Below are 72089 nucleotides of genomic sequence, written 5' to 3' on the forward strand. Positions count from 1 at the left end.
TTGCCCGACCACCTGCTCTCTGGATCCGATCCCCTCTACTCTTCTTCAAGCTATCGCACCAACACTAATACCAGCCATTATACAGATCATCAACACCTCTTTCACAACAGGCACCTTTCCCACCTCGTTCAAGCAGGCCCAGATTACTTCACTGTTGAAGAAGCCTTCTCTGGATCCATCCCTTGTGGAGAACTACAGACCGGTCTCTCTTCTTCCATTTCTGGCCAAGACTCTGGAACGTGCAGCCTTCAATTAACTCTCTGACTTTCTTTCCCGGAACAACCTCCTTGATGTCAATCAGTCTGGCTTCAAGAGTGGTCACTGCACAGGGACGCCACTTCTGACTGTTGTGGAATTCCTACGGGTGGCAAAAGCTGTAGGTAACTCTTCTATTTGAATTCTATTAGACCTAACTGCAGCCTTTGACACTGTGAACCATCAGATTCTCATGACTGCACTCTCAGACCTGGGCATCTCTGGATCTGCTCTAGCCTGGCTTCGGTCATACTTGTCCAAACAAACCTTTAAGGTATCCTGGCAGGGGCGTGTCTCTGACTCTCATAACCTCTCCACCGGTGTACCGCAGGGCTCAGTCCTTGGTCCGCTTCTTTTTTCCATCTATATTTCTTCTCTAGGCACTATCATCAATTCACATGGCTTTTCCTATCCGCTATGCGGATGACACACAGCGCTTCTTGTCCTTTACGCCGGATGACTCTATTGTCTCGTCACACATCTCTGCCTGTCTCTCTGACATCTCTAGATGCCTGGATGAGAGAAAGACACCTTCAACTTAATATTCCCAAGACTGAAGTCCTATTCCTCCCTGCCAGACCTACGACATAACACAACTTCAGCATTAACATTGGATCTGAGGTGATTGTCCCTACTAAGACGGCCAGAAACCTGGGGGTCATCATTGATGATCAGCTCACTTCACGGAACACATTGCCACAGTCTCTAGTTCGTGTAAATATGCCCTCCACAACATCAGAAAGATCAGATCCTACTTGACGGAGTACACGACTCAACTCATTGTACAGGAGCTGATCATATCTCGTCTTGACTACTGTAATGCACTACTGATGGGTTTACCAGCATCCATGACCAAACCCCTACAGATGATCCAAAATGCAGCAGCACGCCTCATTTTCAATCAACCAAAAAGGTCTCATGTCACACCGCTCTTCAGATCTTTGCATTGGCTTCCTGTGGCTGCAAGGATTAAGTTTAAATCTCTGTCTCTTGCCTACGGAGTGGTCAACTCTACAGCTCCAACTTATCTCAATTCAATCAATCAGGTCTACATCCCCTCCCGTCCACTGCGCTTGACCAGTGACAGATGGCTGGTGGTACCAGCACCACCACAGTAGACACCAAGGAAAACTCTGCGGCTCAGTGATCCCATGATGGTGGAATGAGCTGCCAAACTCTGCACGCTCAGCTATCTCACTTTCAATATTTAAAAAAAACGCTGAAAACAGAACTCTTCCGCATCTTCCTTTAGACTTAAAAAAGGAAAAAAAAAAAACACTTTTCTGCCCTTGGGTATTCAAATCTCTTGAAACAGAAACAGTTTTTTTATAGCACTTTGCTTTGATGTTGTTTCTCCTTATCTTAGATGTTGTTTGCTTGCCTTGTTCCTCACTTGTAAGTCGCTTTGGATAAAGGCGTCTGCCAAATGACTAAATATAAATGTAAATGTAGGATGTAGATAATGGCATCCTCCACACCGACTTTTTCCTGGTACGGGAGGGTACAGTAAGTACATGAGGGTGGTTGTCTCTCCCCACATCTTCTTTAATGGTTTCCCTCCACTTTGAGTTGCATCCAGTGATCATTTTCATCATATCCCACAACTTTTAGGCTGTTGTTCTGCAGCTTCTACTCCAGCTTCTTCTTGTACTGCTCCTTTGCTGCCCTGAGCTGGACTTTGAGTTCCCTCTGCACACGCTTCAGCTCCTGCTGATTACCGTCCTTAAAGGCCCTCTCCTTCTGGTTCAGAACACCCTTGATGTCATTCACCATGAACGTGTTGTTGTAGGTAGCCGCCTCAGTCTTGGTTTGGAGTGAGGCTTAAGCTGAATAAGGTTGTGGTCTGATTTACCCAGTGATGGTAGTGGGAAGGCACTGTATGCATCACTGACATTAGCATAAAGTAAATTAATAGTTCTGTTTGCCCTGGTGTAGCAGCCCACGTACTGGGTGAAGGCAGGTGATGTAGTGTCCAGGGTTACATGGTTAAAGTACCCACAGATTAACACCAGCGCCTTGGGGTGCTGTGTTTGTAGTTTAGCAACAGCGGAATGGATGACATCACACTACGTCCATGTTGGCGCATGGGGGGGATGTAAACAATAGCAACAATAGCGTGTCCAAACTCTCTAGGCAGGTAGTAGGCTTACAGCCAGAAGTTCAATGTCCCTGCAGCAGCTGGAGATTTTGATGCTCACATGCCCAGGATTACACCACCTTGTGTTCACGTACATAGCATATCCCCCTCTTTTCCATTTCCTGCAGGCTTTGGTGTCTCTGACTGTACTGAAGGTGGGTAGCTCTACGTTAGAATTTAGGATGCTAGCTGTGAGCCACGTTTCACAGAAGCACAACAAACTGCACTCTCAGTAGATCCTGACATTTTTTACTAGCGCAGCCAATTCGTCAATCTTGTTCTGTAGTGAGTTCACATTTCCCTGGATCACAGAAGGCACCGACGGTTTATATCGCCACTTCCTCGCCAGCCGCTTAGCCTTTAGCTTAGTGCTGGATCTACAACCGCGATTCGGTCTCCTCACCTCACCAGATAGACAGGAAGGCGCCTCACCGGCCGGGACCTTTGTTCTCAGGTCGAGCAGTTGATTCCTGGTATAAACTAGTCTTGGCGTTTTAAGATCAACATCCATAGGATAGAAAATCAGAAAAAGAAAATAAATACCCAAAGAAGTACACAGTACTAGCAATCAAAACATGGAGCCCAAAAAAGAGCCAGGTACAAAAAAAGCTGCTGGAAAGGCTGCCACTCGTGTCGGTGCCATAGTTTCCAATAGAAGGCCTGATCAGTGCCAGCAGACCACAACATAGAAGATGACACTGACCACCATAGATTTATAAAACATCTGCAACATACTGCTGCAGACGTTGAAGAACGCTGAAGCTGTGGAATATTAATATGTTGAAATGTGATTCATTTTGAGTCATGAAATTGTCACACCGTGTTTTCATTGGAAATTATATTGATCATGTTTTTATGGTTTCATTTAGAAACTCCTGCTGCAGTTTGTCAGCGTGAACTTAAATCTAGTCTGAAGAAGAAGTTCCAGTGTGTGTTTGAGGGGATTGCTAAAGCAGGAAACCCAACCCTTTTGAACCAGATCTACACAGAGCTCTTCATCACAGAGGGAGGGACTGGAGAGGTCAATGATGAACATGAGGTCAGACAGATTGAAACAGCATCCAGGAAACCAGCCAGACCAGAAACAACCATCAGACAAGAAGACATCTTTAAATACCCACCTGGAAGAAATGAACCAATCAGAACAGTGATGACAAAGGGAGTGGCTGGCATTGGGAAAACAGTTTTAACACAGAAGTTCACTCTGGACTGGGCTGAAGACAAAGCCAACCAGGACATACAGTTGACATTTCCATTGACTTTCAGAGAGCTGAATGTGCTGAAAGAGAAAAAGTTCAGCTTGGTGGAACTTGTTCATCACTTCTTTACTGAAACCAAAGAAGCAGGAATCTGCAGGTTTGAAGAGTTCCAGGTTGTGTTCATCTTTGATGGTCTGGATGAGTGTCGACTTCCTCTGGACTTCCACAACAATCAGATCCTGACTGATGTTACGGAGTCCACCTCAGTGGATGTGCTGATGACAAATCTGATCAGGGGGAACCTGCTTCCCTCTGCTCGCCTCTGGATAACCACAAGACCTGCAGCAGCCAATCAAATCCCTTCTAAGTGTGTTGACATGATGACAGAGGTCAGAGGGTTCACTGACCCACAGAAGGAGGAGTACTTCAGGAAGAGGTTCAGAGATGAGGAGCAGGCCAGAAGAATCATCTCCCACATCAAGACATCACGAAGCCTCCACATCATGTGTCACATCCCAGTCTTCTGCTGGCTCACTGCTACAGTTCTGGAGGATGTGTTGAAAACCAGAGAGGGAGGAGAGCTGCCCAAGACCCTGACTGAGATGTACATTCACTTCCTGGTGGTTCAGTCCAAAGTGAAGAACATCAAGTATGATGGAGGATCTGAGACAGATCCACACTGGAGTCCAGAGAGCAGGAAGATGATTGAGTCTCTGGGAAAACTGGCTTTTGAGCAGCTGCAGAAAGGAAACCTGATCTTCTATGAATCAGATCTGACAGAGTGTGGCATCGACATCAGAGCAGCCTCAGTGTACTCAGGAGTGTTCACACAGATCTTTAAAGAGGAGAGAGGACTGTACCAGGACAAGGTGTTCTGCTTCGTCCATCTGAGTGTTCAGGAGTTTCTGGCTGCTTTTCATGTCCATCTGACCTTCATCAACTCTGGAGTCAACCTGCTGTCTGAAGAACAGTCAACTTCTCTGAGGTCAAAACAGTTCAGACCTGAACTAAAACATCTCCACCAGAGTGCTGTGGACAAGGCCGTACAGAGTCCAAATGGACACCTGGACTTGTTTCTCCGCTTTCTTTTTGGTCTTTCCCTGCAAACCAATCAGACTCTTTTACAAGGATTGCAAATAAAGACAGGAAGTATATCACCGACCAATCAGGAAACAGTCCAGTACATCAAGAAGAAGATCAAAGAGACTCCCTCAGCAGAGAAAAACATCAACCTGTTCCACTGTCTGAATGAACTGAATGATAATTCTCTAGTGGAGGAGATCCAACAGTACTTGGACTCAGGAAGTTTCTCCACAGATAAACTCTCTCATGCCCAGTGGTCAGCTCTGGTCTTCATGTTGGTGTCATCAGGAAAAGATCTGGACATGTTTGATCCATTTAAACACTCTTCATACTTTTCAGAGGAGGATCTTTTGTTTGTGTTGGGAGTCGTCAGAGTCTCCAAGAAAGTTGTGTAAGTGTAAACATAGTGGAATTTATTCATCATTAAATCTACAGCTACTGTATTTCAACAACAGAACAGAACTTGTTACTTGTTTTCTTGTTTTACAACATTTTTTATTATATCTTAACACAAATGTTCTCATCTCATACATGCCTTTTTTTCAGACTGAGTGGCTGTAACCTCTCAGAGAGAAGCTGTGAAGCTCTGTCCTCAGTTCTCAGCTCCCAGTCCTCTAGTCTGAGAGAACTGGACCTGAATAACAATGACCTGCAGGATTCAGGAGTGAAGCTTCTGTCTGTTGGACTGGAGGATCCACAGTGTAAACTGGAAACTCTCAGGTCAGGTTAAGTTTCTATTTTCCATAACTGGAGATATTTCAAAAGTTCAAAACTGCTGATATGAGAGAGACCCAAGCAAATGAAACGTTCTAATGTCACAAGACAGTATTTCAAAAAACAGTACTTTCCTGAAAAAAGTCTAAAATGGCTGAAATGAGACACACCTAATGAGATTAAACATTCTTCAAAATGTAAAATAACTAGTTTCCTCTCTGTATTTATTTAATTGTGTTTTATGTATTTAATTCAGAGTCAACATTGAAGGTGATTACTGTTTAACACAAGTGTTATAATCTTATACATCACTATTTTCCAGATTGAGTAGCTGTAACCTGTCACAAAGAAGCTGTGAAGCTCTGTCCTCAGTTCTTAGCTCCCAGTCCTCTAGTCTGAGAGAAGTGGACCTCAATAACAATGACCTGGAGGATTCAGGAGTGAAGCTTCTGTCTGCTGGACTGGAGAATCCACACTGTAAACTAGAAACTCTCAGGTAATTTCAAATTTCTGTTTTAAATAACTGGAGATATTTCAAAAGTTCAAAACTGCTGATATGAAACAGACCCAAGAAGATGAAACGTTCTAATGTCACAAGACAGTAAATCAAAAAACAGTACTTTCCTGTTTTATTTTATTTATTCGCGTTGTATCTTTTTAATTTAGATCCAACATTAAGGGTGATTACAGGTTAACACAAATGTTGTCATGTTATACATCATTGTTCTTCAGACTGAGTGGCTGTAACCTCTCAAAGAGAAGCTGTGAAGCTCTGTCCTCAGTTCTCAGCTCCCAGTCCTCTAGTCTGAGAGAACTGGACCTGAGTAACAACAACCTGCTGGATTCAGGAGTGAAGCTTCTGTCTGCTGGACTGGAGAATCCACACTGTAAACTGGAAACTCTCAGGTCAGGTCAAGATTCGGTCTTAAATAACTGGAGATATTTAAAATGTCCATAACTGCTCCCAAGCAGATTAAACTTTGTAATGTCACAAGTTTTTGCTGAAAGAAGGTTCTTAGTATTTTTACAATTTCTGCAGCAGTTTGTTTTTAGACTCAGAGACGTTTCCATGAGATTTTTTCTTTTTCTAGATAATGTTGTTGACTGGCAAAGAAAAGTGTCATTTTTTATAATTTTTCGATTTTGTGCATCAATTAGTCATATGTGACCTGATCTTCAAAATCACTAAAATAAAATGCCACATTTGTATTTATAATATTTCTAACTAGATAAAAACATTTATGATCTTTCATGTATTCATGAAACAGACATGTAGCTCTAAACCACACCTCCATTCTTTATTTCATTGATTGGACTCCAGGTTTGCAAACACCTGACTATAGTTGACGTTGTGACATCAGACAGTGTTTCACTGACTTTTTCCACCATCACTCTGTATGTTTAATGGTTGTGTTCAATACGAAAGGTCAGGACTCTTCAGGTGTTTTATCAACTTAGAAATATTGTGTTTGTTTATATTTGTGACTTTGGTGAAGATCAGATTACATTTAATGATCAACTGATGCAAAACAGGAAATTGGAAATAGTTTTTCTTTCCGCTTTATGTGACAAAATTTTTCAAATACAAATATGAGTATGTTGGGCTGTACAAAAAAAAACAGCACCAAGTCTCCTGTGTGTTGTTCTCTGTGTCTACAGACTGTCAGGCTGTCTGATCACAGAGGAAGGCTGTGCTTCTCTGGCCTCAGCTCTGAGCTCCAACCCCTCCCATCTGAGAGAGCTGGACCTGAGCTACAATCATCCAGGAGACGCAGGTGTGAAGCTACTGTCTGCAGGACTGGAGGATCCACACTGGACACTGGACACTCTCAGGTATGGGGAGGCCTGCTGCAGCCACAGACAATGTCTGATGGAGGAGGAAGTAGAAATTTTAATGATTAATCGTTAATCAATATTAATAATTTAATCAATTAAAATCCATATTAACTTATGATTCAGAAGTTAAGGATGTGAGATGTAACTATCAGTAAATGTCCTGTATTCCTCTGTGGTAACTTGTTGCTCCGCTAGGTGGTGCCTCAATTTGTTTAGATGAGTAAAACAAACGCACCTCTTTGCCATGAAAGGAAGAAAAATGTGTCGGCATCAGTTTGTGTCTCACTGTGAAGTCATGTTGATGAACACTGCAGCAGAAAGTAGTTTTGTGCTGAAAACATTTCCTCTCAGCTCATGACAAATCTTCACTGAAGCACTTTACATTCAGCAAAGAAAAGAGGGGAGCTCCTGTAATTCTGACTTCAGTGTCTCATTCTGACTTTGTGAACAAATCTCCTCATGATGAAATCAGGTGTTACATTAGATTCTGTGAACTGAGCAGGAAATTCAGCTTTACTGCCACTACCAGTGTTGCCAGGTCTCAGGAGAGAAACCAGCAACCAGGTTTATGAGAACAAGCGCAAAAGAAGCGACTGGGCTCTAAAAGCCAAGAGAAAAAGTCCAACACTGGCAGCCTTATCCACCTTATAGGTAGAGTTTTTATCCACAGAATGACAATGAATGAATATCAGAGGATTGATTCAGGTCACAGTTGTGGAGTTGAGCCTCTTGGACTTTGCTCTCCAGTTTCCTGCTTCCTGTGGTGTCACATTAGTTTGTCTGGTGACAGAGTGAGACTGAAAGCAGGTGTCTGACACCAAAACTGCTGTGAACTAGAGAATTGAAATCTTTCCTCCATGTCACCTCCCTGCTCCGTAGAATTCCAAGATAAGGACTCCAATTCCTTAGTTGTTTGCTGAATGTCCATCCCTACATACAAGCCTCCATTAGAACAGAACCAGAACACACTGTGTGTATGAGAGCCATGTAATGTCCATGTGTGCATGCTGAAAGAGAATGTGCTGCTCTGACCCCCCTCCTCCTTTCAGGGTGGAGCCTGGTGGAGTCCGATGGTTGAGACCAGGTCTGAGGAAGTGTAAGTGTGTTTTTAATGAGACTGATGAAAACGAAACAGCAACATTCAACCATCTTCAAACTGTCACATCACTCATTCAAATCCCTGATGTCATGAGTCCTCATCAAACTGATGATAGATTAATAACTGCAGCTGGATTGTGTCTTGTTCTCTCCATCAGATTTCTGTCAACTCACCATCGACACAAACACAGTGAACAGAAAACTACGACTGTCTGACAACAACAGGAAGGTGACACGTGTGGAGGAGTATCAGTCGTATCCTGATCATCCAGACAGATTTGACCAGTGTCTTCAGCTGCTGTGTAGTAATGTTCTGACTGGTCGCTGTTACTGGGAGATCGAGTGGAGCAGAGTTGTTTATGTATCAGTGAGTTACAGAGGACTTGGAAGGAAAGGGGACAATAACGACTGTGTGTTTGGATGGAACGATCAGTCCTGGAGTCTGAGATGCTCTGATCGTGGTTATGATGTTCTTTACAAAAACAGAAGAACATCCATCACCCCCTCTTCTGTGTCTAACAGAGTATCAGTGTATGTGGACTGTCCTGCTGGGACTCTGTCCTTCTACAGAGTCTCCTCTGACAAACTGATCCACCTCCACACCTTCAACACCACATTCACTGAACCTCTTTATCCTGGGTTTGGGTTCTGGTTTCCTGGTTCCTCGTTGTCTCTGTCTTCAGTGTAGTACTGAGAGTGTCGTCCTGTCAGAGAAACGTCGTCTCTGTGTAACAGATAGTTCAGTCTCTACATGTCTGTCTCTTTCACTCACACACACGTTTTCAGATTCATGGATTCAATCAGTTTCTTCTTGAACCAGTTCTAAATGATTCTTTGTAAACTTGTTCCTCTTCCAGTTCTTTAAAGATGAAGCTCCGATTATTCCAGGATCCAGATGTTGAGGACTTGTTCTGAAGTCTTGTTCTGTCTTTTTTCTCTTTCTCTTTTCGATCCACTGACATTATTAGACATCAGTGCTGCTGTTCATAGTGACGTCAGCACAAATGACCCAACAAGACCAAAGATTCAAGTCAAACACATCCATGAATTTCATGAAGGAAAGTTTCCTGACTTTTGTTCTCCAATCATCTTTTGTTTGGAGTTAAATGAGTCCAACTAAAGTCAGATCTCCTGAAATGGTGACGATTTGAAGTGACTTGACATTTTAGTGATACTGACCAGGAGTGGACTCACTGTTGTTGTGGACTGTATCTGTAAGTGCTGCTGGTTCATCTACAGCATCCACACACATCTGGAAACACATCTGTGTGTCTGACTTGATCCAACAATGACTAGAAGCTGAAGTTGGACCTTTCAGAATAAAAGCATGTGTTTGTATCCTGCAGCAGGACGTCAGTGTGTTCCTTCAGGCTGCTGTATTGAACCAACACACTGAGCTCAAATTGAGCTTTATTCACTTCAACTTTGTTCTTGGTCTCTGTGATGGAAAAGTTTCAGTTGAACATTTGGAGCAAAATCCAAAGTGTCCAAGTGGAAGAAGAGTTTTTGTGTTGGTGTTAAAGAAGCTCTGAGAGTGAACCATCAGAAACATGAATGTGTGGTTGTTAGTAAGTAAAGTTCTAGATATCTACCTAACAGAACCTGTCCCATGGACTAACTGTAGTTTGATGATCTGACTTTAGTTTGGATTGTGCTCATCAAGTCAAGTCAAGAGTCAAGAAGCTTTATTGTCATTCCAACCACATATAGCTGAAGCAGTACATAGTGAAATGAGACAACGTTTCTCCAGAACCATGGTGCTACATAAAACGGCAACAAGACAAACATGGGGCTGAGGACTGCTAAGTTGTCCTAGCAAAACACATAAAGTGCATCCTGTGCAACCTAGTGCAAACAGTGCAAGAACACAAAGAAAAAGTGCAGACAGACGTCAGAAGACAGTGCAAAAACAGAACACAAAACAGCAGCGACCAGTAGCGGAAATGAATACAATTTACAACTGAAAGATGGAAACATGTCAAATCTAGCGAGTGTGTGTGCTCGGTTCAGTTTGTTGTGTGTGTGTTGAGGAGCCTGATGGCTTGGGGGAAGAAACTGTTCAAAAGTCTGGTTGTGAGGGCCCGAATGCTCCGGAACCTCTTCCCTGATGGCAGAAGTGTGAAGATTGGGTGTGAGGGGTGGGTGGGGTCGTCCACAATGCAGGTAGCCTTGCGGATGCAGCGTGTGGTGTAAATGTCCGTCATGGAGGGGAGAGAGACTCCAATGATCTTTTCAGCTGTCCTCACTATCCGTTGTAGGGCCTTGCGATCCGAAACGGTGCAGTTCCCAAACCAGGCAGTGATGCAGCCGCTCAGGATGCTCTCAATGGTTCCCCTGTAAAATGTAGTCAAAATGGGGGGCGGCAGATGGGCTTTCCTCAGCTTCCTCAGGAAGTAGAGACGCTGCTGGGCCTTTTTGCTGATGGAGCGGGTGTTGAGTGACCAGGTGAGGTTCTCCTCCAGATGGACACCAAGAAATTTGGTGCTCTTGACGATCTCCACTGACGCTCCATCGATGTTCAGTGGAGAGTGGTCACTCTTTGCTCTTCTAAAGTCAACAACCATCTCTTTAGTTTTCCCAACGTTCAGAGACAGGTTGTTGGCCTTGCACCAGGCTGAGAGCTGATGTACCTCCTCTCTGTACGCTGACTCGTCGTTCTTGCTGATGAGACCCACCACAGTCGTGTCATCAGCGAACTTGATGATCTGATTCGAGCTGTGCATCGCTACACAGTCGTGAGTCAGCAAAGTGAACAGCAGTGGACTGAGCACACAGCCCTGTGGGGCCCCAGTGCTCAGCATGGTGGTGCTGGAGATGCTGTTCCCGATCCGGACTGACTGGGGTCTCCCAGTCAGGAAGTCCAGGATCCAGTTGCAGAGGGAGGTGGTCAGACCCAGTCGGCTCAGCTTCCCAATCAGCTGCTGGGGAATGATGGTGTTGAATGCTGAGCTGAAGTCTATGAACAGCATTCGAACATATGAGTCTTTGTTGTCCAGATGGCTGAGAGCCAGGTGGAGAGTAGTGGTGATGGCATCGTCCGTGGAACGGTTTGGACGATACGCAAACTGCAGCGGGTCCAGTGAGGGTGGAAGCTGGGACTTGATGTGCCTCATGACCAGCCTCTCGAAGCACTTCATGATGATGGGTGTGAGTGCAACAGGGCGGTAGTCGTTGAGGCAGGAGACAGTAGACGTCTTCGGCACCGGCACGATGGTCGTTGACTTGAGGCATGTAGGAACAACGGCGCTGCTCAGGGAGATGTTGAAGATGTCAGTGAAGACATCCACGAGCTGATCTGCGCATTCCCTGAGGACCCTGCCAGGAACGTTGTCAGGACCAGCAGCCTTCCGTGGGTTGATTCTGCGTAGAGTCTTCCTCACGTCGGCTGTGGAGAGACAGAGTACCTGATCATTTGAGGGAAGGGTGGATTTCCTAGCTACCGTGTTATTCCTTACCTGTACCTCAAATCGGGCGTAGAAGTCGTTCAGCACATCTGGGAGGGAGGCATCGCTAACACAGACGGGTGGAGTTGTCTTGTAGTTAGTGATCGCCTGGATGCCCTGCCACATGCGCCGGCTGTCTCCGCTGTCCTCAAAGTGGCCGTGGATCCTCCTGGCGTGCGCGCGCTTCGCCTCTCTGATGGCTCGGGACAGTTCAGCCCTTGCTGTTCTTAAGGCCGTCATGTCTCCTGCTCTGAAGGCGAAGTCCCTCGACTTCAGCAGCGCACACACCCTAGCAGTCATCCACGGTTTCTGGTTGGAGCGTGTAGCGACGGTCTTGGAGATGGTCACATCATCAACACACTTGCTGATGTAGCTGGTCACTCATGTGTTTCTATATTTCTATGAGATGAGACAGTATCACTTCTGACTTTTGATCTATGACAGTTGTGATTTCCTCTACTAATTCCATTATTTCCAGTGATGTAGATCAGTTTGTTCTGAATCCATATTGACTGTCAGTGAGTAACTGGAGCTTTTCTAAGAATGTATCTGATCTATTGTTGAAAAGTTTTTCAGGTTTTTGGAAAATTGTGGAAGTGAAGAGACAGGTCTGTAGTTTGTGAAGTGGTGTTTGCTCCCAGTTTTGTACAAAGGTTTAACTTTAGTAATTTTCATTTAGTTTGGAAATAAACCTGTTTGGAATGATAAGTTGTATGTTAATGGTTTAAAATCCTGTCAATGACCGTTTTTACTAATGTCATATCAGTGTCATTGAAATCAGTAGATTTTTATCATATAAGGTTTTAAAATATTAAAGAATGTCTCATATGTCTTGTTAATGTCTTTTTCTTGATATACTGTGTCCCAGCTCTGAACCAGTCGGTCATTCTTTAGTGTGTTAATGTCCTCTGTCCTCACTCGTCTCTACTCGGTTTGCTTGTCTGCTTTAATTTTCCTGTAATTGTAATTATAGACTGTAAAAACTGGCAGATGGTCGCTAATGTCATTCATTAATAGTCCACTCACTGTGTTGTTTTCAGTATCATTTGTAAATATGTTATCAATTAAAGTGGCACCATAAGAGGAAATTCTGCTGAGTCGGTGATTCTTTTTCATGCTGTATATTGTAGTAATAAATTCATCAGTGATTTTATGTTTGTTAGTATTTATCAGATCAATATTAAAGTCTCCACATAAAAAAACTGATTTATTGGTCTTCTTGTAAACATACCCTCCATCCAGTCCTTGAAACTTTCACTTTTTGGTGCTGTCACCATTCCAGCCTCCTTGCTGCCTGTCTTCCCCTCGTGCCCTTATTTGGTCAGCTTCCTGTTTCCTCTACCCACTGATTGGCTGCACCTGGTTTCCTCTGGACTATAAGATCAGACATGCATCACACCCAGACTTCCACACTCACTCCACACCATCTCCTCCTGACGAGTTCCCTCAGTATTCCTTGACTTCCCCTTGCACTCTTTTTGTTTAAAGAAACATTTAAAACTAGTTCCTGTTTCTGTTCGTCTCTGGTTATGGAGTCCTTCCTCAGACTTGTGAGAGCTGCTCTATTTATGATCTGACAATATGTTTTTATTTTTGTGAATAACTTTGGAACCTTTACATTTCCTCCTTGTTTAACAGAGCAGTCTCATGTTTTCAGTTTACAAACCTCATAATAGCTGCTGGTTTGTCCTGGGCAGGAGGTGGCCTACCTCTATGCTGTTACAGTCCAGCTGAATCCCCTTGGACTCCAGGAAGGCGACCACCTGTTGCTCTGTGGAGTCAGCCTTCAGCTCAGCGTGTTCTCCTCCACTGTCCACGGCCTCCACTTTCGTGTATGACAGGGTTTCGATGTGGATCCTGGTTACAATCACGTCGTTCATCCTGGAAAACTGGTCCAGGTCCACCATTCTGTTCTCCAGGTAGGTTATTACCTGGATTAAGTAAAGTACTGAAGTAGTTTAGTTTAAGTTTCACCTTAAAAGCAGCTGGTTAGTGAAGTGGTAACATCACCGCTTCCCATGTGGGAGACTGGGGTTCAAATCCCAGTTGTGGCTTATCTCCAGTAGGGGTCCTTAGGCAAGACCTCCTCATGCTGCCCTGCCTACCCTTGTAATCACTTGTAAGTCGCTTTGGATAAAAGCGTCCTAAATGTAAAATGTTGAAAACTGCCAACATGATCATGTGTGGTGTCATTTTTCAGCAGAAACACTTCACCTCTGTGACTTTATGTTTTTATTTTGACCTACTGTATTAAAACCTTTATGACCTGAAAAATACACAAGAAACATCAAATCCCAGAAGGAAAACTCCATGATGAGGCCACCAACTGAACCACAACAGCCCACTGTTAAACTCTAGACTAGCACATGTCAAAATACAGGGTGGAGAAGGAAAATACAGATCTAGAACGTGTCCACTAACCTGATCTAAAGGACATGAAAGAAAGTGGCCCCCTAACCCTGAAACCAGAAAACGTTCTTTTTGAAATCTTCGTGATCAGCAGTGTTTCAGGTGGAACATTAGAACTGGGCTTTATGAGCAGGAGCAGTCAGGGAGGGGGTCATTAATGGCCAATCACATCAGCTCCTTGGATTTGCGACCTTGTTATTTCAGTCACAACCCAGAAGTCGTGAGCACAGGTGATGGTTGGAGTGTGAATGACCTTCCAGCTCGGCTCCACCTTTGGTTTATTACAGTGCTGCAGTAAACCTCACTCTCTCTCCCACTTTCTGCTTCGATGAGGAGCTGCAGATCAGCCCAGAAAGAAAAGCAGGAGCTCAGTTGACTCTGGAGTTGACTCGGTCTGACTGATGACATTTATTTAAACAGTAAAATATATTTGAAGTTATGACTGAAGAGGACAAAGAGTTGACAACTAGGTCTACTGGAGGTCCTGGGGGGACCGGACTAATAGGATTCAGACGACTGTGATGAGGCAGAAAAGCTGCATTATGTTTTCTACATGAAGGATCTGGGGCAGCTTCCTGGAGACAGACCTGCAGAGGAGCTCACCTGCATGTACCAGGAATCCGGGACTGGACCTATGAGTCCCTGAGAGACCGACATGGAGCCACCTCACAGTGGACTCCCAACCTGCAGGAGGGGCATCAGGTGCTGTGGCAGCAGGAAAGGTGAGGGGGTCTTTAACATTCATTTTAGAGCATTGAGAGAAACTTGTAGCCAACAATCGAAACAACCATCATTAGTTTGTTTGAAGTTTTTAAAGTTAATAAATGTTATTTTGATGGTTTTTAATTCTTTGACATTTTACTGTAGAGATCTGGTTTCACTCTGACATGAAAATTAAAATCTTGTAAATGAAATCTCCATGATTCAGAGAACGTCCAGGGCCGTGAAGACTCTTCATACTCACTGTACTTTGTTTTATTGGAGCCGCTCGTGTTTCTCTGCTCTGCAGCAAACAGGGTTTGGTTTTTGTTTTCCTGTTGCTCACTGTGAGAACTTGGATTGGGGGGTCACTGTGCTGAACATCAGTACAAAAACACATGTTACAGTAATTGTTTGTTTTTAATTTTAAAACTTTAATGGTTTTATTTACATTTACTGACAGAAATAGATCAAATCAAACAGACGTTTACTAGAAAGTTTTTTAAAAAGTTGTTTTTTAAAGCATCTACACTTATTTTGGTTTTTATTTCTAATTGTGGGAGGTCTCTGTGGATTATAATTATTCATCATACTCTACTCGTAAAGAATTTATTATAAATACTGTGTGTAAACACTGGAAAATACTATATATATTTACATATTGGGTTTGTTTTAAATACAAGATGCAACTGAACAGTCACTAAATACTCTTATATTTCTATGTGAGAAAGATTTTAAATTCAATTAACTTTATAATATTATTATGTTTTTTCAAAAACCACCAGCATGAACAAAAGAATAAAAAACCACAGCACAAATAAACAATAATAATTAATAAAATGGTCTTTGTTCCATCAGTTTATTATAATTAAATAATAATTAATTGGACTTTATAACATTTTGTTTCAGAGCAAAGTATATTATTTGTTCTGTCCTCACAACAGATGAACTTTGTGTATCTAGACAGCAGCTAACAACAAATACAAGACTCCATACAAGACTTGTTTTTCTTGTTTTTACTGGAGTTGTAGTGAACTGAGGAGAACATTGATCTCTATTATATTTCTATCTTTATCTTGTAACTGAAAGAAACAGAAAGAAACTAAATTAACAAATAATACACAACGTTACACATTTATTGTGTTACACTCAGTAGCTTGACTTGAATAAAGCTAATTCCTACAACATGCACACGTTATTTATCATGTTACAGGAAACAATTCTAACATTCTTCTAATGTCAATAAACATGTTCATACTTACAAAGACAAATATTTAACAAGGTACAAACGTATAGAGCACATTCAGCAGGTACATGAACTACTACTGTACCGACGGAGAACTACATCAAAGATGTACTATTGAACAAAGTGGAAAGAGCGCTCACTCTGTAACTAACTATCTTCACAAAGATCAACTGAAATACACAACTCTCACTCTGACAAGTTTTTAGAACAAGTACTTTTAGCTGCCTTTGTTATGGATTTACTCTTATTCATTTATCACTTAATAACTAAACATTCAACTTATTCATGTTTTGACATTTACAGTATATTTCTGTACTCTTAGCTGAAGTAGTGATGTTAATTTATGTTTATTATTAAGATTGTAGGATGGTGCTGGACTGAGGTTTTCCAGTGTGGTGTCATTTCTTATTCTCATTTCATTTCGACAACAACACCTAAGAAACCTGCAAAACACGGTGTAAATTTCCAGTTGTAATACGTCACAATTTAAAGCTGTAACAGCAAATTATTGTTTGTCTGCAGATGGAAAGTAGAAACAGACACGAGTCAGTTTTTACCAGTAAATAATTGCTGAGTCATCACTAACTGAAGTAGTAATCAGTACTTGTTTACTCTGTTTTACCTGAGCACAGTTTTTTTACTCCTCTCAGCTCAGTTTTCATGTAAAGATGCTCCAAGTAAAATGCTCCACGTCCCCTAAATCCTAAGATCTTTAGTAGATCTGCTCAATGATTCAGATTAAAAGTGTCACCACCTCGTGACATGGATGTTGTCGACTGACCGACCGACTGTTGTTTCCTGAGGAGCAAAGTTCCCAAATGTCTCCTGCATCCTGCAAACCGATTCTACCTTGTTGTGTTTCTTCACAGCTGAGCTCAGCCTCCTCCGAGCCATCATCAAGACCAGTGTAAAGAAAAGACACAAAGGTTTTTACTTACAGATCAGACGTTGAAGATGTGTTTCCTCCATTGTCAACGTCTCTGTGATTCTGTGAGTCACAGTGAGTAAAGCCCACCTTCTTCCTCTGTTAGGTTTGTGGTTTCCTCTTTTCTGTGACAAGAAGAACAGTGATAAAATATTTAAAGTAAATAATAAGGCAGAGTCAGGACCGACCAATAGAGAGCATCTTTTGAAAGAAGCTCTGGACCGCTGGACCATCCCAGACTTAAAATATGGAGAACTGTATCACATGTTTGTTGCAAACTGTCTGAATTTATATGGTTGTACGTGAAGTTACAGCTCTTTGGGAAAATGCTGTGGGTTTACAGCTATCAGACACTTTTCATCCTAATGTGAACAATGACTGGTTAAATCCACTTGTGCCATATGCAGGCCTTAGTGAAATGGTGGTTGTCGGTTTCAGTTGAACGTAATAGATAGATTTTTTAAAATGGCATATGTTAATAATAGAAAAATAGAAGGGTGCTGAAGTGACCAGAGAATTTACCTCGATACTGGAGGAAAGAGGAGTGACTGAAAACCTTCAAATGGACGAGGGAAAAGAAATGTTCAATTCCTCTTTTCATAGATTAATGGACAAACACAATATCACACATTTTGCCACATAAACGCTTGATGCCAGTCTAGTTCAAACATTTAACTTGGACATGAGTTTTATTCACTTCTTGAATCACTTAAGGATAAATTTCATCATCATATTTCAGACAACACCACTGTGGTGAGGACAGAAAAGAAATGTGACACATGATAGATGGTCCAACACTGTAAAAAACATTCAGTAGTTTTCAACTGGCAGCTGTGGTTGTGTTACACCCTGAAAGGGAGAAAATCAATAAAGATGCTTCACACGGACTTCACTATATGACATCTTTATGAAGAATCATTTCAAAAAATATAACGAACATAGAAGCAACCATGTTCAACAACATGTGTCTATTGACATTACGTTCTACTTCAGTCACAGTCCATCTGTCTCAGTTCCTACAATTCTGTACATGTTCCTTAGACACAAAACGTGCATATGATCAGTCCAGTGACTCTCATTATTCATTTTTACAGTAACAAACAAAAAGAAATACACAGAATATCACATTAGCTCATGTCTTCATTATTCTGTTAGTTTCCATCCTGACACATCTAACTGTTTCACTAGTTGCTTCAAACTAATTATAAACCACATTTTTTCTTGACCACTGTCAGAATACATACAGTAACAGTAACATTAACATGTTTTAATAAACACATGACATTTTGAATTTCACTATTCAAACCACGTGTAGAGCTAACCATGCATGTTGACACTGACTATAACCTGGGCGCTAACATCTCTGCACACTCTGATTTACATTTGTACTAACTTACAATAAATACAAATATGCCACAGACTCCATCTCTTATACTTTCTATATTTGCAGATGTTCTTTATGGGTTATCCAAAACGTTTTCCACTGACATTAATCAACACAGCTCGTTTTCACTTGTTGTTACACTGAACATACATGGGAAACAAACTTCATGTCATTTAAGAATGAGAGGAGAACGTGGAAAGACAAATGAAATGTGTGAATCTGATGATCCAACACATTTACTAGTAAATCTTTAGAGGCTGCTCAGTGGATTTATTCTTCTGGATGTTTCCCAAATGTAGAACTGCTTCTTTAAAGTCAAACTACATCACATGTTTGTTTGGATCAGAATGAGATAGAAGACAATTCAGCGTAAACTTATGAAGCTCCCATTAAATATTTCGGCCCCATTCCTAAAATACTGAGTATCTGCTGATACAGATTTGACTTCTGCTGCTGTTTTCATCATGTTAATGACAGCAGACACTTTTCAATGGGACTTTGGTTTGTGGGCTGCTGAGAGATGGTGCTGCCTCGTTTCTAAATCAAGTCCAACTCAAACTGAAACCAACACAAAGTTCCCCGTAGACGTCTAAATAAGTCCCTTTTCACTGTGTGTTTCTTTCATTCAGACAGTTTGTGCTGTAAAAATTGGCTCTGTGTTTGTCTGTGTCTGTCTCACAGCGCTGTCAGTCACAGACACATGTTTGTGGTGGAAAGCATCTTTTCTGTCTCCATACAGATAAAATCTGTGAACCACGCTTCCAACATCAGCCCAGGGCGGAGGAGTAATCAGATTACTCTTTAGCTGCACGTAGACTCAGATTTCCAGTGACCAGGTGACTTGAGTCCATGTAAACACACTGACTGACAGACTGTGAAGCTCTCTGAGTTACAGTCAGGTTCAGAACAGGTCGGACTTTAGTTTCAGACCTGCTGTTGGTCACTTGCTCCATCAGCAGCAGAACTGTTGTTTCTGTATCTTCTTCATGACGAACTTCATAAAGACGATAAGAACCAAAGCAGCAACCACCAAGTCCACTCTCAGCCCAACACGTCCTCGCCCATTTCCGTCCTCGTCTCCTCCGTTCACCATGTTTGTTGTTGTGTGACCTGCAGAGCAGAAAGCAGCTGTGAGGATCAGCTGTCACATCATCTACTGCACTTTGACCCCATCACTCATTCCAGCTTTTTTCTACAAAGTCTCATCAACACCAACATCTGATCTGTGATGTTTCATTCATCCTCATCATTGATTCATTCATCAATAAAAATCAGTCCAGGACACAGATTTAAAGGTACAATATGTCAAATCAGACAGCTTCTCATAATGTTTTGCTTCATCCAACTAAAAATCCAAAAACCTCCCAAATATCAAAGTTATTATTGTAAAAAAGCAGCAAATTTTCCCATTGAAGAACCTGAAATCATCAATATTTGGTCATTTTGTTCATTATCAGTGGACAATTATCAGTGGACACAAGTCAGGTATTTATTCAGGGTGACTGTGGGTTAGATAGAATCTGGAAATAGACGGTATGTTTTGTCCATTTGAAAGATAAATCTGTAAAGAGAAAGTTAATATTTGAAACTTGAAGTTGGAGAAAATAACAGAACCAAGCTGTAAATGAGTCGGTGAAAGTTATTTTTACTGTAATGTAACTTTAATCATATGTACTGAAATGTCTTTGAATACATAATGATTTCTATTCCACCCACACAGAGCTGTCTCTGTCTCACTTTGGTTCACTCAGTCAGCTTCTCATATGTGTAACGCCAACTTTAAAGTAAGTCTATACGCCCACTAGTGCCTGTTGTAAGTTCAACATCAGTACGTCACATTTCAGCTTCAGCTGTTAGCTTCACATTTACTATTCTGTCTTTCAAATGGAAACAACTCTGTTGTGAATATTGTTGAACATTGTCCTGTGTCATTCTGAGTGTACTACTCTGCATTGAACACTAGATGGAGACTGTCTCTACATGAAACACAGCAGAACCACTTTGTACAGTGACCTGATGGAAACACAGAGATTCTTTCTGGTTTTATGGAGGAAGACAGAGTCGACTGCGTGTGGTTTAAGTTTGTGTTTAGAAAGTGCTCCACCAGCTTCTCCTGCTACACAGAACTTCACAAACGTCCACTGTGCTTGTTTGAGCTGCAGCATTAACCAGAGGAACGTCCACACAGGCTTTCTGCTGTTATAGGACAGCCTCACGTTCACCAAGCAGCTTCACTGCTGTTCCAGAGACAAACACACTGAACTCCACAAACTCAGCGGAGTCTTCAACCTTCAGGTTCACAGTGTTGATGAGTTCAGGGTCACCTCTACTTGTCCCCCTCAAATTCCACATCCATATGTTCCAGCATGGTGAAAGTAGACACAGTGATCAGGCTTCAGGTCTGGTCTGCTCCACACCACCAGTGAGGGGATCCACACACCAAAGACTGGCATCGTCTCCAGGCGTCTCTGTTAGCTCTTGTGGTCGGACATAAAAGGCAAAAAGCAGAGTTACAGATTTTACAGAAATACTTTTTTCCCAGTTTATATCAATAAAACATGTTTCGATTCCATCTGAAGAACACGTGAAATCTCTGGTTGTTAGAAATTGTTAGTCCGCTTCATTTTCTGCATTCGTTTTGTCAAATGATTATTTTAGACAGTTTGAAAAGTTCATCTTTTTCTTTTGTATTATTTTTAATATTAATATTATTATTCTAACACATATCTGTTTGACTCTGCCTCATTCTGAACTTGGACTGTTTCCTTTGTCGCCCTCTTTTACAGGGATTTTACCTTCACTGTCTTTGGTTTAAATAAACCTTTTACTTTATCTCACTCCTTACTTGGGTCCTACTAACACAGGCTACAGCCACAACCACAGCAACACCGTCATCCCATCATGGTCACAGGGAGCCTAGAACCCCTCTCAGCTGGCCTGAGCAGCATCTTCTGACCAACAATAAGAGCTGGTTAATGATCTCTGTTTACTGATCCTGCTGTCTGAAGGTGAATACGTGCACTCGGTGGCCAGTGAGGGTCTATTGCAGAGGCAACAATACAGGTCAACCTTTCTACAGATCAGACGTTTTGCAGGTGGAGCTCAGAAACCAGAATTACCAAACTGTAGTTGTATGTTTCCACCAAGCAGCCAAATGATCTGTGTTGTTAACAGAACTCAGTGTAGAAAACATCTGAACAGCAGCTTCACTGCTGATCGTCGCTGTTGTTGGTTCAAATATCAAATAGTGGCTCAGACAAGACGTCACTAACTAATGTTAACTCCATGATTTAAACTGATGAGAGGCCAAAGTTCAAGTCCCACTCTGCAGGTTTGTGGTAAACTGCCTTTAATCCTCCACAGATGGCCGCCCACCCTGAGCCTGGTTCTGCTGAACGTTTCTTCAGTTAAAGGGAGTTGTTCCTCTCCACTGTCTCCTAGTGCTGCTCAGATGGGATTGTTGGGTTTTTCTATCATTCTCTATAGTTGATTGTTGTATTTTGTAAAGTGTCGTACACTGTAAAGTACCTTGAGATGAGTTCTCCTGTGATTTGCTGCTATATGCAGTTCAGTTTAACTGAATTGAATTCTGTCTTCTTGTTAAAACATCATGACGGCCCCTTCTGACCAACTGTGACATTTTATCCACAAACAGCTAGGGCTCATGGGAAATGGTGTTCTTAAAGGCAGCTCCAAACCTATGAACACACCAATATGAGGTAATTTCTCAGTAACCTGCTGTACTTATCTAGTATCTATCCAGGAATAAATTGTTGACTTGGTTCCAGACTTGGTGGTAAGACTTTGGTTTGTGGACCAGGGAGGAAACAGCCTTTTCTTCCCTCGTATGTTGAGCTCCTACCCTCTAGACAGGGGCGTCACACACTCAACATGTTTGATTTGTTGTTTCTTCATCTTCAGGACATATTCCCACAGAATAATGAGTCTGTTCCCCTCAGCCCTGACTGTGGATTTAGTTTAGTTTAAATACATGAAGCACAGAACAGAACAGAGCTTTCAGACCTGAATCAACAGTTTTCTGGAAATCACTTGTTCTCTGTACGTTTCTGGTTTTTAATCATCTGCAACTGTTCAAACATCATTTCACCTCAAACATGTCAAATGAAGAGTTTAAAGTCAGAGAAGAGGACGATGTTTTACTGAAAACGCATCTGTCCTCTTCTTATTTTAGGTGTTTTTTAAATGGAGTTCTGAACTGAGAACAAAGACACAGAAACATGAGGTTTTCTGACTTGTTTTTGTTCTTTTCTGACCTCAGAGCTGTGAAATGGACCAGACTTCATTCACAAAACTAACTAAACTGTGCTTTTAGCTGAATTAAAACATGTGTAAGAAGAAGTTTCTCTACAATCCCTCCAACACTTGAAAGATGCAGACGTGTCATATTGAACATTTGAATTTGCTGTAATAAAATTCAGCATCAGCTTCTTCCAGCTGTTTTTCTCTCCAAATGTGTGAAGCAGCTGTTTTCCGAGTCCCAACACAAATGTTCTCCCATCTGAACATCAATACTGATCAGTACATATTGATCCTGATGATCAGTGTGAATCTCAGTGTGATGAAGTGTTGTAATGAGTCAGTGTGACCACTGGAGGGCAGTAAATCCTCAGATTATTTCTCCATCAGTTAGTTCAGAAACAACAATCTGACTATTGATCAGTATTGACAGCAGGTTATTGATCATTTCCATCAGATCTTTCCTGATTGATCACTGAGGTTTTTGCAATTGACAACTATGGAAGTTTACATGAACAGTGTATGTGTATGTATCATAATAAACAGAGGCAAGGAAAAACTCCCTGAGAAGGCAACAGGAAGAAACCTTGAGAGGAAGCAGACTCAACAGGGAACCCATCCTCATATGGGTGATTACATGCTGTGTAGGCAGCAGTCCAGTATAACAGTTAATGTCTTAAAGTTAATATGGAGTCCAGTTAGGTAATTGCAGGCAGACTTTTTCTATTCCTTGACTATCAAGCATTGAGTCAAACTTTGGGACTTTCTAAGAAAAGGCTCTGCCCCCTTTGACACAGTGTAGATTTCATCTTTCTAATAAGCAGAGAGCGAAAATGAATGGAGATATAAACTGCTTCATGGTTCGTTAGTGGTGGACTTGAATCAGCATGTCAACTGACTCAAACTGTTTTCAATCCTTCACTTTCTAAATACAGGCTTGAAGCCTGTATCAAAGTGGCAATGAAACATTTCAGATCAGTAGATTCACTGCTGGAGGATGTGAATCTGTGGTGATCTCACTCCTGCAGCAGGTGGAAACCATCCAGGTGAGTGTGACTGAAACCAGCTTCAGTTGGTGTTAAACCTGGTTCCTACACCAAAAGAAAAACAATTTTGATTCCAGTGGTTTCTGGGATTATTCTTTCTATTCTTTCGGTTTTTGTTGCAGACAGGTTCAGATGCTGCCTCTCTGCTGCTGCAGGTTGAATGAGCTCAGCGCCTGCATCAAGCTCACCTGAATACACACCTAGACTTCCTTTTACAGATTTCAAAATAAAAGCCAAAAATGTCCAAGACATATGGTCGGAGGTCAGATGACACAACCACAAAGTCGATCATCGACCTCCGACCTAGGGTGTCCTGGTGCCACGTGCACTGATGGACACCCTTATGCTTGAACATGGTGTTCGTTATGGACAAACTGTGACTAGCACAGAAGTCCAATAACAAACACCACTCGGGTTCAAATCAGGGAGGCCGTTCCTCCCAATCACGCCCCTCCAGGTATCACTGTCATTGCCCACGTGGGTGTTGAAATCCCCCAGTAGGACGACAGAGTCCCCAGTCGGAGCACCTTCCAGTACCCCTTCCAGAGACCCTATGAAAGCTGGGTACTCTACACTGCTATTTGCCCCGTGGGCACAAACAACGGTGAGAGACCTATCCCCTACCCGAAGGCGCAGGGAAACAACTCTCTCGTCCACCGGGGAAAACTCCAACACATGGCAGCTGAGCTGGGGGGGCTATAAGCAAGCCCACCCCTGCCCGCCGCCTCTCACCATGGGCAACTCCAGAGTAGAAGAGAGTCCAACCTTTCTCAAGGAGTTGTGTTCCAGAGCCCAGACTATGTGTGGAAGTGAGCCCGACTATCTCTAGGCGGTACCGCTCCACCTCCAACACAACCTCCAATGTCTTGGACACTTGGGTGAGGAGAGGGGCTGAGCTGTCAACTGATCACCACCTGGTGGTGAGTTGGATCCGATGGCGGAGGAGGGAGCTGGATAGACCTAGCAGACCCAAACGTATTGTGAGGGTCTGTTGGGAACGTCTGGTGGAACCCTCTGTCAGAGAGGTCTTCAACTCCCACCTCCGGGAGAGCTATAATCAGGTTCCGAGGGAGCCTGGAGACATTGAGTCTGAGTGGACCATGTTTTCCACCTCCATTGTCAATGCGGCTGTTCGGAGCTGTGGCCGTAGGGTCTCTGGTGCCTGTCGTGGCGGCAATCCCCGAACCCGGTGGTGGACACCGGAAGTAAGGGAAGCCGTCAAAGCTGAAGAAGGGGTCTTATCAGGCCTGGTTGGCCTGTGGGACTCCTGACGCAGCTGATGTGTATCGGCAGGCCAAACGTGCCGCAGCCTGCGCGGTCGCAGAGGCAAAAACACGGACCTGGGAAAAGTTCGGCGAGGCCATGGAGGAGGACTATCGGTCTGCCTCAAGGAAATTCTGGCAAACCGTCCGGTGCCTCAGAAGGAGAAAGCAGTTTCCTGCCAACACTGTTTACAGTGGAGGTGGGGAGTTGCTGACTTCGACTGGGGACGTTGTAGGACAGTGGAAGGAATACTTTGAGGATCTCCTCAACCCCGTCGACACGCCTTCTGTTGAGGAAGCAGAGGCTGGGGACTCAGAGGTTGATTCGTCCATTTCCCTGGTCGAAGTCACAGAGGTAGTCAGTAAGCTCCTCAGTGGCAAGGCACCAGGGGTGGATTAAATTTTCCCTGAGTACCTTAAGTCTCTGGATGTTGTAGGGCTGTCTTGGTTGACACGCCTTTGCAGCATCGCGTGGAGATCAGGGACAGTACCTCTGGACAGGCAGACCGGGGTGGTGGTTCCTCTTTTTAAAAAGGGGGACCGGAGGGTGTGTTCCAACTGTAGGGGGATCACACTCCTCAGCCTCCCTGGGAAAGTCTATTCCAGAGTGCTGGAGAGGAGAGTTAGGCCGCTAGTCGAACCTCGGATCCAGGAGGAACAATGCGTTTTTCGTCCTGGCCGTGGAACACTGGACCAGCTCCATACTCTTGCTAGGGTGCTCGAGGGTTCATGGGAGTTCGCCCATCCAGTCTACATGTGTTTTGTGGACTTGGAGAAGGCGTTTGACCGTGTCCCTCCTGGCATCCTGTGGGGGGTACTTCGGGAATACGGGATTTGGGACCCTTTGTTAAGGGCCATTCGGTCCTTGTATGACCGGAGTAGGAGCTTGGTTCGCATTGCCGGTAGTAAGTCAGACTTGTTCCCGGTGCATGTTGGACTCCGACAGGGCTGCCCTTTGTCACCGATCCTGTTCATTACTTTTATGGACAGGATTTCTAGGCGCAGCCAGGGGTCGGAGGGAATCCGGTTTGGGAATCACAGGATTTCATCTCTGCTTTTTGCAGATGATGTTGTCCTGTTGGCCTCATCAGATTGGGACCTCCAGCAGGCACTGGGGCGGTTTGCAGCCGAGTGTGAAGGGGCTGGGATGAGAATCAGCACCTCCAAGTCCGAGGCCATGGTTCTCAACCGGAAAAAGGTGGCTTGCACCCTCCAGGTTGGGGGGGAGATCCTCCCTCAAGTGGAGGAGTTTAAGTATCTTGGGGTCTTGTTCACGAGTGAGGGAAAAAGGGAGCATGAGATTGACAGACGGATTGGTGCATCGGCAGCAGTAATGCGGTCGGTGTACCGGTCCGTCGTGGTGAAAAAGAAGCTGAGCCGAAAGGCAAAGCTCTCGATTTACCAGTCAGTCTACGTTCCTACCCTCACCTATGGTCATGAGCTTTGGGTCATGACCGAAAGGACAAGGTCGCGGATACAAGCGGCCGAAATGAGTTTCCTCTGTAGGGTGGCGGGGCGCACCCTTAGAGATAGGGTGAGGAGCTCAGTCACCCGGGAGGAGCTCGGAGTAGAGCCGCTGCTCCTCTGCATCGAGAGGGGCCAGTTGAGGTGGCTTGGGCATCTGTTTCGGATGCTCCCGGGACGCCTCGTAGGGGAGGTCCTGTCCCACCGGGAGGAGGCCCCGGGGAAGACCAATATACCTAGGAGCCCGGCAGAGTGGTCAAATGACAACCTGGCCCCCTGTGGACTTCTACGGCGTGTTACGGTGTCTGGTCCCGCTCCGTGTCTCACTGTGTGGATGTGTTCGTTAGTTCTATGTATTTGTTATGTGACCAACGGATAAAACACCAAAGACGACTTGTCATCCCGCTTTGGAAAAAAAACAACAACATGTGTGTGGATGTCTCCATAAGATGTCTTGGTGAGGCAGAGCTTCAGCCGGCCTCCCTTCCTCTTGTGGTAAGTCAGCGACAACCTCCCCCCCCTCTCCATCTGCCCCCACCCCGACGTGTGCCGGTAACGACCGTCTTTACAAAATAAAAGCAGCTGTCCACAGGGGGCCAGGTTGTCATTTGACCACATTGACGGGCTCCTAGGTATGACCAGAAAAGTCAGTAGTTCTAGTGTTATGGATCAAAACAAACTCAGGGAATTTAATAACTACACCTGATTGGTCACATGGTGCTATGATGTCACTGTGCTATGACGAATCACAGCATCAGATTTATAGTGTGTTGAGCTGCATTTCCTCTAACGTCCACCAGATGCTGCTGTGATCAAACTGACTGAGTGAATGGGAAACTTCTCTCTACAAAGTCAGAGCCGTTTTTAAACAAGTTCAACTTTCAGCAGATTCACTGAGCTTCTTCTCATGGAGCCAGAATTAAAGAGGAGAAGTTTGGAACAAGACACACACTCACTCACTGTGAGTGGAGTCACTTACAGTGAACAGTAGAGACTGTTAATGTCACAGCTGAGCTGCTATAAAACTCTGATTGGTCAGGAGATGATGAGGATTATGGGTAATATAGTGACTGTTAGTTTATAAATTTCTTCTCTAGAGAAGGTTGTAGATGACGTGGTGAAACAATCATCTATGGACCACAGGGTCAGTGGTTTGAGACTTGGTTCCTCTTGGCCACATGCCAAAGTGATCCTGAACTCTAAACCCTGGAACTGGACCGAGGAAATCTGGTTGATCCAGTAAGAGAAGTAGGTAAAACTGTCTGGATTCTTTTGATATCAAAAGGTGGAATTATTGTTTGATAGCAAGAGTTTCTAGAGATTCACCTGTTCTTTCGGCAGCTGCTGGACTGGACTGATCACCACGACACAGACACATCAGAAGGTGGATCCCTGTTCCCTTAATTCCATGTGGTATATGTGAGATGTGTTTATCACAGGGAGACTGATGGAACTGTGGTGAAGCAGCAACAAAAACACATCCTGCTGACAGGAAACACAGTTCACAACCAGGAGGAGGCTGATTTACTGTTTCTCTAACACCCATAACACACACACACACACACACACACACACACACACACACACACCAACAGGAGTCCATAGGAAAAATGTCTACTTTAAGAAACTGACTCTGGACCACAACAATGAACCAGAGGAGCTGTTTTAAAAACACAATCACCACATCTATAAAGACATAGTTAAACATTCAAAGAGGTTTTCACCTTTTCTTTCTACAGTGAATCGTGTCCTTTGTCCTTGACTCCATGTGTCCGACAACTTCAGTTAGTTTGCAGATACACATGATTAAAACAGAAGCTAATGAAATAATGAAGGTGGATGAGTTACTATGGATGAAGCAGCCGTCAGGATCAGCAAAATGACAGACGTTTACATGACGTCTACTCTTTCCATCCTTCAACATCACACAGCAGATGTTGGTGTGAACAATCAGTTCATGTGGAACAGGAAGGAGAGAGGAAACAAGGAGGGAAGGATGAAGTTTAAAAGAGTGAAGGACACATGAGGAGAAGCGCTGGCCCCTGCTGGACAACCGGATAACCAGCATCTATGATGAGCTCCAAATAAAGTAAACAACTTACCAATGATGTTTTGATCCAGCAGCTGTCAGTTAGAATCCAGTCCAGTAAAAATGTCGGCCTCCTTCATGCAGCTTTTACCTGGACATTTAATTCACTTCAGCTAGCGAGCTGACACACCTGCTGATAGTAAAGCCATTAGTTCTGTGTGCACGTCAACTCATGTTGTCTAACACCAACCAAGCATCTACAGCTGCAGAGTGAACATAAAACAACAACTGCATGTGACTGTATTTCTACCTGTTGTACAACGGACATCTGCATTTCAATGATTCACCTCAACACAAACATGAAATAGGCCCAACTTTACCCACTAGTTAAACCAGTTCCATGCTGTTCAGCAGCTCCATGTTTGGCTCTAAATGGATTCACACTCAGCACAGAGGGATTTGACTGACGTGGGCCTGTCCAGACAGAACAGACTACAGCTAATACTGAACCACAGGAGAAGTTTTCACACCGTCTGCGCTCAGCAGTTCCACAGTCTCTCTCTTTAATTCATGGTCTGACTGTTTTTCATGGTGTTGACCTTTTATCTCATTACTTTCTTAGTTTTAACTAGAGCAGCAGCTTCCAGCACTGTTTTCATTTAGTTTTATGAAACCGATGGAATAAAGTATGAAACACAACAACACACATCAGACAAACGTGTGTGTGTCTGATCAGATTGGATCATTCAGGCTTCTTCGTCACACTGACTCCTTTTATTTTCAGGCTGATTCAGTTCCAGTCTCTACACGTCTCAGTCAGGCGAGTCAGATCCTGTTCTCATCAGAACAAGTGAGTCTATTCAGAAACAACAGCATTTGGTTTGTCAGTGGTTCAGCAGCTCCCTGCAGAGATCTGACTGAGCTGGGACATCAGGACTGATCCAACCCCCAAGGTAAAGCACTGGGCAGCGAGGACATTCGGACATAGTGAGCACACTCATTAGGACTCTGTCACATGAGGCCAACAGTGTTCGTCCCAGACACAGTGAGTCCAGAAGAAACAGCTGGATGTATGTCCCACACACTCTGAATGGATCTTTGTATCCTCACTATCAGAGACATGAGGTCAACAAGTCTGGAAGAGTCCTACCAGGATGTGGTTTCTGTCCCATTCATGTGTGAGACCATATTATTCTCTAACAACAACCTCCAGCTCCTGCAGCTGACGCCACAACAACCAAATATATCAGCAAAGCAGCAGGTTAAAGCTCTGTTGTTCTCACAATGGTTAGAAAGTGGAACTGCGACCTTTGACCTGATCCTAGTCCTACTTTTTCTGTTTCTCTTCTTCAGGCCTTCTCCTCTTCATCTGAATTAAAATTTTGGACTGTACCTTTAATATGGAGATAACAGCTGATTTGTACAGAGGGACACACCTCCTCCCTCGTTCCATCATCTCTGAACTATGGTTTGTTCTTGTAAAACTTGATCCTTCAGATCATTGTTTTCTCTGTGTTTGTTTCTTTCTCTTCTCTGATTGGATGAACTTCAGGCCTGTGGTTAACCGCAGAACAAAGTCAGTGAACTCTGAGGAACCTGCTGAACCTGTTTCTTTACCTTCCAGCAGCTGCTTCTCTGGAAACAGCTGAAAGAGAAACTCAAGTTTTCTCTGAGTGTCGGCTTCATCTGGGACAGCATTAGTCTGTCTGATCTCATTTTGTTCAAACATATGTCTATGTTATATGTCTATAATTGTATGTTCTTTATCAGACTTCTCAGTATCCCCATTATACACAGGGAGTGGGAACGGTCTGCCATGTACTATCTCAAATGGTGTAAGGCCGTTATTTGTGGCAGTTATTCTCATCCACATTTTGACAAACGCGAGTCAGTCCGGCCATGGCCGTCCGGTCTCTGCTATTGTTTTCCTCAGTCTCTGTTTAATGGTTCCGTTTGTTCTTTCAACTAGGCCTGCGCTTTGTGGATGATATGAACAGTGGTGTTTTAAACTGAACCCTAACATTTGCGATGCTGTATCTATCACCTGATTAACAAAATGTGTGCCGTTGTCAGATCTTATAACGGTTGGTATCCCATACGTTGGGAAATAATGGTTACATAAGCTCTTTGCCACGGCTATAGCGTCATTTGTTTTTGTCGGGTAGATCTCCACCCATTTTGACAACTGGTCTATTATCACTAGTGCATATCTAACCCCCCTTTCTTGACTCAGTTCAATAAAAGTTCTGTGTGCACGTCAACTCATGTTGTCTAACACCAACCAAGCATCTACAGCTGCAGAGTGAACATGAAACAACAACTGCATGTGACTGTATTTCTACCTGTTGTACAACGGACATCTGCATTTCAGTGATTCACCTCAACACAAACATGAAATAGGCCCAACTTTACCCACTAGTTAAACCAGTTCCATGCTGTTCAGCAGCACCACGTTTGGCTCTAAATGGATTCACACTCAGCACAGAGGGATTTGACTGACGTGGGCCTGTCCAGACAGAACAGACTACAGCTAATACTGAACCACAGGAGACGTTTTCACACCGTCTGCGCTCAGCAGTTCCACAGTCTCTCTCTTTAATTCATGGTCTGACTGTTTTTCATGGTGTCGACCTTTTATCTCATTACTTTCATGGGACTCATTCTTTCTTAGTCCCATTTTGACAACTGGTCTATTATCACTAGTGCATATCTAACCCCCCTTTCTTGACTCAGTTCAATAAAATCCATGTGGACGGTGTGAAATGGGTGGTGTTGGGAACTGTCCTCTCTTCGGCCGTAGTCTGCCCTGTGAGTTATTCTTTTGACACGTCATGCATTTAGCAACAAACATTTTCGCAGAAGTTTCAAAATTTATAGTGTAGAAATGTGTATTGGTTACAGTTACCATCCCTCCTGTTGAGACATGGGTCAGCCCATGGCTCACTAATGCTGCTGCATTTCGGTAGTACCGGTTTGCTAATAATCATGAACACATTGTCTTTCAACATTGCCCCTCTTTTCATCCATGTTTTGACTTCTGCCAGTGTTGCTGCCTGTTGTTCTTCTCACAGTATGTCAACAGTGATCACATCTGTGTACAGGAGTTGTTTTTGTGCTGGCATGTCCTTTCGTGCCGCAGCCTTGGCGGCTTTATCTGTGAAATTGTTCCCATGTGTTATGTCTGAGTTATCAGTCTGGTGAGCTGCACACTTACACAGTGCCAGTTGTTTTGGGAGTTGAACAGCATCTAACAGTTCTTCTAAGATATGTGCATGTGTCAGCAGCTTGCCTGCTGAGGTTTTAAAGCCTCTGTTTTTCCATATTTTAGCAAAGTGGTGTACTGCTCCGAATGCATACTGACTATCAGTATAGATATTGATTCTTTGTCCCGCATATATTTTACATGCTCTGATGATTGCCCATAGTTCTGCTATTTGTGCTGAGTGTGTGTGTGGCAGTGGTTCAGCCTCTATTATTTCTGCTTCTGTGGTCACAGCATAACCTACGTGGTTAATTCCTCTCTCATCTTTAGAAGCGGAACCGTCGACAAACACATGTTTATTTTCAGCCACGGGCACGCTTGAAATGTCAGCTCGTGGCTTTGTATGCATCTGTACATCTGCTATACAGCTGTGGGGTTCGCCGTCCGCTTGTGTAGCTACTTTCTCAGCAACATTTACCACATTACATTTCTGTAATGTGATGTGATCTTTTGAGAGAAGGGTTGCGATCAGCTGTAAGTGTCTGGCGTGTGTTACGAAGGGGAGGTGTGCCTGCAGCAACACTCCCTCTATCTGATGGGGAACACACACTGTCAACTGATGGCCTAAAACAATGTCTGAGCAACACAGCACGGCCTTGTACGCTGCACAGCAGCCTTTTACACAGTCTGGAAAGCCACATACGATCGGATCTAGTCTCCTTGAATAAAAAGCTAGAGCTCTATCCCTGTCGCCAAATTTCTGCATAAGCACAGCTTAAAAAAGTTTCTCTGCATCTTCATCTAAAGGTATGGAGAAAAACACATTGGATAGATCTATCACCGAGAACCATTTTGCACTTGGGCCTACACTATTCATAATAGTGTGTGGATTCGCTACTTCAACGTTTTCTTTTTTCACTATGTCATTAACTGCTCGTAAGTCTTGAATCATTTGCCACTTTCCTGCAGCTGCCTTCTTCACGGGAAAGATGGGTGTCATACATGATACTTTTTGTCTAGTGGTTTGTTTTAATATTCCAGATTTCACCATGTCACTTATTACAGGTTCTATGCCCATTTGTGCTTCTTGTGTAATGGGATATTGTCTAATTCTTGGTCTGTAATGTGAAGTTTTTTCTACTTTTACTGGAGCTGCGCTTTTTATCAGTCCTACATCAGTTGGATCTTTTGACCATAGGTCTGCGGGTATCTGTTGCAGCTTCTCCTCCTGGTGTGCAGAGAGCTGAGAGACAAACGTGTCTCATCTAGGTGTGTGGCTGGTTTTACTCTTACTCTCCACCCTACAATCAGGCGTCTATAACTCTACCCCAACTGTTTGGTGTTGCATATCTTCCTCTCACCCCATGTGCAACTATACTGCCTAAGTGTCTCCACTGTCTGTGTCGTTTCTTCTGCAGTGATATGTGTAGAGGGTCATGGCCTCTAAACAACTGCTGTTGCTCCGCGGAGAGGAGGACAGCTGCAGCTGCTTCTCCCTCCGGGGACATGTAGATGTGTGTGACTTGTAGGCCTGTATCTTTCAGCTTGGTTATCTTCGTCTGATACTCTGTATCGGGACCTGGGCTGTGTTTATACCATAGCGTACAGTGAACCTGTTCAACTTTTTGTCTCTCTAACACAGGGGTTGATGGGTCGCTTGTTATCAATTTCAGTAACTGGGTCGCCCCCCCACACTCGACGTCTAGTGTCCAATAGTAATGTGGCTCGCCTGGCCCATGCAGAACCGCCTCGTCAGTCACTGGGACACATCTCATTCCATTGTCTGTGGGTACGATGGCGAGGTTTAATGCTGTTAACAGATCTCTGCCTAGCAAATTTATTGGGCATGAGGTATCTACAAGGAGACGAATCTTCACCTCCCTACCGGTCTCTGCGTCAGTTACCCGAAGTGGCTTTGACAATCTATTTTGTGCTATGTGCCCTGATGCACTCCTTACCCACACTACTTTATTGCTGGCCTGAAACTGTGGTGGCATTTTAGTTAAAACTGTGGTGCAAGCACCAGAGTCACAGAGGCAACTATACTCTTTTCCTGACACATTAATTTTTCTCATTGGCATTCCTGTGTCTTTGTTTTGAGCTACTAATGCATGTATATCTATAAGTAGCTGTGCCCCATCTTCAGGCTCAACAGATTGTAGTCATGCAGATGGTTGGTTGTTTTTGTCTGGACAGTTTGCAGCAAAGTGCCCTCCTTTGTGGCAGACATAACACTGATTTTTCTCATAATCTTCGTCCTTCTGTTGTTGCTTATCGTGATATGGTGAACGTCCTCGACCATATCCACCTCTTCTTCTTCCGTAACTGTTGCCACGCCCGCGGCCTCTGCCACGTCCTCTGAAGCTGGTTAGTTCATTCATGAACGCCCCCTTCATTTTGTCTTTTTGGTCGAGCACCCTTGTTGCGTGCTTAGCATGATTAACTGCCTCTTGTACAGATCCTGTGTCTATATTAACCCATTGTTTTCTCACCAACTGGACGGGGTCTCTGAGGCCTTTTACAAAAGCCATTTTCAACTGTTGTTGATATGCAGAGGTTGGGTCTGAGTTATGCACAATGCCTGAGTTTCTCTTAAACACCTCTTCGAGTCTATCTCTGTAATCCGAGGGTTCTTCTCCTTCCTTTTGTCTACAGTCTCCTATTTTGCCATAATCAGCTCTGATTGCAAACTGTGTTTTTACTGCTTCCATCACAGGAATCAATGCTGCTTGCAGTGGCTGGCTGTCTGCTGCGAGCACCTCTGTTCCATTCTCGTTTTGACCAGTGAATACTCCTCTCACTCTTCCCCATCTATGTCAAAATATTATGTGCAGGCATTGATGGCACTCTAGGCCGTTTAGGCCAAAGCTCGTTCTGGACTCATGAAATGCTCGTTCCCACGCTTCAGCGTCTGCACCTGGCTCTGGGAGGCCTTCTAAGGCTTTCTTCATATCTCTAGTTGTCCAGGCTCGAAATACTCTGATTGTGGGTCTGTCATCTACTTGGTCGTCATCATCCTTTAACCCATATCGGGGATATCGTTTCATCTTCCTCCTGCACCATATGGGCTAGCCTTATTTTTTCTTTCTTTGTCTTTTCCTTTTCTCTTCTTTTCGCTTCTCTCGACTTGCTCTGTTCCAACCACTTGTCTGACAATTTATACTCAGTTTGTTTTCTTCTTCTCTTTTCTTCCTTCACTTTCATCATCTCTAGCTTTAACTTTGACTGTAATTCCAACACATCTTCCACTTTTAACTTCCCACTGAAACCGTGTCTCTTCCTCCATTTCTTCTGACTCACTCGTCCTGCCCCCACACATTGAGTCTCCATGTACTTTTCATCACCTTCCAATGTGGACACAGCTTTTCCCTTGCTCTGTGTTTTCCCCATTTCTAGTCTGGGTGTCGCACTTGTGATAAGAAATGTTGCTCTTCTACGTACTAATGCAAGTTTATTATTTATTTTACTTTATTTTATGTATTTACTCAATTTATTTTTACTTTATCTGGAGATATGCTTATTTTACTTCTGACGTCTGTCCACCGGTATCTTTGTATTTTACGATGTATAATATTATTTACCACTACTGGGTCCGGTGAGAGAGTTCTCTGACATTCAAGCCCTCCAGCAGGACAATAACACGCCCTTCTACACCAACTAATATGGTGCGGTGTTATTTTTATGGACTGAGTCCGACCTTGATGCTTTTGAGCGTCAGTACTTCGTCTCTCACATGTAAAATAATGGATCAGGGCGCAAACCTCCCCTAAAGGTTACAAAATGCTGGCCTGATCACCCCACGCACACGCATAACATTCACACCTCTGTGGATCCTACGGGTTATCTGTGAATTGTTTACTCATAGGACTCTGACTGGCCCTCCTATTACTATGGGACTCTGACTGGCCCCCTGGGATTCTGACTGATCCCTTAGATCGGCTCTGCCTGGTACCTTTTTTTTTCTTAATACACATTCACACCCGTCTTTACGTGTAGTATCTCACCTTCTGATCCAGGTTCACCCAAACACGGGTCCGAATCCGATGCACTGTAGTGGTGGCACTGCCGATCCGCTACTCACCGGCCAGAGGCGAATTTACGCCTCAGGTCTTTCAACCCCCTCTAAAGTGGATTGGCTGTCGACAGACTTCGGTGTAGAACTTCAGTGTCTGCAAAACAGTCACGTTATCCGGCTCGAATGACCAGAGAAATGTCAGGAGTTTGTCACCTATGATGAGTTTCACCTATGATGATTTCACTCCTTGCTAAGAAACCCTGCAATCAGACAGATGAGACACAGACAGCGTAGTCTTTGTACAAAGGGCACCCTCCTCAGTGTAACACCCTGAGAGAGTACACCGAGGGAGTTCCTTGGTCTTTTATTTATAGTCATGTGATATAAGAATGTACACAGTGCGAGTGGGTGTGATTGTGTGTATGTCTGTGTGTGTGTATGTCCGTGTGTGAACCGGGCTATTCCGGTCCTGGGGTCCGTCAGTTATGTGTGTATGGGTGAAGGCTGTGTATAAACCAAAACATTAAGATAGCATGAGTGCAGCGTGTGACAATATGATTAGCTGTTTCACAGTTTTAACAGAACCAGTAGTTAACAGAACCTCTTTATCCTGGTTTTGGACTCTGGCTTCCTGGTTCCTCAGTGTCTCTGTGTTCAGTGTAGTACTGAGAGTGTCGTCCTGTCAGAGAAACGTCGTCTCTGTTGAACAGATAGTTCAGTCTGTACATGTCTGTCTCTTTCACTCACACACACGTTTTCAGATTCATGGATTCAATCAGTTTCTTCTTGAACCACTTCTAAATGATTCCTTGTAAACTTGTTCCTCTTCCAGTCCTTTAAAGATGAAGCTACGACGATTATTCCAGGATCCAGATGTTGAGGACTTGTTCTGAAGTCTTGTTCTATCTTTTCTCTCTTTCTCTTTTCGATCCACTGACATTATTAGACATCAGTGCTGCTGTTCATAGTGACGTCAGCACAAATGACCCAACAAGACCAAAGATTCAAGTCAAACACATCCATGAATTTCATGAAGGAAAGTTTCCTGACTTTTGTTCTCCAATCATCTTTATTTGGAGTTAAATGAGTCCAATATAAAACCTGTTATGAATTATTGATCAATATATATCATTATCATGATACAATGAGTTGGGTTGTGTACTCTGTCAGGTAGGGTCTGATCTTTCTGATATTGTGGAGGGCATATATACACAACCTAGAGACTGTGGTGTCGTGTCCAGATACAATGATCCAACAAAACTGTCCACCACTCCACGGTACTCTGTGACATCTTCACGCTTAATACATCCTACAACTGCAGAGTCATCAGAGAACTTCTGAAGATGACAGGACTCTGAGTTGTACCTGAAGTCTGAGGTGTACAGGGTGAAGAGGAATGGAGACAGAACTGTCCCCTGTGGACCACCTGTGCTACAGACTACAGTGTCAGACACACAGTTCTGCAGGTAGACATACTGTGGGCGGTTAGTGAGGTTTCTGATGTGAGTCCAAGTCCATCGGAACCAAACTCTGTTTCAGGTCAGTCCGGAACATTTCCAACATGGAGCAATAGAAATAGTAGGACACTATTATTACTATAGTAATAATTCAGAAGGTGAGATACTACACGTAAAGACGGGTGTGAATGTGTATTAAGAAAAAAAAAGGTACCAGGCAGAGTAGGCCGCAAATTTATGCTCCAAGACTAGTTACACTCCACCCCTTGCCCTGAATAGGCTCGTTAGGTGAAACAAAGGATGGGGGAGATGTGAAGGATGTAATGGTCACACCTCTTCCCACCCCCTCTTAACACCTAAATGGGTCGTTAAGTGTGTCCAACCTGGTGCAGGTGTGAACTGGTTCTGGCCTTTTTGGGGATAGATGAAAGGGCAGCATGATAAATAGAAGACAGGTTGTGTCTAAGTCCTTCATCTCTGTTGAGAGAGGGAGTGTTGATTTGCACATGCAAGGCTTCCCTCACCCCTCTCTCAAACCACTTGTCCTCTTTGTCCAATATTTTAACGTCACAGTCCTTAAATGAGTGTCCTTGCCTGGAGTCAGTAGGAAGTGGCTCCAACCAGTGGACTGGACTGGTGACACTCGTTGTGTCAGTCCCACTGACTCCACCTGAGACACTGACTGACTGAAGCTGAGTCTCGATCCCCCTTCGTTCCTCCCTGTGCTCAGTATTTTGACAGAGTAAAATTCTGTCAGAGGAAACGTTGGAGGTGAATCCGAGCATAGAGTCTTCCCCTTTATACATTTGGAGTGTAGGTTTCACTAATGATTCATATCTGCATATCTCAAATACACAAATCACTGCCTGTTATCTATGGTTCATTCATTCGTTGTCAGCACTCCTCCATAGAGAAAATGGGAGTTAAGAACCATGTTTACAATATGGTTTCCAGCTTTGAGACGTGGTTACTGATGTGTCAGTGATGTTTCTTAAGCATTCTTAGGGACATGTTTCTAAATGTCTTCTTTTTGTTTTGGCTGCTGCCTTCAGGAATCATCCTTATGCATCTCATTCTGTCCTCTGGTCCTTCCCTTCTTAGATCAACCTCTCATATGACCTCCACCACCACATCCTTTGACCTTTGACCTTTCTCCTCCTGCCTGGCAGCTCCATCCTCAGCATTATTTTCCCATATACTCCACATCCCTCCGCTGTACGTGGCCAAACCGTCTAAGTCTCTCTGTCATTGCGTCTCTGATTCAAGATTCAAGATTCAAGATTCAAGATTGAAGCGTCCTATCTGCACTGTCCCTCTAATGTTCTCATTTCTAATCCTGTTCGTCCTCACTCCCAGAGAAAGTCTAAGTATCTTCAGCCCTGCCTCCTGTCTCCTGTCCAGACCACTCTACAGTTTGTAAAGCTTCCCCTTCGCTTTGGCAGAGAGATGAATGGCCCAGTAAATTGCTACATGAGGAGAGGGGTCATTGAACACAACACTGACCAAAAAAAAAAGTCACATATTTGAGCTCAGTAGTTTTAAATAAACTTCTATAATAAGAATAGGCTGATCTGTGAAACTCATGACATACATGTTAATTAATATGATTATTAACCATTAGAATAATGTTAATTAATGACTTAAATAACAAATAATACATTTTAACACTGGTTACAAGCTAAATACTCTATCATATTTAGTGTAAACCTTTATTGTTAGTTCATGTTTATTACTACATTAAGTAAAACTAATGATGTGAAGATTAAATCATGTTAAAGTAAAATCTAAATCAACATCAAAATAATTAGTTGATGCATTAGTGAACTGGGAGACGAGGGTTTGAATCCTGGTTGTGCCATAGGGTAAGACCCCTTATGGTTACCCTGCCTTTGCCTTGTACCTTGTGAGTTACTTTAGATAAAATGAGTAAATGTAAATGTTTGTATGTGTAAAAGCCCTGAAAAGGGAGGTATTGATGAGAGTGACACACGACAACTTCTCCTCAGCTCATGTTTGTATTGAGTGAAGCATTAACTTAGCATCTTATTATAAACAAACAGAAATCCACAAACTATACAGCAACTGACCATGTTCCTGAACAGTACATGAAATTTGTGGCTAATACATACAACAATAACCAGGCATTTAATCATTAATACAGTATTTCAACAGCTGAACTAAAACATTGACTCTAACACAGTGCTCGACCAGCGGCTACTAAAATGACGGCTTCATGGCGAGGTTAGCTAATATCGCTAGCATCTGGTAATTAGCTTCTTTACTTCAAAATACACGAATGCAAAACACTAGAAATATCCCATGTACACACATACATCTTCGGATAACACATACTTATATTACTATGAACAGTCAGTAGCGAGAACTTATACCTGAAAAGGGAGGTATTGATGAGAGTGATAGAAGGAAGGAAGAGAAGCGACGCGACCTGAGAACCTCAGTAACTACATTCTCCCCCAATCCAGTCCACTCCATTGTGGCACTGACACCGGCACAAGACACAACACAGAATACTCCATCCGTCACATACTCTCCATCAAAAATAAATGTTGTCCTCAACATCAGTAACCCTAACAGTCATCAAATATGGTAGAACATGTTCAAACAGGTTTGTTACAGACTGGAACTCTTTTAGTACATTCAGGTATTTCCTCTATCAAACACACTTGTTCAATGTGTGTAGATACATGAGAATTGTTCAGAGTACATATACACATTTGATAAAGTCATTGTGATAAAGTCTCTCATCCTGCAATGTCCATAACAGCAGAACTTGGTTTTACTTTACACCTCTGGGTGTGTATGATGAGTGTGAAGTTGTAATGTCTACATAATAAACAAAACTTGGCTTTTGCTGTAAGTCCAACATTTTAAACTGTCCAGGGCAGGGCCATCCTAAGTTCTATAGAGATACAGTTGTTGATTATAACATGGTTGTCCTGACTGTACCCAAGCTGGAAGCCTTGTATAAAGGGGACGTGCAGCCAGTGTATAACAGGATGGTGTTCCCATTTTGTCATATCTGAGGGTCTTTGGTGGTCTACGAAGTCTCTGGGGCCGCTGATACCTCATGTCCACCTCCTCTTCCTGGCTGACTCGGTCTGGCTTGTCTTCCTTTTATTTGTTGTAGGCAGGCACACCTCAGTATCCAAAGGTAGGTGATCACATGGTAAAAGGAGGTTTCTGTGTAAAATTCTGGACTTTCCCTTCCCATGTTCAGGACGCAGCTCATAAATGGGGGCATTCTCTCCTACTTGTCGGACTACAGTGTGAATGCTGTCCTCCCAGTGATTCCTTAGCTTTCCAGTTCCTCCTCGAGGAGTCATATTTCGCACCAACACACGGTCACCCGGGTACAACACTGAACTCCTCACCTTGCCATCATAAATCCTCTTGTTTCTTTGGGCAGATTTTTGTGAATTCTCTCCAGCAACAGCATATGCCTCCTGCATTGCTTGTTTCCACCGTTCAACATAGTTACGGTGACTATAGCTCCCTGCTTCAATGGGTAAGTTAAACATCATATCAACAGCTAGCCTTGGTGAGCGGCCATACAGTAAGTAAAATGGGGAGAAGCCTGTTACTTCTGTACGCGTGCAGTTATAGGCGAATGTGAGCTTATTCAAAGAGTCTTTCCAGTTCAGCTTGTCTCTCTCGGTGAGGGTCTTAAGAATCTGCATCAAAGTTCGATTAAAACGTTCTACTTGTCCATTTCCCTGTGGATGGGAAGGGATAGGCGGCCTGGTGGCTCAGTGGGTAGATCATCTGCTTTGAATGCAGAAGGTTCGGGGTTCAAACCCCGTCACAGACACCAGGTGTGTCCTTGAGCGAGACACTCCACGCTAGCTCCCCGGGCGCTGTATGTAGCTGCCCACTGCTCCCCCCAGGGGGATGGGTTAAATGCAGAGGACCAATTTTGTCTGTAACATGTAAATGTGACAAATAAAAGCGTTTCTTCTTGTTCTTGATCCTGCTACATTGCAGTACTTGCTCAACTGTGAAAAGAGCTGATTTTCAAATTCACTTCCTTGATCATGATGAATGCGGGAACCCAAATTTCAGAGCATATTCATTGAATATTTTGTCAGCAACTGTTTGATGTTGTAGGGTACGCCTGTGCAAAGCGAGTGAAATGATGTACAATCACTAGTATATATTCATAACCACCTTTGCACCTATTGAGGTGGAGAAAGTCCACTGACACAAGTTCGAATGGCTGTGTGGTGACAATATTTGCAAGAGGAGCCCTAGTCTCACGGCTTGGTTTCTTCTGCTTTAGACAAGCACAGGTCAGTACATACTGTTCAATTTCTCGCTGCATATATGGCCAAAAGAAATGGTCTCTTATCAGTGATACGGTCCTGTCAGTACCTTGGTGTCCCATCTGCTCATGTAACTCCTTTAATACAGTGATCCTGTGTTGGTCGGATAACACCAGTTGTTTTCTGTGGGCTGTCTTTCTCCACAAGACTCCATTCTCATTTGTCTCCAGCTTTTCCCATTCACGGACGAGACAAAGACTCTGAGGACTGAAGTTTTTCTGTTCTTTACGCAATGGCCTTACTCCCCACAATTTACTCTGCAGCACTGGCCCAATATGTATGTCATTTTTCTGATCTTGTTGTAGTTGTACTGGTGTTATTGAGACAATGGTAGTGTCCGTGACATCAAGCACACCATGGACAGAGATGGCCATTGACCATAAGGCATTTGCCTCTTGCTTTGCCTCTACAGCCTGTGCAGTCGCCCCCACTGCATCATAAGACATCTCCTCTGTGCACTCATTCTTGAACTTCTCTACCTCTACTGGCATTCTAGACAGACTATCGGCATCAATGTTCTCTTTCCCAGGATGGTATTTAATGGTAAAGTTGAAATCAGCCAATTTAGTCATCCATCTGCTTCCTGTAGCATTCAACTTAGCAGTGGACAAAACATAAGTCAAGGGGTAGACGGATGCTGTTACTTCATTTACCCACACAAAGGAGTCCCAAGAAGAAAAGGATATTCTCAAGTAGATTTTCCAAGAGTGGATTTCTTCCACTTCATGTACTTTTAAAGTGTTTATACTCAGTATCATTTACTTTGTGTTCAATAGAAACAGTGGGACTTGTTTTCATTGATGTCAAATTGATGTCTTTTTTACAATTGTAGTTTATTTTTAGAAATGAAAATACACTACAGTAGTTCTAATATACTATATATACTATATCTGGAAATGGACTCATGACAACTGGACTTCCTTCTTGTTAGATGGAAACGTTTCATTACTCATCAAGTAGCTTCTTCAGTCTGAAGATAGTTGGTTAGAGATCTCAAATTTATTCTCCAGGTTGGTTTCACTTCACACCTGACTTGAACACAGGTTACCTGTCTCCTATTTATCATGCTGCCCTTTCATCCATCCCCAGAAAGATCAGGCCCAATTCACACATCCACCAGGTTGACCCCATTTTAGTGGGTAGGAGGGGTCGGCAGAGGTGGGACTATTACTTCTTTTCACACCCCCCCTTCCATTGTTTCACCTAATGAGCCTATTCAGGCCAGGTAAGAAGTGGAAACAACCTGGAGGCTGTTTTTACCAACACTTGACTGATGATGACCACAATCACACAAGAACCTTCTAAGTGTAGCGTGAGAGGACGGTATTAAAACAAGACCAGACCTCCTCACACTAACCCTGCCTTGTATCTCACTGTAAGTTGCTTTGGATCAAACATCTGCCAAACGACTAAAGGTAATGTAAATGTAGGATGTTTAGACTCACGGACCAGGAGAAGAAGAGAGGTTCCAGGACGGCCCATGGTTCCATACTGAGAAACCTATGTGTCACAAGGTGACTCCATTCCCAAGCTGCAGTAAGGCTCCGTTCAGACTGGAGGTAAAAGAGGCCTCATCTGATCTTTTATTGCAGTCTGAACAGCCCAAATGACATGAAATCCAATGTTCACATTTCCAGGGCTCTTATCTTAATCGGGCCGTATAGACTCACTTCATCTTCATCCATGTTTACTTCAGTGTACACAACATACTGCATATGACATCACGGTGTTGTTCTTCTGCACATGCCGTCATTTCAGGGCCGTGACCAGTTCACATTGAGGTCCGATTCACATTTTACACAGTAAGAATCCCATTGTACCAAAAACATGAACAGACACAAACAACTGGAGCTCAGTACAAATCTGAATTGAGCATTAAGACCTGCAGTCTGAATGTAGTGTGAGTGACCTGTAGAAGGCGCTAGAGATCCATGTGTGACAGGATTAAGATCCATTGGAATAGATCATTGTTGGTGTTTCACATGACATCTAACCAATGTTCCTGTTTTCATCAGGAGACTCTTCTCAGTATGTTGATGAATAAATGTGCCAATAGAAACATTTGATGACACCATGATCAATGTCAGAGCAACACTCTTCTAAATCCTGTCGTAGTTCTCCAGAGACTCTCTCCTCTTCTCCTTCTCTTTACTGGAAATAATGGTCAAATCAAATGAGAGAACACTTCACCAAACGTCATCTCCAGTAACACAGCTCATTAGGACCAAGACAGTCTTGGTAAACAAATCAGAGGAGTCTCCAAATGTTCCGGTTTGATTAAAGGAACAACTTCCATGAAATCAGAGTTGTGACATCAGTCGGTAAAAAACTGGAACAACAGGTGAAAAGCACCTTTTAATCCTGGAAAGAAGTCAAAGCACAGAAGGTTTGTTCCTGCAGACAATAACTACTGCTTTCTTTTCACATTAAGATGAATCTAATCTAATCTATTTAGACTCTTTCAGATATTTCTCTCTTTCCTTGTCTTCCCTCTATGAATCCACTTGTTTCCACCTCTCTTTTCATTGTTCTCTGATGAGCTCAGTCTAAACATGATACAGCCAAAGCTCAAACAACAGAAAGGAACAAATCCTCCTGAAATGTGTTCGTATCAGACTCCAGACAGACCTCACTGACCAAGAAGATCTTGTGATCTGATAAAACCTTGGTCCTCCCTCTGAGACTGAATCTATTTTCTGCAGCAGCTCTCTGACCTGATCTCTGGTTCTCAAATCTCTGTGGTTCAACACTTGGTTCTGGCCGCTACACTTCCTCAGCAGCTCCTGCAGGTTCTGGTCCTCTCTGATGAACTGATCCGTGTCTGTGTCTCCCGGTCGGTCTTCGTAGGTCAACAGCACCACGTTGTGTTCAGAGACGTCGGGACTCAGCATCTTCTGCAGAGTCTTCAGCCCTTTCTGTTCCTGTTCTGTGAATGGTCCGAGCTGGATGGTGAGGAGGAAGATGTGAGGACCTGGAGAGCAGAGATCTACGGCTTCTTCCAGCTCTGACTTCACCTTCTCTTCAGACAGATGAGTGCTGAAGAGTCCGGAGGTGTCCACCACAGAGACTCTATGGCCCAGAACATCATCTTCTCTTTTCTCTCTGCTCAGATTGACTCGGTCACATTTGAACATTTGATTGTATGATTTAAAAAGTGGTTTTAAAAACTGGGTGCTACGTCAAATGTTTGACTGCTTTAAATCAACCTGTTGAACAATAAGAATCAACAAAACTGAAAGAGACCTTTAACCTCTCACTTTAACCATGTGAGTGCAAACCTGTTGATTTCAGTCTTCAAACAGTGTCCTTCTTTCCAACAAGAAGCTTCTTTCTAAATGATCCAATGATTCAGCTGCAGCAGAGAGTCTGGACCCTTCTACAGCCTTCAAATCCCACGTTACACAACATGACAATAATGAACAGGAACCATGTGATCAATAATCAATAATGATGAGTCCCATTAGGATACTGCTGATCTCCAACATGAACAGAAACTCAAATGCTGCTGAACATGATGATTAGGATTTGAACACTTTTCTACCTGGACGTGCAGTTTAGTATTTAATGAGCTGCAGCTGGAGACTCTTTAATCATCTCACTGTGTAACATATGTGTTCCTCATTAATGCAGCTCCACCTGCAGCTCCACCTGCAGCTCCAGCAGTGTTCCCCGTTAGAACAGCTTGAATTAAAGAGCTGTCGTTCTCTTTCCGTCTTCTTGCTTCTTCCTGCTCCATATTTTGATTTACTCTCAGAAGACGTTTCTTTTTTTGTCTAATGGCTCTCTCAGCTTCCTGGAACATTTCAGTGCTGTAGTATCTTCCTCCATTTCTCTGAACCATCCTCTCGATCTTCTCCAGCAGTTCTCTGACTTGAGCTGGATCCTGGTCTCTGTTGTTAAAAACATGATATCCTCCATTGACACTGACTGATGAAGTCACTGAGATTTGAATTTTCACCAATGAATTCTTCTATGGAGGTGTTTTCCTCAATCAGAACATCTCCATGGGTGAACAAGGCCAGAGTGTAGCATCCAGCCCGTTCTCCAAACATCATCTGAATGATTTGAACTGTTTCTTGATCCCCTTTAGTGAACCTGCCGATCTGGATCACGACCAGGAGCAGTGAAGCAGATGGATTTATTGATCTCTGTCTTCACTTCATCTTCAGTTTTCCTGGTGTCAAACAGATCTGGAGTATCAATAACAGCCAGTGTTTGACCCTCAAACTCTCCTGTTTCCTTCTGACTCTCTGTTGTCACAGAGGATGTGGACACTTTAGATCAGGGGTGTCCAATCCCGGTCCTCGAGGGCCTCTATCCTGCTAGCTTTTCTACTATCTCTGCCCTACCCGCTGCTAATTACCTGCATCAGGTGTGTTCAGCCAATCACAAGCTGGAAGTGCACGGCTGGTTGCAAAACAAGCAGGACAGTGGCCCTCGAGGACCGGGATTGGAAACCCCTGCCTTAGATAGAAAAACTTTGTTCCTTAAGATGCTGTTTCCTGCTGCACTCTTACCAACTCTAGTTTTTTCAACCACAACAATCCTGAGCTCTGGTTTCTTTGATTCTGTTGGAGAATTTCATAAAGATGTTATTGATGTTGTAAAAGTCCCAATGAATCTCTGTCAGTACCTCTTTGTACAAGGATTATTTTATTGAACATAAACATTAGAAATAAAGTGTCACTTTGTTATTTTGAGCCCAAACAGGGCGACCAAGAGCTGATATGATAGAATTACAGCCAGACAGACACACTAACAAGAAGACTTCCAGTTTTTCACAACAATAATGGGCCTCATGAAAGAACATGTTTGTATTGTTGGACTAAGTTTCTCCTATTTGTGTTCATGACAGGTCCAACAGGTCTGGACACAACACTCAGGAACTGAGTTGTTGTCTAAGAGAAGAAATAAATACTAAATACTGGAAAATGAGTGAATGTCTGCTGTGACGTTCTTTGGCTAAGAAGGCTGTTAAGAATAAATCTGGTTGTTGCCCACTGCGTGTTTCCACAGGTTCTGCATGTTTTTGTTCCTTTTCATTTGTTACTAACATCAAAACACGAGGAATCAGAAACAACAAGAACTGAGAACGATACAGTTTATAATGATGAGCGACTGATGAACTGACAGGGAGACGTTCTAGTAATAAACCAGTAGGTAATAGTTAAAACAGAATAAAGAGTAATTTCTTCACATGCTGTGTCTGTTTAAACAAGTACAAACACGTCAAAGGTTTCTTCAAATGAAGCCGTGCAAAGCCCTGCTGCCACTTGGTTGGTTCCATTCATGTTTAGTTCCAGCTCTTAATCTGCTCGTAGCCTTCATTACATATAATCCACTAGTGATGGGAAGTGAACCATCGGAGCCCTTTGTTGTTCTTTCTCTTGGCTGTGCTAACCCCACCCCTCCTGAGCAGAAGGGGTGGTGTTAGAGAACCAGCACACAGACAGACCAAGAACCAGGAGGGAGGGAGACGAGAGAACAGGTGCTACAGAAAGAAGATGCTGGAAAGGTCCGAGAACTGCTGGAAACAGACTGAAAATGAAGTGGATTCATGATCCTACAGTTGAATGATGCTCATGTGTTATATATTCATTTACCTTCACGTCACCTTCACAGACCATCTGGAGCCATATGAAACATGATCCACTATGTAAGACACTCAGGGTCAAATCTGGGTTCAATATCTGTGAAAACACAGGAATGAGAAATAGTTGTTGTTTGTATAGTCGTGTTCAATCAGTTACTGTAACTCTGGGAAACATAGAACAAACAGCACACAGAGATTGTGCAGTGGACAAACTGTCCAACTTTCTGGTCAGTTTGTCCACTGACCAGGGAGTCGGAATAGGAGTCTGTCTATTCCGAATTAAAAACTCTTTGTTGTCTCACCGTCCTTTTATGAACTTTCTCCTCTCTGTCGTCTGTCTCTCTCCTCTCTGTCGTCTGTATCTCTCCTCTCTGTCGTCTGTCTCTCTCCTCTCTGTCGTCTGTATCTCTCTCCTCTCTGTCGTCTGTATCTCTCCTCTCTGTCGTCTGTATCTCTCTCCTCTCTGTCGTCTGTATCTCTCCTCTCTGTCGTCTTTCTCTCTCTCCTCTCTGTCGTCTGTCTCTCTCCTCTCTGTCGTCTGTATCTCTCCTCTCTGTCGTCTGTATCTCTCTCCTCTCTGTCGTCTGTATCTCTCCTCTCTGTCGTCTGTATCTCTCCTCTCTGTCGTCTGTCTCTCTCTCCTCTCTGTCGTCTGTATCTCTCCTCTCTGTCGTCTGTATCTCTCCTCTCTGTCGTCTGTATCTCTCCTCTCTGTCGTCTCTATCTCTCTCCTCTCTGTCGTCTGTATCTCTCTCCTCTCTGTCGTCTGTATCTCTCCTCTCTGTCGTCTGTATCTCTCTCCTCTCTGTCGTCTGTATCTCTCCTCTCTGTCGTCTGTCTCTCTCCTCTCTGTCGTCTGTATCTCTCTCCTCTCTGTCGTCTGTATCTCTCCTCTCTGTCGTCTGTATCTCTCCTCTCTGTCGTCTGTCTCTCTCTCCTCTCTGTCGTCTGTATCTCTCCTCTCTGTCGTCTGTATCTCTCCTCTCTGTCGTCTGTATCTCTCCTCTCTGTCGTCTGTATCTCTCTCCTCTCTGTTGTCTGTATCTCTCCTCTCTGTCGTCTGTCTCTCTCCTCTCTGTCGTCTGTATCTCTCTCCTCTCTGTCGTCTGTCTCTCTCTCCTCTCTGTCGTCTGTCTCTCTCCTCTCTGTCGTCTGTATCTCTCCTCTCTGTCGTCTGTCTCTCTCTCCTCTCTGTCGTCTGTCTCTCTCCTCTCTGTCGTCTGTATCTCTCCTCTCTGTCGTCTGTATCTCTCTCCTCTCTGTCGTCTGTATCTCTCCTCTCTGTCGTCTGTATCTCTCTCTCCTCTGTCGTCTGTATCTCTCCTCTCTGTCGTCTGTCTCTCTCTCCTCTCTGTCGTCTGTATCTCTCCTCTCTGTCGTCTGTCTCTCTCTCCTCTCTGTCGTCTGTATCTCTCTCCTCTCTGTCGTCTGTCTCTCTCTCCTCTCTGTCGTCTGTATCTCTCCTCTCTGTCGTCTGTCTCTCTCTCCTCTCTGTCGTCTGTATCTCTCCTCTCTGTCGTCTGTATCTCTCCTCTCTGTCGTCTGTCTCTCTCTCCTCTCTGTCGTCTGTATCTCTCCTCTCTGTCGTCTGTATCTCTCTCCTCTCTGTCGTCTGTCTCTCTCTCCTCTCTGTCGTCTGTATCTCTCCTCTCTGTCGTCTGTCTCTCTCTCCTCTCTGTCGTCTGTATCTCTCCTCTCTGTCGTCTGTATCTCTCCTCTCTGTCGTCTGTATCTCTCCTCTCCAGATCCAGACCATGGTCCGCGTTGTAAAATGACTGGTGAGAAACGCTGTTTTTAAAAGTATATAGTGTAAAGATGGAGGGATGAGAAAGTGGAGGAGTAACTGCAGCACCTGGTTTTAAAGTCTGCAGCCGCCTTGATCTCATGAGGTTATTGTTGTTTATGTATTTATGTTATTCTGTACTTATTCTGTTGGTGTGGATCTTTTCTGGTTGTGGTTCCTTTTCTTTCTGTCCAAATTCAGAGCAACTGCAACAACTGCAAAACAATTTCCTAACTATTTTCTTCTGAGATTATTAAAACATTTTTTTTAATCTTTGAATCTTTAATCTAAAGCTAGTAAAAAAACAAAAGAAGCACAAAAGTAGTATGACAATTTAAAACATTTCCCCAGTCGCCTAGATAACTAGTATTAGTATACTATTAGCATAGTATTACTTTTTTCCCCTGTTCAAGCTGTATTAATCAATACAATGTTAGTTTTAATGTTACTGTTTCCTCTGGCAACTTCACATGTATGTCTGTCACATGTCACGTGCATTTCTAATAAAAGCATTTGCTTCATCTGGAAGGAGCTTTCCTCCTACAGCTTTTATTGTGAAGGTGATCCTCCTTACTTCCTGTTTAAATCTAAACTTTTCAGTGGGTCGGTATCTTCGAGAGGAGAAAGTAGAGAGAGGAGCAGTTAGTGTGGATTTATATCGGTACTGATCTGCAGTCAGTTCAGGGACAAGTGGATTTAAGGACTCTGGACTCTGTGGAGGTTTTTACAGAAGATGAAGATGTTTGTATTGATGCTGATTTTCCTGTACGGTAAGAAGAACTCTGATTATCTGAACTCTGGTTACAAAGAACTGAACCTACACATATTAATGTTACAATAAAAAGAAAAGAACATTAACAGAACCACAGACTGTAACAAACTGTGAATTTATCTCTGTTGGACCGTTTCTTTCGCGGCACCATGTTCGGGCGGATCCTCACTGTTAGTGAACTAACAACTCTCAGTCTTTAGTTTAGTTTAACTGATAATACCAGACCGTTACAGACACAACTCATGTGTTGTAATAAAAGTAAAAATAGAAAAGATACATTTCTATGATATCTTATATAATCCGCTCATTTTATTGCCCTGAGTTTAATCAGCATTACTGGTTGAGGATGCTGGTAAAAATATGCTTTAGTTTTAAATACATTTTTAGAGGATTATCACACTGTGTGGTGGAAATGGCTGCATACTTGTAACAGTAAAGTTTTTACAGCTCGGGAAGAAACTCTCTTTCTGCCTCTTCTTCTCTCTCTTCCCCTAAAACCGCTCCCCCCGACAGTACACCTGACGTCACTCAACTACGTCACTCAACATGCCCCCGCCGCAGAGATCTGAAGGGTGGTGTAACGTGTCCTTTTTGACTGACTACTTAAATTTCAAGTAGATGAACAATGAGTTGTGATCCTAACATTAGGCTGACCCAGCCAAAGCTATTACCAGATAGCTGTTCTGAAGTGTGTCATTGTGCTTAGAAATGAAGTAGGTTTAGATTAAGGCTGTAAGTAAGACGTGATCAAAAGTGTTTTGTTGGCCAAAAAAAAGTTGATATATGTTATAGGATGTGAGATTTTAAGATAAGATAAATCTTTATTGAAAATTGAATTGTTACGACAAAACAATAGTAAGGTGCAAAAGAATGAAAAATAAAGTGAAAAAAAATTTAACATATTACAAATGTACAGTTATTTACAAAAACATAAAATATAAATCGCATGTATAAAACATAACAAACTCCTGAGATGAGACAGATTAATAATGAACTTGTTTGTGTCCTCTTAGAGTTTGTTAGACTGTTGAGTTCTAAACTCGGTGGGAATGATGAAGATCTGCGGTCGGCTCCTTCCTACACTGAGGGTGGATCAGTCGTCCACTGAAGGAGCTGCACAGAGCTTCCACTGTCTGATTCACTGGATGAGACGTGTTGTCCAAGATGGATGTCAGATTGGCCAACATCCTCCTCTCATCCACCTCCTCCACAGAGTCCAGTGGACAGCACAGGACAGAACTGGCCCTCCTGACCAGCTTGTTCTGCCTTTTCCTGTCCCTGTCTGTGCTGCCTGCACCTCAGCAGACCACAGCGTAGTGGATAGAGTCATCCACAGAGTCATAAAAAGTCCTTAGTAGTGGCCTGCACACTGATCTGATGATCCCAGCTCTGTTCACAGAACCACCTTCAGTGGACCTGGTATTTCTTTCCCCTGCCTCTTAGCTGCATGTTTGGGTGGATCTCTGCTGTTTGTACTGGTTCATATACTGTACTGAGATTTATAATATCTCCATAAATCAAATATCACCAAATGTATCTGCTGCTTTTAACGTTAGTTTGTTAAACCCACATGATCCATAAAGTCTTAAATACCCTAGAAAAGTACTGGAATTTGAAAATTTGGTTTTCCAGACCTGGAAATGTTTTGAAAAAGTTATAAAATAAACATTCTAGACATTTTAATGCAGTTTGATGAAATCAGTTGAAATCATGATGTGTATGTTTCAGTGACTCCATGTTTCAGTAGGATGTTGACGGGTTACAGAGAATTACATTTACTCATTTAGCAGACACTTTATCCAAAGCGACTTACAAGTGAGGAGAATAAATAACCATTAATATTTCTCATACTACAATAAATAATAAAATAAATCAATCAATTAAAATCTAATGTCCTGGAATCTGAAAGTTTAAAGGGCAGCTCCACTGTACTTTTTTCATTCATACACTTTGGTTTAGCATGTGATGGTGATTTTTACACTAAATGTTGATTTAATAGAAAACTATTTGAGCTGGAGTCTGAGTGAAGATCTGCACATAAGGTCCTTTATTCCATACAAAAACCAAACAGTATGATAATTATCATGGATTCATCACTCGTCAGTATTTAAAGTTGTTTAATTTAGCTCCACATTTATCAGCTGCAACAAAGATTTAACATTAATACATTTTGAATTAAATAATATCATAAATATAAATCTGAAGGGAGCTTTAAAGAATAAGAACATTTTGAATATTTTAAAGTTTAAAGTGTTAGTAAAGTTATTTAAGTATAGTTTGATGCTAATACGTTCCTCTCTGTCTGTGTGTCCTCACAGTTTCCCAGCATGCCTCAGCTGTGGACATGGATGAGGGGGACCACTTCCTGCTGCCCTGTGAGTTTCCCACTTTTGAACTGGACGACCCCACAGTGGTGTGGACCCGCTACGATCTCAGTCCTTCAACCGTCCACCAGCGTCAGAAGAAAGGTGATGACCTTAAAAACCAAAACCCGCTTTACAGAGACCGAACATCGATGAGGACTGACGCTCTGGAAACTGGAGACCTCAGTCTGAACCTGACAAAACTGCAGCTGTCTGACAGTGGAACCTACACCTGCTCCATCACAGCAGCTAGAGGAGAAAAGAGAGTGACAGAGGTCCTGCTGCAGGTCAAAGGTCAGTATCAAACCACAACATCTACTGTAGATACAGGTCGGAGTTTAGAGGTCATGTTGTTCTTTATGTTCTCCACAGAACGATTTCCATTCTGGGCCAATGTTTATCAAGTTCTCCTGGTTCTCCTGGCTGATCTTCTTCTTGTTACTGGGGGTCTTTTAGTACATTTCCGTCAGTACTTCATGTCAGGTACGTCACTACTACTACATTACCCATAATGCTGATGGTTACCATCTTTCCTCTTGTTGCTCCTTGACTGTGAAGACAGACTGAGAGTGAGGAACCAATCAGAACCACACTGAGAATGAATCAGTGATCATTAGTTCCTGATGACTGTAGAGAAGGAACTGATCCGTTTCTGTCTTTATCTCTGTTGGAGAAAAACTTTTTCTCAGTAAAATCTCAGTAGTTCAATGTTCATTTGTGAGGATGAGGATTTATTGGAGTTGAGTAGTTCTTAGTTTAGTGTGAGGCAGCAGCTGGTTCAGAGGTCATCAGGATGGACTGGTTAACAAAGTGGTCCGTTTGTAGATGAACAGAGATCTATGAACTCATCAGAATGTTTCCTAGAGAATCTCAGAGTCTGTTCTCAGGTAACGTCTAATTACTGACTGATTCTTTCATTGGATTAGTTTCTGACTCATTGCTCAGTGAGGTCTGGGAATGTAAGAGGACACGGGACAGTGAGGTCCTGATACCATCAGTGCTGCTGTCTGTCCAGATGATGTTGTGGTTTGTTGTCCTCTCAGTCTTTCAGGTGGAGGTGGATTCAGGGGCCGAGTCTGTCCTGCTTCCCTGTAAAACCACAGTTTGTCTGCCTGGAGACGTCAAAGTAAAGTGGAGGGACAGAGACGGCAGGACAGTCCATGTGTATCAGAAAGACTCTGACAAGACTGGAGAACAGCATCGGTTTTACAGAGGTCGAACAGAGATGAAGAGAAACCTGCTGAAACCTGGAGACTTCAGTCTGACCCTGAAATACCCCACAGACAGAGACAGAGGAACCTTCATCTGCACTGTCTACAACAGGGAGGGAAACCAACTGATGAAGAAAAAAGTGTTGCTGTGGGTCGAAGGTCAGTTTAAAGTCTTTATGCTAAGTTAACTGTTGTTATATTCAATTCTGTTTTATTTGTATAGCGCCAATTTACAACAGAAGTCACTTTACAGTGTTTAAGGTTTAAGACCTTACAGAGAATAATTAAACAAAAAATTATAGAGAAAACCCAACAATCCCATTTGAGCAAGCTTTAGGCAGCAGTGGAGAGGAAAAACTCCCTTTAGAGGAAGAAACCTCCAGCAGAACCAGGCTCATAGTGGGCGGCCATCTGCCTCGACCGATTGGGGTGAGTGGAAAGAGAAGAGAGAAAAGAACAGCAGGCAACAAAAACAACAACAAGCAGCAAGAACATTGGGCAGGTGAACTGGATTCTGGAGATGTACAGCTCCAGGCCGAGGATACCTGCAGAAAAGTACAGAGAGAGGGAGACAGAGAGGAGGAAACACAACTAAAAGAGAGAGAAGACACAAAGTTAATGACATGAAATGGTAGAATTTGAATTGATAGAGGAGAAAGGAGAGAGGAGAGGAGCTCAGTTTATATATTAATTACAACATTTAGCTCATTGTCAGTTAATTAATCTTCTTCTTCTCTTTCGGCTTTTCCCATCAGGGGTTGCCACAGCGAATCATCCTTCTCCACCTAACTCTATCATGAACATCTTCTACCCTAACACTAGCCAACCTCATGTCCTCTGTTAAGACATCCATATATCTCCTCTTTGGTCGTCCTCTTGCCCTCCTGCCTGGCAGCTCCATCTCCAACATCCTTCTACCAATATACTCACTATCCCTCCTCTGCACATGTCCAAACCACCTCAGTCTGGCCTCTCTGACTTTGTCGCTAACACAGGCAACGTGAGCCGTCCCTCTGATGTACTCGTTCCTTATTCTGTCTAACCTGGTCACTCCTAAGGAGAACCTCAACATCTTCATCTCTGCTACCTCCATCTCAGCCTCTTGTCTCTTTCTCACTGCTACCGTCTCTAACCCATAGAGCAGAGCTGGTCTCACCACTGTCTTGTACACCTTTCCTTTGAGTCTTGCTGACACTCTTTTGTCACACAACACTCCTGACACTTTCCTCCACCCGCTCCAACCTGCCTGCACTCTCCTCTTCACCTCTTTTCCACACTCTCCATCACACTGAACTGTTGACCCCAAGTACTTAAACTCCTGCACCTTCTTCACCTCAGCCCCCTGTAACCTAACGCTTCTACCTGGATCCCTCTCGTTCAGACACATGTATTCTGTCTTACTACGACTGACCTTCATGCCTCTTCTTTCCAGAGCAAACCTCCACCTCTCCAGCTGTTCCTCTACCTGCTCTCTACTCTCACTGCAAATCACAATGTCATCCGCAAACATCATTGTCCAGGGAGATTCCTGTCTGACCTCATCTGTCAGCCTGTCCATCAACATAGAAAACAAGAAGGGACTCAAAGCTGATCCTTGGTGTAATCCCACCTCCACCTTGAACTCCTCTGTCTGACCTACAGCACATCTCACCACCGTCATACTTCTCTCATACATGTCCTGAACTACTCTGACGTACTTCTCTGCCACTCCCGACGACCTCATACAGTACCACAGCTCCTCCCTCGGCACCCTGTCATACGCCTTCTCTAAATCTACAAAGACACAATGCAGCTCCTTCTGACCATCTCTGTACTTTTCCATCAACATTCTCAAAGCAAAAATGGCGTCAGTGGTGCTCTTACGGGGCATGAAACCATACTGCTGCTCACAAATCTCCACCTTCTTCCTAAGCCTGGCTTCCACTACTCTTTCACACAGCTTCATTGTGTGGCTCATCAACTTTATTCCTTTATAGTTGCTGCAGTTCTGCGTTTCACCCTTGTTCTTAAAGATCGGAACCAGAACACTTCTCCTCCATTCCTCAGGCATCTTCTCACTCTCTAGAATCCTATTGAACAAACTGGTTAGAAACTCCACTGCTGTCTCTCCTAAGCACTTCCACACTTCCACAGGTACGTCATCAGGACCAACAGCCTTTCCACTCTTCATCCTTTTCAGAGCCTTCCTAACCTCATCCTTTCCAATCTCTGCTATTTCCTGCTCCACAACATCCACATCTTCCTCCCTTCTTTCCCTGTCATTTTCCTCGTTCATCAGCTCCTCAAAATACTCCTTCCATCTTTTCTGCACACTCTCCTGTGTTGTTAGCACCTTTCCATCTCTGTCCTTAATCACCCTTATCTGTTGCACATCCTTCCCATCTCTTTCTCTCTGTCTGGCTAGCCTGTACAAGTCCTTCTCTCCTTCCTTTGTGTCTAACCTGTCATACAGCTCATCGTAAGCTTTCTGTTTGGCCTTTGCCACCTCCCTCTTCACTCTACGCTGCGCTTCCTTGTACTCCTGTCTACTTTCCTCAGTCCTTTCTACATCCCACTTCCTTCTAGCCAGCCTCTTCCTCTGGACGCATTCCTGTACTTCCTCATTCTACCACCAAGTGTCTTTACCTTCTTTCCTCTTTCCAGATGACACACCTAGCACCTTCCTACCTGTTTCCCTGATAACCTCTGCTGTAGTTTCCCAGTCATCTGGAAGCTCATCCTGACCACCCAGAACCTGTCTCAACTTCTGCCTGAATTCCTCACAAGTTTCTTGATTCTTTAACTTCCACCACTTGGTCTTTTTTTCTGTATTCCCTCTCTTCTTCTTCCTGACCTCCAGAGTCATCTTACACACCACCATGCGGTGCTGTCTGGCTACACTCTCTCCGACCACCACTTTGCAGTCACTAACCTCTCTCAAATGACCTCGTCTACATAGGATGTAGTTCAACTGCGTACTCCTACCTCCACTTCTGTATGTCACTCTATGTTCCTCTCGCTTCTGGAAGTAGGTGTTGACTACAGCCATTTCCATCCTCTTAACAAAGTCCACCACCATCTGTCCTTCCAGATTCCTTTCCTTCACACCAAACCTGCCCATCACCTCCTCATCACCTCTGTTGCCCTCACCAACATGCCCATTGAAGTCTGCTCCAACAACAACTCTCTCTCCTCTGGGGATACTCTCTATGACCTCATCAAACTCACTCCAGAATCTCTCCTTCTCTTCTAACTCACAGCCAACTTGTGGCGCATACCCACAGGTGGAGGTGGAGGAGGGAGTGGAGTCAGTCCAGCTGCCCTTCAGGACCACAGGGGACCTGCCTGAGGACACTGAAGTGCAGTGGAGACGTAAGGAACCCGAACCAACAATTGTGGTCCATAAATATCAGAACGGCTCTGATCAGCCTGAGGAACAGAACCAGTTTTACAGAGACAGAACAGAGATGAAGAGAAACCTGCTGCAAACTGGAGACCTGAGTCTGATCCTGAAGAACCCAAAAGTCAGAGACACAGGAGAATACGTCTGTGGAGTTTACAGCAGGAACATTTGGAGACTGAAAACTGTGCTGCTTCAGGTCAAAGGTCAGAACTAAGACACTTGTCTCCAGTCTCTACCTGTCTCTCTCTACCTCTCTCTCTCTCTACCTGTCTCTCTCTCTACCTGTCTCCCTCTCTAACTGTCTCTCTCTCCTCTACCTCTCTCTCTCTCTACCTGTCTCTCTCTCTACCTGTCTCCCTCTCTACCTGTCTCTCTCTACCTGTCTCCCTCTCTAACTGTTTCTAACTGTCTCTTTCTCCTCTACAGACAGAATTCAGGACACAGATCAAACAGTGGACATCAGGAACAGAAGCAGCTCCACTGATCCAACTCCTCTGATGGCTGATCAATCAGTTTGATCGGTCTGTTGATCGATCTTTGATTATTGATCTGATCGGACTTTGGATCAGAGACAAACTGGACATGAAGGAGCTGATGGACGATGGATGAAGACACGAGGATGCTTTGTCTTCTTCTTCTTCACTCGGACTCCTCCTGACTCTCACACAGTCTACACACTCACTATTGATGGGTGCTGATCAGTGATGTCACAGTGTGATGTCACATGTTGATCAGCTCTCTGATCTGGACTCCAACATTTTCTTGTGGTTTTTTGGTGACTTCTGCTTTAGATCCTCTGAACTCTGACAGAGGTCTCACTCTGGAGGAAACTCTCCACACTTTGAATCTCTTTGTTTTCTTCTCTCACTCAACATGTGACAGTTTTTATCTGTTGATTCAAAACATTTTCTAAAACACTGTCCCACTTCTCCAAACATTTCCTCCAATCACCAGCTCACTTTCTACTGTTCACACGACACTTGATTTGTCCTTAAAGTGTGTTGAGCTGCAGTTCCTCTTACGTCCACCAGATGCTGCTGTGATTAAACTGACTAATATTTCATTCTCTTACTCTTTAATTCTGGCTCCATGAGAAGAAGCTCAGTGAATCTGCTGAAAGCTGAACTTGTGTAAAAATTGCTCTGACTTTGTAGAGAGAAGTTTCCCATTCACTTAAACTCCAAGATCAAATATGGTTGGTTTGTGGTTTTACACTCTACAAAGTGGAAAATAAAAAATGACAGAAAATTCAATTCAATTCCATTTATTTGCATAGAGCCAAATCACAGCAGAAGTCATCTCAATGACATTTGGAACAAGACACAGTGAACAGAAGAGATTGTTAATGTCAAAGCTGAGCTGCTGTAAAACTGTGATTGAACAAGAGCTGATAAGGTTTTTTGGTAATGTAGTAAATTCAAATTAATTATTTACAGGACAAACAGTTGTCAGAACCAGACTTCATTCATATTTTAACTGATTTAAAGAGAAACAGACTCTACCCTTCAGTCCTCCAACAGAATCAGTGAACTGTCTGGTGTTGTAAATGTTTCTCTTTATCTTCTTCTTCTCTTTCGGCTTTTCCCATCAGGGGTCGCCACAGCGAATCATCCTTCTCTACCTAACTCTGTCATGGGCATCTTCTACCCTAACATTAGCCAACCTCATGTCCTCTGTTAAGACATCCATATATCTCCTCTTTGGCCGTCCTCTTGCCCTCCTGCCTGGCAGCTCCATCTCCAACATCCTTCTACCAATATACTCACTATCCCTCCTCTGAACATGTCCAAACCATCTCAGTCTGGCCTCTCTGACTTTGTCGCTAACACAGGCAACGTGAGCCGTCCCTCTGATGTACTCGTTCCTTATTCTGTCTAACCTCGTCACTCCTAAGGAGAACCTCAACATCTTCATCTCTGCTACCTCCATCTCAGCCTCTTGTCTCCTTCTCACTGCTACAGTCTCTAACCCATAGAGCAGAGCTGGTCTCACCACTGTCTTGTACACCTTTCCTTTGAGTCTTGCTGACACTCTTTTGTCACACAACACTCCTGACACTTTCCTCCACCCGCTCCAACCTGCCTGCACTCGCCTCTTCACCTCTTTTCCACACTCCCCATCACACTGAACTGTTGACCCCAAGTACTTAAACTCCTGCACCTTCTTCACCTCAGCCCCCTGTAACCTAACGCTTCTACCTTGATCCCTCTCGTTCAGACACATGTATTCTGTCTTACTGCGACTGACCCTCATGCCTCTTCTTTCCAGAGCAAACCTCCACCTCTCCAGCTGTTCCTCTACCTGCTCTCTACTCTCACTGCAAATTACAATGTCATCCGCAAACATCATTGTCCAGGGAGATTCCTGTCTGACCTCATCTGTCAGCCTGTCCATCAGCATAGCAAACAGGAAGGGACTCAAAGCTGATCCTTGGTGTAGTCCCACCTCCACCTTGAACTCCTCTGTCTGACATACAGCACATCTCACCACCGTCATACTTCTCTCATACATGTCCTGAACTACTCTGACGTACTTCTCTGCCACTCCCGACAACCTCATACAGTACCACAGCTCCTCCCTCGGCACCCTGTCATACGCCTTCTCTAAATCTACAAAGACACAATGCAGCTCCTTCTGACCATCTCTGTACTTTTCCATCAACATTCTCAAAGCAAAAATGGCGTCAGTGGTGCTCTTACGGGGCATGAAACCATACTGCTGCTCACAAATCTCCACCTTCTTCCTAAGCCTGGCTTCCACTACTCTTTCCCACAGCTTCATTGTGTGGCTCATCAACTTTATTCCTCTATAGTTGCTGCAGTTCTGCGTGTCACCCTTGTTCTTAAAGATCGGAACCAGAACACTTCTCCTCCATTCCTCAGGCATCTTCTCACTCTCTAGAATCCTATTGAACAAACTGGTTAGAAACTCCACTGCTGTCTCTCCTAAACACTTCCACACCTCCACAGGTACGTCATCTGGACCAACAGCCTTTCCACTCTTCATCCTTTTCAGAGCCTTCCTAACCTCATCCTTTCCAATCTCTTCTATTTCCTGCTCCACAACATCCACATCTTCCTCCCTTCTTTCCCTGTCATTTTCCTCATTCATCAGATCCTCAAAATACTCCTTCCATCTTTTCTGCACACTCTCCTGGGTTGTTACCACCTTTCCATCTCTGTCCTTAATCACCCTTACCTGTTGCACATCCTTCCCATCTCTATCTCTCTGTCTGGCTAGCCTGTACAAGTCCTTCTCTCCTTCTTTTGTGTCCAACCTGTCATACAGCTCATCGTAAGCTTTCTGTTTGGCCTTTGCCACCTCCCTCTTCACTCTACGCTGTGCTTCCTTGTACTCCTGTCTACTTTCCTCAGTCCTTTCTACATCCCACTTCCTTCTAGCTAACTTCTTCCTCTGGACGCATTCCTGCACTTCCTCATTCCACCACCAAGTGTCTTTACCTTCTTTCCTCTTTCCAGATGACACACCTAGCACCTTCCTACCTGTTTCCCTGATAACCTCTGCTGTAGTTTCCCAGTCATCTGGAAGCTCATCCTGACCACCCAGAACCTGTCTCAACTTCTGCCTGAATTCCTCACAAGTTTCTTCATTCTTTAACTTCCACCACTTGGTCTTCTTCTCTGACTTCCCTCTCTTCTTCTTCCTGACCTCCAGAGTCATCTTACACACCACCATGCGGTGCTATCTGGCTACACTCTCTCCTACCACCACTTTGCAGTCACTAACCTCTCTCAAATGACCTCGTCTACATAGGATGTAGTCCACCTGCGTACTCCTACCTCCACTCTTGTATGTCACTCTGTGTTCCTCTCTCTTCTGGAAGTAAGTGTTGACTACAGCCATTTCCATCCTCTTAGCAAAGTCCACCACCATCTGTCCTTCCAGATTCCTTTCCTTCACACCAAACCTGCCCATCACCTCCTCATCACCTCTGTTGCCCTCACCAACATGCCCATTGAAGTCTGCTCCAACAACAACTCTCTCTCCTCTGGGGATACTCTCTATGACCTCATCAAACTCACTCCAGAATCTCTCCTTCTCTTCTAACTCACAGCCAACCTGTGGCGCATACCCACTGACTACATTCATCATCACCCCTTCAATTTCTAGCTTTACGCTCATCACCCTGTCTGAGACTCTTTTCACCTCTAGAACATTGTTCACAAACTCTCCCTTCAGAATCACTCCTACCCCGTTTCTCTTCCTATCAACACCATGATAGAACAGTTTGTATCCTCCTCCGATACTACATGCCTTGCTGCCCTTCCACCTTGTCTCCTGCACACACAGAACATCTACCTTTCTTCTCTCCATCATGTCTGCCAGCTCTCTGCCTTTCCCTGTCATCGTACCAACGTTAAGAGTCCCTATTCTCAAACCTATGCTCCTGCCTTTTCCCTTCTCTCTCTGGCCACGAATCCTTCTGCCTCCCCTCTTTCTTCGACCAACAGTAGTCAAATTTCCACCGGCACCCTGTAGGTTAACAGCATCGGTGGCGGTCGTTGTTAACCCGGGCCTCGACCGATCCGGTATGAAAGTCTTGTGAATGATTCGCATGGTTATTTTGGCAATTTTTACGCCGGATGCCCTTCCTGACGCAACCCTCTCTATTTATCCGGGCTTGGGACCAGCACAGAAGTCACTGGCTTGCAACCCCTGTGGCTAGATTAAATGTTTCTCTTTATCAAACCGTAAAATTATGTTGTCTTGATTTTAAATTGTTCTGTTGTTTCTTTGTCTTAGTTTATGTTGTGTTCATTTGATTTCCCCACCTAGTTGTTTTCCTGTGTCTATTTTTGCTTCAAGTGAAGGAGTTTAAGTATCTACTGTAGTTCTAGTTAAGTTTCTCTTATTCATGAGTGAGGGAAGAATGAACGTGAGATTGAGAGAGGGATTAATGCAATGGCAGCTGTAATACAGTTGATGTACAAGTCTGTCAAATTACCATTCAGTCTACATTCCTACCCCCTTCTATGGCCATAAGCTCTGGGTCATGTTGAATGGATGAAGTCCTGGATACAAGCTGTCAAAGTTTTTGTCTCTGTAGGGCGTTTGTGCTCTTGGTGTTTACCTTGAAGTGCTGAAGGAGATCTCTGCTTAGACTGCTGCCCCTGTGACCCAGCCCCAGATAAGTGGAAGAAGATGAATGGATGCATCAGTCACATGTTAGTTATTTATTATCTGGGGTCGTGTGACATCAGCTCCCAGAGCTCTATGCAACGTCTGAAACTAATGTGATGGGATCCTCTACAGTGAAGATGCTTCATTCCGAAGTAATTTTGTGGAGCTGCATTAACACTCAGTCTTATGGCAGGTGTACAAATGTATAGTTTTACAGAGTGAAGCATCTTTAAAGAAGGTTTAAGCTAAAGCTGATCATCATGACAAGGACACAGCACATGACAGAGTTTTCTGTCTACACCCTCTCTCCTCCCTCCTCCGAACATGATTTCTCATCTTATGTCCATTTGGTAAAACTTGTTAATGTTGTCGTCAATGTAACTTCTACAGTTTTGTACTAACTAATGTCATAACCGACTTGCCACAGAACTAGCATTAACAGCTAACTATTTTCTGTTACGCATAGGTTAGCTAGCTAACATTCATTTCTCTTAAGTCAAAGAAAAGCTAATGTTAGCTAACTACCTCTCTCCACTTGTAAGATTATTGTTAGCTTAACGTTAGCTAACAAACCTGCATCCTTACCTTGATATATTTCAGCTCTCCAGGAGCAGGAGCCAGGCCGTTCACTTTAATTCACAGAAGAAGCACAAAGCTGGGCGGTAAAAAAGCTGCTAACTGCTCCAACTGTCTGTCCTCCGTTAATATTTGAAGGAGTCTCCTGCTGTTGATGTGTTAAAGTTCCCTTCTTTCTCTCTCCGTCGTCCCTCACTAACTTTAAGTACTACGGTAAAGTAGTAAAATTAATCCAAGTATCTGGACTGACCTGTCCTACCAGGACCTATGGCTGCCTGGCTTTCAGTAAAGGTTTTATTCATGTAATTCAAATATTTGAATTACATGAATAAAAAAAAACCTTTACATATAGTTCAGGAGGACAACAGCCAAACCCAACCATGTATTTACACACACATTTATCTGTTATACAGGATAGTAAAATAGTAGAATAAGTCACATAAATAAAAAGCACATCTTCTGATAAAAACTAAAGCCTGATGATAGTACAGTATAACACTATTTCACTTTGGCCATCTGTACATGGGTTATTAGCAAGTTATCTTATGGTCTATAGTAATTTTGTGATTAACTGGTGGACTTCAAGTTGTTTCAGTTTTCCATTACATATAGCTCATTGGAACATTACAAGAATACTACATAAGTCACACCAAATTATCGTATATGTACATACACTAAAACATATATTTATGTTTTACCGGTTTCTCATTTAAATATCACCAATACATTCACACTGGAGAGAAACCATGCAGCTGTGGCCAATGTGGGAAATCTTTTGTTACCTCAAATCGACTTAAACCTGGGGCCGGGTCACGGGGGCAGCAACCATAACCATCAAAGAATTCACACTGGAGAAAACCTGCACTAATGTGACCAGTGTGGAAAATCATTTTCAGTCAGTTATAAATCCATGAACAAAGTCATATGCTGGAGAGAAACCATGGAGCTGTGACCAATGTGGCAAAGCTTTTACTATTCTACTATTAATAGTTAAATAAAGAAAATGTTCTTTATATGACAATGATACATGTGCCAGTGTTTGTTGTTTTGTTGTGTTTAACCCTCGAGGCACCTTGGGGTACCAAACGTGTACATTCTGCTGATTTTGGTTTTTCATTTTTCAATATCTCAGTCAATTCAAAGGCTATCTGTATGAAATTTCCCCAGGATTTTTCTTTTATTCTAAATTTTAAAAGTCCAATTCCCCTCTATCACAAGGTGTATAGAATAGGAGATATGCAAAATGCATACACTCTTTACCCTCGGGACCCGTTTTGGTCCCATTGACTTCCATTATAACGACATATTTTTGATATACTGTAATCCTGACCTATTATCATTCTTTTCCCATTAATACCAAATAAATCTAAGCCTCTACCTTCAAAATACAGGGAAAAAAGGTTTTACGGTTCATGACCCCCCCAAAACCACCAGGGTCAGCAGGGTTTTATCACATAAGGTTTCGATCGAGGACTGGTTCTCTTACGTTACCAAAATGCATGGCAATAAGAAATCTGAGCACCACAAAAATGGTCTTGGTGTGTAGGACTGATGTAAAAGAGTAGTGTGAATGTGGGTGAAAATGTATTTTTTATGTGTGTGTGAGTGTGTGTGTGAGAGAGAGAGTTACTGTGTCCGCATGTGAAATTTCAGTCATCAAAGGCCCAATGGGCTCAGTTTATAAAACAGAGTGAAAGTGATTGAGAATACATTGTGTGTGTGTGTGTGTGTGTGTGTGTGTGTGTGTGTGTGTGTGTGTGTGTGTCATCAAAGGCCAATTGGGCTTATCAAGAGAGAGCCTCGTCTCTCCTATTGGATGTGTAGTAAACACAGACATGCACCTGCATAAACATGCAGGGAGAATAGTTTGCAGCCTTGTCTGGCTGTTCATATGTCCTGAAGACAGCCATCAGGGGAAGAATGAAACTAGGCGAGGCCCCTGCTGCAGACTTGCAGTCCTCTGAGGAGAGTGAGGAGCAAGTTACCAGCAGTGAAAAGTCAACCGAGAGTCAGGAGAGATGAGAGGTGGAACTCCTGCTAGGCAACTAGGGGACCTTCAACTCGGAGGAGGAGGAAGAGAAAGTGGTAATATCTCAATAAAGATCAAAAAATGGGGAAATCCTGTGGTCTGCCACACATGAAGAGCCCCTGCCATTCTTTCCCCCTCCCATCTTGACCCTATGACGGACTTAGACTTTGCATTTGTCAGGATCAGCGGCCCTGAGACTGCATTTGAGAGTATATGCCCTCCAAACCTGGAAATTATGGGTTGAAGAGGTTGTCTGAAGATATTATGAGCTGAAGATGTTGTCTGCCTGCATGCAGACCTCATATGCATGCAGGTTTCAAGTATATCTAGGAATATGACATGATGGACATGTCATGTTACAATGCCTATGTCCTGCTCACTTCTGTGGACCCATGCTGGAACAGCACTAAGTGCTGCAGCTGGCATCTCTTCTTAGAGCAGGTTGACAGAGCTCTCATTGCCCCAGCCATGGCAAAGAGGAGGCATTTGCCCAGAGGACTGTCTGCAGACAGACTGGTCCGACAAGCCCAGGGCCAGGACCATGGTCATGTGGAGAAAGAAGAGGAGGAGGAGAAGCTACAGCCAGGGACCTCAAGAAAGCAGAAGCAGTGTGTGTTGTGCCCACAGTGCAGAAGGGTGTGGAACCAGTGCACCAAACGTGGAGTGCATGCATGCTAAATTCACCTCACAGGGATCTGTGGTTTATGCATCAACATGCATTGCAAACACACAGACACACATGACAAAACAAAACATCTTTTGACAGAAAATAACAAATTGGTAAATATTGCATATGAGTTTTTCTCTCCTGTTCTTATGACAAAAAGGGGATAAAACACTAAAAAAAACATATAAAACTGATAAAAACTTTATATATATGGATAGGTCTGAAGCTGTTGAAGCGATCTAATGTGGTAAAAGTGAAAAGAAATATTTCTAAATAACACTTTTATTTCAGTTTTATGAGAGGGCCCATTTTGGACCCGGAGATAAAAGGTGTAAATTTTGTACATAAACTCTTATTGCTGCAAAAATAATAATGCATCAAAATCAAAGTTGTTATCAATTATTGACATAGTCAAGGCTCTAGTACCCTCATCCCGAATATTTCACTTTGCATCTTATTTTTAGTAAATACTGCATGTTTTGTGTTTTTGCCTGTTGAAAAATCGGGGGTTCTCATGACAAAAAGGGCATAAAAACCTAAAAAACATATAAAAATCATAAAAACCTTATATATATGGATAGGTCTGAAGCTGTTGAAGAGATCTGATGTGGTGAAAGTGAAAAAAAATATTGATATATCACATTTTTATTTCACTTTTATGAGAGGGCCCGTTTGGGGTCTCGAAGTTAAAAGGTGTAAGTTTTTTGAATAAACTCATATTGCTCCAGAAATAATAATGCATCAAAATCAAAGTTGTTATCAAATATTGTCTTAGTCAAGGCTCTAATACCCTCATTTCAAATATTTCACTTTGTATCTTATTTTTGGTAAATACTGCATGTTTTGCGTTTTTGCCTGTTGAAAAATCGGGGGTTCTCATGACAAAAAGGGCATAAAAACTTAAAAAACATATAGAAATCATAAAAACCTTATATATATGGATAGGTCTGAAGCTGTTGAAGAGATCTGATGTGGTGAAAGTGAAAAAAAATATTGATACATAACATTTTTATTTCACTTTTATGTTTGGGGTCCCGAAGGTAAAAAGTGTATGTTAATTTTAAAGGTGCCTCGAGGGTTAATAATAGATTGCAGTAAATAGTTACATTATAATCCTCTGGACCTTTTGCTTCCAAAAAATTTGTGTAACCGGACCTCTTTAAAATTTAGTTGAATACCCCTGTTGTACAGCAAACTGCTGATTCTCAGTCATTTCCAGACCTACAGTGTAGTAAGTCTGTTTGTAGAAACTCTATTTAGACTTTGATTTGACTGAGGCACAGAGGAAGTTTACTGTACATGCAGTTTTTAAAGTATCTCCAGGATTTTCTCAGATAACACAGATGATCAGATTATTTTTCTGTGTTTATCTCTAAATGTTGTTTAGTGGTGGAAAAGTTAGTGAAGTATCAGCGTCAGTCCAAATGACTGAGTGAGTGTAAATGTTGGTCCATCATCCTGTGTGTGCTGGGCTGCAGCTTCATGCCTCCATCTAGTGGCCTGATAGTAGAAGTAGAGCAGCTGATGGCAGCTTCCTCTGCCTCCCACTGCTGTCTGACTGCATTCAAGTGACACTGATATGAAAGAGGAAAGAAGAGCCAATCAGTGGAGGAGCAGCTGATCTTTGTCCAGGAGAAATGATGGAAAGGAGGATTTCAGTTTTCACTGCACATCAATGATTTGTGTTTCCTCTCCACGTGAAGGTAGAAAGTGTGTGTGAGGTGATGTGGATGTGGATTCAGCAGCATGGATCAGTGTGAGGACAGAGAGGAGGGAGTCCCTCCCTCTAAAAAACCTCGATATGAGGACCATGAGAGCCAGACCAAAGGTCAGAGGTGAGATGACTGAGACCATCGGACTGATTCTGTCTCCAAGTCTCATCTAGAATTGAATATTTCATCAGGACATTTTTACTATTCTTCTGATTCTATTTGTCATTCATGAAGGAAACTTTGACTGAATATGTGAGCGTCACCAAAGTTGTATTTCTATCAGGTTCCATCAAAGACCAGAATCTCCTGGACCAGGACCTGAACCCAGCTGTGTGTCCCTCAAGAGCAACGAGTCAAATCCACGTCTTTTTAATTTTAAACATCAACCTCCATCAGATATAGAGTAAGTTGTTGTGAGTTTAAAATCAGTCTGAACAATATGATGTAAACTTTCTCTGATGATAAATTGTTGTGTTCTTTGATTTCTGGATATTTCTGATGTGAGTAAGTTGATTTCTGTTTGAACTGTTGATTTGAAGGAGAAGCTTTCCTCACTATTCTTCCAGCAAACACTCTGATCATGGATCAAATCTCCATCCAGCCAGTAGTTAAACCACTGATCCTGTAGAGGGTCTCAGGAGGCTGCTCCTCTTCTAATGAAGTGCTGACTTGCAGGCAGACGTCAAAGGAAGCAGCTGAACACCACAAATGTTGAACTCTGATCAAATCTTTGTGATTGAAGTTCTCCAAATGAAGATTTTGGTACAAATGTCTTAAAGAATCTTGACTTCTTCACTTCCTGTTGGAAGACTTTAGTTCTAATGTTGTTGAAGTCAGTGTAGAGGACTGTTTGTCCCCAGTGTCAGTACCAGAGCTGACGTTTGAAGATTCATTTAGGATTTAGGAGAATGAAGTTGTTCAAATGTGAATTAGTCAAAGTGAATTGTGTGAGCAGCAGCACTCTGCCTCATACTCACACAGTTCAACATATTCAGACTGGGAGCTGCCCAGTACAACCAGTGTGATCCAAGCAGACTCTGTCTCTAGATGTCTTGTTCCAACACTTGAGCATTGTTCAGTGAGGGAGGCAGAGATATCTGTTGTTCAGAGCTGCTGAGACTAAACCAAAGTGACTGGTGACAGTAAAGCTTCACCACTACAGGGAGTCTCTGATTCACTGTTCACATCAAATCTCTCTTCATGGACCTTTACCTTGTGTGTGTCTCTGTGTGGACAGACATACTCTGAGCTCATTCTTGATGATTCCTTCACAGAATGGACCAGGAGAGCTCAGAGGCTCCCAGTGGTCAGTCTGTCCAGCAGGATCCAACACAGCTGGACTCCATATTTCTGGTCTGTACATGTCCAACTACTACTTTTCCATCTGTTGAGTTCCCAATAATCTCCATGCTGCACTTTTTAGACCAGTGGATTGTCAGTCTGTCCAACATGGATCTGATGTTTGGCTCCATGATTTGAGTTGGATTTTGTGATTCATATAGTTTCTGTTCCAGCTGCTGGAGGAGAACATTGTCACTTTTGTGAAGAACGAGCTGAAGAAGATCCAGAAGGTTGTGAGTCCAGATTACCCACAATGCTTAGAGAATCAAAGGGAGGTTGAGGAGGTGTTGGATGGTGATGATGAAGAGCAGAGGAGGAGCAGCAGAGAGGCATTTGTGAAGATCACACTGAACTTCCTGAGGAGAATGAAGCAGGAGGAGCTGGCTGACTGTCTGCAGAGCAGTAAGAGGATTTCTCTAAACATTTAACATCATGGACAAATGACACATTTACTGAGAGCTGAAGATGTGGAGTGTTAATATGTTGAAATGTGAATCATTTAGGGTCATGAAACTGTCAAACTGTGTTTTCATTAGAAATTATATTGATCATGTTTTCGTGGTTTCATTCAGACACTTCAGCTGCAGTTTGTCAGCGTGAACTTAAATCTAATCTGAAGAAGAAGTTCCAGTGTGTGTTTGAGGGGATTGCTAAAGCAGGAAACCAAACCCTTCTGAACCAGATCTACACAGAGCTCTACATCACAGAGGGAGGGACTGGAGAGGTCAATGATGAACATGAGGTCAGACAGATTGAAACAGCATCCAGGAAACCAGACAGACCAGAAACAACCATCAGGCAAGAAGACATCTTTAAAGGCTCACCTGGAAGAGAGGAACCAATCAGGACAGTGATGACAAAGGGAGTGGCTGGCATTGGGAAAACAGTCTTAACACAGAAGTTCACTCTGGACTGGGCTGAAGACAAAGCCAACCAGGACATACAGTTCACATTTCCATTGACTTTCAGAGAGCTGAATGTGCTGAAAGAGAAAAAGTTCAGCTTGGTGGAACTTGTTCATCACTTCTTTACTGAAACCAAAGAAGCAGGAATCTGCAGGTTTGAAGAGTTCCAGGTTGTGTTCATCTTTGACGGTTTGGATGAGTGTCGATTTCCTCTGGACTTCAACAACAATCAGATCCTGAGTGATGTGACAGAGTCCACCTCAGTGGATGTGCTGCTGACAAACCTGATCAGGGGGAACCTGCTTCCCTTTGCTCGCCTCTGGATAACCACACGACCTGCAGCCGCCAATCAGATCCCTCCTGGTTGTGTTCACATGGTGACAGAGGTCAGAGGGTTCACTGACCCACATAAGGAGGAGTACTTCAGGAAGAGGTTCAGAGATGAGGAGCAGACCAGAAGAATCATCTCCCACATCAAGACATCACGAAGCCTTCACATCATGTGTCACATCCCAGTCTTCTGCTGGATCACTGCTACAGTTCTGGAGGATGTGTTGAAAACCAGAGAGGGAGGAGAGCTGCCCAAGACCCTGACTGAGATGTACATCCACTTCCTGGTGGTTCAGTCCAAAGTGAAGAACATCAAGTATGATGGAGGAGCTGAGACAGATCCACACTGGAGCCCAGAGAGCAGGAAGATGATTGAGTCTCTGGGAAAACTGGCTTTTGAGCAGCTGCAGAAAGGAAACCTGATCTTCTATGAATCAGACCTGACAGAGTGTGGCATCAATATTAGAGCAGCCTCAGTGTACTCAGGAGTGTTCACACAGATCTTTAAAGAGGAGAGAGGACTGTACCAGGACAAGGTGTTCTGCTTCATCCATCTGAGTGTTCAGGAGTTTCTGGCTGCTCTTCATGTCCATCTGACCTTCATCAACTCTGGTGTCAATCTGCTGTCTGAAGAACAGTCAAGTCCTCTGAGGTCCAACCTGGTCAGTCCTGAACTCAGACTTCTCCACCAGAGTGCTGTGGACAAGGCTGTACAGAGTCCAAATGGACACCTGGACTTGTTTCTCCGCTTTCTCCTCGGTCTTTCACTGCAGACCAATCAGACTCTCCTACGAGGTCAGCAGACAACGACAGGAAATAACTCAAAGAACAATGAGGAAACAACTGAGTATATCAAGAAGAAGATCAAAGAGACTCCGTCAGCAGAGAAAAGCATCAACCTGTTCCACTGTCTGAATGAACTGAATGATCGTTCTCTAGTGGAGGAGATCCAACAGAACCTGGACTCAGGAAGTCTCTCCACAGATAAACTCTCTTCTGCTCAGTGGTCAGCTCTGGTCTTCATCTTACTGTCATCAGAAAAAGATCTGGACGTGTTTGACCTGAAGAAATACTCTGCTTCAGAGGAGGCTCTTCTGAGGCTGCTGCCAGTGGTGAAAGCTGCTAAAATAGCTTTGTAAGTATGTGGATAGTTGAATGTCCATTAAAGTCTTGACCAGAGAATCCACATTGTGGTGCAGTTTAGTTTCATGACATTTTTTACATTATCCAGTCTGATTATATTTCATTTTATTTATTTATTTTAAAGTCAACATTAAAGGTGATTGAAATACAGGTTAACACAAAAGTTGTCATGTTATACATCACTGTTTTTCAGACTGAGTGGCTGTAACCTCTCAGAGAGAAGCTGTGAAGCTCTGTCCTCAGTCCTCAGCTCCCAGTCCTCTAGTCTGAGAGAACTGGACCTGAGTAACAACAACCTGCAGGATTCAGGAGTGAAGCTTCTGTCTGCTGGACTGGAGAATCCACACTGTAAACTGGAAACTCTCAGGTCAGGTCAAGTTTCTGTTTTAAATAACTGGATATTTAATAAGTCCATAATTGCTGACATATAGATACCCAACCAGGTTAAACTTTCTAATATCACAGGTTTTAAGTTGCAGAAAATTAATTTGGAATTGCGGTGTAACTTTGCTAAAACCATATAGGACTATATATCCTATATGTAGGATATAGTAGTTTTCTCTGTGCCCCTTCCCATTTGACCAGTGACGACAAAAAAAAAAAAAAATGGTTCAGCTCGTTGGCCTTGTCCAGGTTCCCTTCCACCTGGTTCCCCTTCCCGTTGAAGGCTGTGATCTTCTTCATTCCAGACCACACATGCTTCATGTTTTTCTGTTGGAGTTGGTTCTCCAGCTTCCCTCTGTAAGCTTCCTTACTCTGCCTCAGACTCACCCTCAGCTCTCTCTGCACAGACTTCACCTGGTCCTTGTCTCCCTCCAAAAAAGCCTTCCTCTTCTTGTTCAGCAGCTCCTTTAAGTTGCTGGTGATCCAGCGCTTGTTGTTGTAGAAGCACCTCACTGTCCTGGTTGGGATGATGTTGTCCACACAGAAGTTGATGTACTCTGTGACGCTGTCTGTCATGGAATTGATGTCGTCTCCATTTTGGTTCCAGAAAACATTCCAGTCTGTGGCTCCAAATCACCCCTGCAGAGTCTTAATAGCTTCCTGAGACCACTTCCTTACAGTTCTCGTGGTCGCTGTCTGCATTTGAACAATAGGAGTGTAGACAGGGGTGAGGAGCACCAGGCTGTGGTCAGATCTGCCTAAGGGAGGGAGAGCAGTGGAGGTGTATGCATCCTTAATGTTTGCATACAGTAAATCTAAGGTCTTATTGTCTCTGGTGGAGCAGTTTACAAACCGGTAAAAAGTGGGAAGAGTTGTGTCCAGAGACGTGTGGTTGAAGTCTCCTGTTATTATTATGAAGGAGTTTGGATGCTGGTTCTGTAGGTTAGCGGTGACTGAGTTGATGACGTCACACGCTACTTCAGGAGCGGCTGACGGGGGAATGTAAGTCGTAATGACAATAACACAGCTAAACTCCCTCAGTAGATAATATGGACGCAGACTTACAGCTAACAGTTCAATGTCCTGGCTACAGAGACGTTCCTTTACAGTAACATGTCCGGGGTTACACCACCTGTTACTCACAATCACTGCAATCCCCCCTCCTCTCCTCTTACCGCTACTCCTACAGTCTCTGTCCGCTCGCACTGTCCTGAAGCCACTGATGATGCAGATGGAGTCCGGAATATGTTTCTGCA

General features: G+C 43.4%; 2 protein-coding genes, 2 long non-coding RNA genes and 1 pseudogene across 5 annotated transcripts in view; 3 read left to right on the top strand and 2 right to left on the bottom strand.

The window, feature by feature from the left end:
• Positions 1-5351: 5351 nt before the first annotated feature.
• Positions 5352-6137, top strand: LOC117153076. Its single transcript, XR_004463505.1, has 3 exons — positions 5352-5394; positions 5711-5884; positions 6121-6137. It is a non-coding gene; the product is annotated as an uncharacterized LOC117153076 (long non-coding RNA).
• A 648-nt stretch (positions 6138-6785) lies between these two features.
• On the top strand, positions 6786-9101 carry LOC113155786 (stonustoxin subunit beta-like). Its single transcript, XM_033326754.1, has 4 exons — positions 6786-6814; positions 7051-7221; positions 8274-8320; positions 8481-9101. The coding sequence occupies exons 1-4, from the start codon at positions 6786-6788 to the stop codon at positions 9008-9010; spliced, it is 777 nt and encodes a 258-aa protein (XP_033182645.1). The 3' UTR covers positions 9011-9101.
• A 10005-nt stretch (positions 9102-19106) lies between these two features.
• Positions 19107-28024, bottom strand: LOC113168196. The gene is made up of 3 exons (XR_003299373.2): positions 27784-28024; positions 20753-20905; positions 19107-19538 (listed from the first exon to the last, which is right to left on the bottom strand). It is a non-coding gene; the product is annotated as an uncharacterized LOC113168196 (long non-coding RNA).
• A 17028-nt stretch (positions 28025-45052) lies between these two features.
• LOC113155787 lies at positions 45053-47127 on the bottom strand (annotated as a pseudogene).
• Positions 47128-49457: 2330 nt separating this feature from the next.
• Positions 49458-72089, top strand: part of LOC113168157 — a 102583-nt gene continuing 79951 nt past the window's right edge. Inside the window, exons 1-7 of one of the 2 annotated variants that reach the window (XM_026369162.2) lie at positions 49458-49646; positions 51967-52305; positions 52384-52494; positions 53055-53381; positions 56280-56285; positions 56484-56807; positions 57031-58216. In XM_026369162.2, coding sequence (XP_026224947.1) covers positions 49610-49646; positions 51967-52305; positions 52384-52494; positions 53055-53381; positions 56280-56285; positions 56484-56807; positions 57031-57122 — 1236 coding nt within the window. In that variant the 5' untranslated portion in view covers positions 49458-49609 and the 3' untranslated portion in view covers positions 57123-58216. Of the gene's footprint in view, positions 49647-51966; positions 52306-52383; positions 52495-53054; positions 53382-56279; positions 56286-56483; positions 56808-57030; positions 58217-72089 lie in introns of those variants that run through there. The other variant, XM_033326668.1, reaches the window with a different exon arrangement.

The sequence above is a fragment of the Anabas testudineus genome, chromosome 18 (assembly GCF_900324465.2).
Source record: "Anabas testudineus chromosome 18, fAnaTes1.2, whole genome shotgun sequence".
Classification (NCBI taxonomy): domain Eukaryota; kingdom Metazoa; phylum Chordata; class Actinopteri; order Anabantiformes; family Anabantidae; genus Anabas; species Anabas testudineus.

Bases quoted from the DNA above. Each gene is read 5' to 3' on its own strand.
- LOC113155786 (XM_033326754.1), top strand. From the start codon at position 6,786: ATGTTTAATGGTTGTGTTCAATACGAAAG. The intron at 7,222-8,273 runs GTATGGGGAGGC...TCCTCCTTTCAG, and splicing joins TGGACACTGGACACTCTCAG to GGTGGAGCCTGGTGGAGTCC. The intron at 8,321-8,480 runs GTAAGTGTGTTT...TCTCTCCATCAG, and splicing joins GAGACCAGGTCTGAGGAAGT to ATTTCTGTCAACTCACCATC.